At 35.3% G+C, this 72,089-nt stretch overlaps 2 protein-coding genes and 1 non-coding gene across 9 annotated transcripts; 1 reads left to right on the forward strand and 2 right to left on the reverse strand.

The window, feature by feature from the left end:
- The first annotated feature begins 21,343 nt into the window (after nt 1-21,343).
- On the forward strand, nt 21,344-36,033 carry LOC108215127 (uncharacterized). Of its 6 annotated transcripts, none has more exons than XM_064090938.1 (10): nt 21,344-32,698; nt 32,774-32,878; nt 32,977-33,065; nt 33,139-33,222; nt 33,309-33,419; nt 33,495-33,560; nt 34,477-34,814; nt 34,910-35,010; nt 35,161-35,235; nt 35,366-36,033. In XM_064090938.1, exon 1 carries the CDS (start codon nt 24,556-24,558, stop codon nt 27,469-27,471), a length of 2,916 nt encoding a protein of 971 aa, XP_063947008.1. In that variant the 5' UTR covers nt 21,344-24,555; the 3' UTR covers nt 27,472-32,698; nt 32,774-32,878; nt 32,977-33,065; nt 33,139-33,222; nt 33,309-33,419; nt 33,495-33,560; nt 34,477-34,814; nt 34,910-35,010; nt 35,161-35,235; nt 35,366-36,033. The 6 variants fall into 6 exon arrangements, with proteins under 6 accessions (XP_063947008.1, XP_063947010.1, XP_063947011.1 ...); XM_064090940.1 differs by having other exon boundaries at nt 34,477-34,788; XM_064090941.1 differs by having other exon boundaries at nt 34,482-34,814.
- Nucleotides 36,034-45,254: 9,221 nt separating this feature from the next.
- Nucleotides 45,255-53,650, reverse strand: LOC135151058 (uncharacterized). Of its 2 annotated transcripts, none has more exons than XR_010289521.1 (3): nt 47,920-48,087; nt 46,551-46,642; nt 45,255-45,584 (listed from the first exon to the last, which is right to left on the reverse strand). XR_010289521.1 is itself a non-coding variant. In XM_064088555.1 (3 exons), the coding sequence occupies exons 1-2, from the start codon at nt 53,550-53,552 to the stop codon at nt 46,584-46,586; spliced, it is 1,233 nt and encodes a 410-aa protein (XP_063944625.1). In that variant the 5' UTR covers nt 53,553-53,650; the 3' UTR covers nt 45,255-45,584; nt 46,551-46,583. The 2 variants fall into 2 exon arrangements, 1 of the variants encoding a protein (XP_063944625.1); XM_064088555.1 differs by lacking the exon at nt 47,920-48,087 and adding an exon at nt 52,379-53,650.
- Nucleotides 53,651-71,863: 18,213 nt separating this feature from the next.
- Nucleotides 71,864-71,970, reverse strand: LOC135151885 (small nucleolar RNA R71). Its single transcript, XR_010290792.1, has one exon. It is a non-coding gene; the product is annotated as a small nucleolar RNA R71 (small nucleolar RNA).
- Nucleotides 71,971-72,089: the final 119 nt, after the last annotated feature.

The following is a 72,089-nucleotide window of genomic DNA, read 5'->3' on the forward strand; positions in this document are numbered from 1 at the left end:
ATTTAGAGAGAGTAATATATATCTTTATATATATATTTATATTTATATTTACACATAGTTATATGTATATTATATATATTTAAATATATGAGAATATATTTAAATATATGTGTATATATATGTTACTATATGTTTATATAAATATTATATATATGTATATATTTATATATACTTTTCTTTATATATATTTATGTTTATATTTATATTTATAAATAACTATATATATCTCTATATATATTTATATATATATTTACATTTGTATTTACATATAATTATATATTATATATATTTAAATATATGAGAATATATTTAAATATATGTACATATATTATTTTATGTTCATATAAATAAAATATATATGTGTGTATATATTTATATATATTTTTATTTATTAATATAATAACAACATATTATATTATATTATATATATTATGCATGCATGTGATGATGTCAGGTGTCTAGGGCAACCTAGGGTTTGCATGTGAGGGAGGAGAGATAACAGTGGAGCTCTCCACTGTAGGAGCGCAAGTTCCTCATTCCCTTGAAAATCTCTAAGTCATATACTCCTATGGAACAAGAAGAAGGCGCAAGTTTGTTTTTGCTTAAACAAAAACTAAGTGGCGCAAGATTGAAGAGAGATAACAGGGAAATGCATTACTGTGGCGCAAGTTCAATGAACTTGAAAATATTCCAAGTCACAACACTCTCTACACTCTGTGAGGTGCATGGACAGTCAAAGCGCAAGCTTTGACTGGCGTGACTTCTCTACTTAGAATAAAATTCTAAGTCCTCATACAGTGATGCCCATGGAGCGCAAGCTTTGACCTAAGGACTGTTGACTTCTCCTATGTGCAATGTATTGGCGCAAACTTGTTTATAACTTAGAATAATTTCTAAGTTACATACACACAGGGATATACTGTATGGCGCGACATTTGACCTAGTGAGGGCGCAGCTGTTGACTTGCTCTTTCCAGGCGCAAGTTTACGATATATATATATGTAAATATATATATTGGGCGCAAGTTCAAGTGTTGGTGATTTATTCTAAGTCATCAAGACACACTCTGGTGAACAGAAGGCGCAAACTCATGCAAGAGCGCAACTTCATCCGGCGCCAACTCAATTCTGTTAACTAGGGTTAGTTTATGAAAGCCTATAAATATGTGATTGTGGTTCTCACAATTCACATCATCCTTCGGGATGGATGGCCAAGTGCTATGCACAAACTCTCTCAAATAACACACACCCTAGCCTAGTTTTATACCGTAAATATTTGTAGTGGATAGGGCTTGTAATATTTAGAGGAGTGGTCATTGTAGCCAACCTTCGGGTTTGGATTTGTAGCACCCTTCGAGGTATTTATCAATATACAGATATACCTTGAAAATATTGTGTGTTGGTTTAATATTTTCATATCCTCAGAAACCGACCCAATAAATATCCGGAACACGAAACCCATTACAGGACTGCAATTTATTTATCCGCAAGATTCGAAAGAATTTTAAATTGTAGTGAGTATCGTATTCAACCCCCCCTTCTACGATACTTTGGACCTAACAATTGGTATCAGAGCATGGCTGATTGATATACAAATCAGGATCCTTATCGTACGGAAAATCAAGAACCTAGCTTTTGATATTTGATTAGGGGAAATGTTCTTCCGGTTTGTGTTGTTGAATTTGTCCGTAGGCCTAAGCAAGGATTATCTGTCGGATACTGAACTTTGGACCAGGACTTATAAATTTATATTTTAAATTTTAATAAGTTTATTTTATAAATTTGACTTAATTTATTTTAAACTTATTAATTGAGTTTATTATGAATTAATTGAATTTATCTTATAAACTTAATTAAATTTACTTTATAAACTTTACTAAATTCATTTAATAAATTTGCTTAAATTTATTTTAGACTTGTAAAGTTTACTCTTAGACTTTATCAAGTTTATCATAAATTTTTATAAATTTATTATTTAAATTTGTATAGTTTATGATTTAAATTTAAGTTAAAATCTAGAATATAAATGTTAGAGGATTTTATTGATTATGGATATAAGTTCAAGTTCAAGGGTTCAATTTGATTTGTTCTGGAAGTAGTGATTTAATTGGAGACGAGACACTTGAATATTTTCAAAAATTAAATTTATCTAATAAATTTTAATATATCTACTAAATGAATTTGAAATAAATTTATTCTAAACTTATTCAGTTTATTATGAATTTATTTGAATTTATTTTTTAAATATAATTAAATTTACTTTATAGATTTAACTAAGTTTATTTTATACTTTATTTTCTTTCATCTTTTAAAACTTAATTTTAAAATTTATTTTCTTTATAATTTAAACTTAGTTTAAATAATCAAGTGTCCCGTAACCTTTTTAATTATTCTACTCCAAGACAAATCAGATTGACATTTAGTTGAGACAGATCAGGCTGACAGATTACAAGACAAACACCGGGCTTTCAAATACCAGATTCTCAGAACCGGTAATGGAAGTACATTGATGACCCAATCCAATTGATTTCTCAAAGGATTATTTGAAGCAGTTTTCTATGTTCAACAAAGATGATTGTGATTCGAAGAAGATTCTATTGAAGACTGATTGGACACTACTGACAGTGAATTTTGAAGAAGGTACTTCAGGCCTTGATCTGAGTAATTACTCCGACTTGATTATCAGATCACCAGATCAGGATGGGAATTTGCTACATCTGCAATGAAGCATCTTTCCAAGGCTCGGAATGTCAACTTTGAATGGCACCACTAGTAGTAGGAAAAGAGAAGTTTTTGCAGAAGAATCTTCAAGGGATTTCAATCTAACTCAGTGATTCAGGGATATACAATTACACAGTGAATTGTATCAATGCTAAATCCATCCAGAATCAACTGAATCAAAGACAGAGAACTGAGGAGGTTTAAGGATATAATTATCGAGTTACTACCGCACCAAATCAGTTTCGTGCATTTATGTCAGAACCTTAGAATTGAACAGAAGAGTTTGTAACTGCTGAATTTGAGGAAGCTCAAGTCGACGAAAGTTAACACTTTTGAAGAATGTGAGGACAGAACTTCAAGGATTAGCATAACACTGTCTGAGAAGTTTTAGTCATGTCAGATTCAGACGGAATCCATTGGTTTTAAGTGGTGACTCTTCGGGGTTTAGTTCGACAAGTTGTTTGAAAACTGAGTTGGTCAGCGCACACAATATTTTTGGTATCTTTAGCAAAAGAAGGTTGCTATACATATTGAAGCCTCGACAAACAAGGATGATAGGGCTTGTATGAAATTCAAGTGGATGTTTTGAAAGAAGCATCACAACAAGTTCTTATGCTATTTTAGGAAAGGTGTGAGATGGATCAATTGCTGATGAGAAGGATGATTATGGTTATCTGACTATCCTAGCATTCTCTGAAGATGACTCACCTCGCACTTCTCAAGTACGAATTCTTTCTAACTATGCAATAATTATTTCTTTATATTCAAAGCATGTTATAAATCTCTGAGTAGAACTGTTTAACACACAAGCACAAGCATGATAGCATCACAATTGATAATGTTAAACTAGTATGCTAGATGACTGTTCTGGTAACTAGGATTGATGATAATCTTGTGCATGTGTCTTTAGCAGATTCTTAACATGTGTATGAATATTTAGGATTTGATTATTAGCAATGGTGAGATTAGACGCTTTCCTTTGGAACACAACTCTTAGTTTTAGGGGTTATGATCCTAGCATGTATAACTTTGTTAAAACATTTACTTTCAGATTCCCTAGTACAATTAGATTTGCTTATTTATCTGAATTGTTTGTTAAGGAATTTATTTGTTCTATGATGGAATGTCTACCTTGTGTCAGTAGAACTTTTAGAACTTCATGTTAGATCTAAAACTGACTTAGGTAATAGAGATAGTATAATGCCATATAACAATAGAGTGGGATTAGTATGAATTGATAATGTGATTATTAATTTGTCTATGATCATTATGCTTTTAGGGGATTATTGAATATCTGTAATTCTGCTTTCTACCTATTACACTTGTGTTAATTGGTTTAAGTAGAGAGTACTGAATCTTCTGAATTGCATAACTACATGTCTTGCTCTTGTTTTATCTTTGATTGGTTTCCATGTGTATTCAACATCATGTCTGCTTATATTCATGTCATGAATGCATGTCTTTGTACTTGCATTGATTTTAGAAAAGCATGTTTGAGAATCACATTAGGGCAATGTCTAGATAAGAATTAGCATGTTAAGGTTGCTTCTGTTGTTACCATTGTCAAAGAAAAATCTCTAATCCATCCGGACCCAGTTATGATTGGGGACCATAGAACTCTTTCCATTTGTGATTGTAGGTTACATATGTGCCACATGATTTTGGTGCACTCTGTTTGCTGAGTAGCTGAAATCATATGATTCACCAAAAATACCTTGTTAGCAAATGTGATCATGTGAGCAGTTCCGTCAATAATCTTTGGAAGATGACAACAAAGATTCTCTTATGGAACATGCTCCTTTTATGAAATGTCATCATGGAAGTATATCTTTCTTGGAAGAGTCAAAGCACACAAATTCTGAGTATCAGACTGTTCTCTGACAAAGGACATTATGTCAGTTCATGGAATAGTGCTTTATCTCAAATCAGGAAAGATGTGAATCTGCTCGTAGCTAATATGGAACTTCAACTGAAGATGGAGTGAGCTATTTCGATAGTAAAGCTTCATCGGATGAGTGTTAGCTATGGAACATGAAGCTCTCACACTTGTATGTCAAAACAAGGAGCTCTTTTTATTTGTAAGAAGAGAATTGGTGAGAGGACTACCTCATCTGGGATTCTATATGGATGAAGCTTATGAGGTATGTCAATAGGGAAGTCGAAGGAGCATCACAAAGAAGCAAAGATATGATCAACATTACTGAGCCGCTTCAGATGATACATATGGATTTCTACGGATCAGTTAATGTTATATCTAAAACAAAGCCAGATATCTTTTTGCGATGATCATTGACTACTCTAGACTCTTTTGTGTTGTTCATATGTGTTCGAAGGACAAGACGTCACAAATAGAGGTTGATCAAGATGAACCCTGATCGTTGATAAATCCAAAAAGGCACCATTCTTGTTAGTGGCCAATTAGAAGCAAACACTATCTTTTGGTATGTGTTTGGACGAAAATTCCTCTTTGCAAGTCTTGCATTTGAAGATCAAAGAATACTTTCCTCGGCTACTCAATGGAGTCTACAGTCTACAGGGTGATTATGATTGATCAATAGAAGGTGATTGTAAGTCTAGACGGGACATTGAACGACATTTTGCTCCAAGCTGTTAAAGGTGATATATTGGTTTAATAATGATTCAGATCCAAGCATAATCTCTTTGCAAGGATAAGGATTATTAAAGAAATCTCAGCAACAGCTTAGGGGGAGCATTTGGTGGATCCACTAGTCAAACTCAACACCACATTGAAGATGAACAGGACATATCAAGAACGTATCTGCTTAGACAAAGGGTTTGAAATCAATATCATTCTCGGGTTCTAGTTCTTACATGTTCCTAATGGTGAAGTGAAGACTAGGAGAGCTATGGTGAAAGGATGTTATTTCTTTGCGTTTCAATCTGAAGTGAAACTTGGGGAAGATTCAAAAGCTCTTAATGGGATCCAGATTGAGTGATTGCACAGCAAGATGATCTCAGTCAGTTTGAAAGCAGATTATGTGTGGATTCTGATACCCTGACCTAAAAACAATTCAGTACCTAGTACTTGTCGGGTATTCAGATTCCAACTGGATAATTTTGGCTCTGTTACGAGGGACAAGCCAAATCTGGTTGCTTAGAGTTACTTCAAAGGAGAAGGTCATGAAGATGATGGAAACAGAATCTTCAAGTTTAGGACTCTACATCTTAGGGGACTCAACGACCTTCATGATTGAACTAAAGCACCATTGACGAGACTCGGGTTCAGGATATTACAGTGAGCTAGAAGATGAAGCTTCATGCAACATTTCAAGACTTTGCAGTTGCAGATCCAACGGAATTTGTATGCTCTTTCTTCACCAGCTTTCTATGAGTTGTTATCCAAGACCTGATGATAGTCACGGACATGGTATGACTTCTGACTAGCATATTATTCTAATATTTGTTTGCTAGAGTCATATTTGGTATCCAAATTATTACTTCTCATGATATAAGGCACACACAATACAACTATCTGTGCTGTGATACCATGATTATATTATATGTGGAGTAACGTCACTTGTGCAAGATAAATGCTAAGTGAATGCAGATTAGTGATATGATGAGTTTGTTGGAAAGTTGCAATTCTTTATGGTCTACTAGTTAGCCTAAAGAATGATGGCAATAAAAAGAAGTCAAGGATCTTTTGAATATGCGCATTTTGGAAGATTTTAGACCTGCCAAGATTTATGCCAACAACCACTGGACTTGATCAGTACAAGAAATGTACATCTACTGAAATGTCAAGTCTCAGAGGCATTCAACTCATCACTTTACTCAACTGCAAGTGGATCACATACTATATTTTCTATAAGGTACTACTTCTTTCATGAGCATGTCTATCATATTTCTTGAATAAATTCATGAGTATTAAATTGTCTATACATAGGACTTGTGAATTTATTTAAAATCCAGTACCTCGTGCTTTTTGCTATTCTATGTGATTGTCATGTTTATTGCTTTGCATGCTTAGATGGTGATTATATGTTTTAGCATGAGTGTTTGTTATTTCAATTATTTAAATTGTGTTGCATGACAATTAAGTGACTTATTTGTTCATGATTTAAATGATTAGAGATGACATGAAGCATGACTTAATTATGTTATTTTTCTTGATCTATACCTCTTTAACAATTGGTATCTAGTAGAGAACTTTGTCATAATCTAGTCGTGATATATCTGTATTTGTGAAAATACTTAGGATTATGTTCTAGGTTGAATTCATTTTTATAGGTATAAAATCTGAAGCATGACTTATTTGTTTCTAGACTTGTGACTTGTATCAGTAATTGGTATGTGGTTGAAATCTAGTTAGAATTTAGTCATGATATACTAGTATTTGTGGAGTTACTTAGATTCTCTCTAGGCTGAATCCATTTATATTAGTGTATATACTTGAAGCATAACTATTTGTGTTGGATATTTGATGATTTATTAATTGATATTTCATTTCATGTCTAACTGCATATAGTTGTGATACTTTTAGTGTTAGTGATATTTTTGCATGCTTATATGTAGATCACTAATATTAATTGTTAATATTTTTCTGCGAGGAGTTGTGTGAATTCACTTGTGTTTAATGATTACATGTATAGGACTTGTGAACTTTTCTTCAACTTTCCCTCGGGCTTGCGAATATCTTTGTATGATTGTCATGATTTTAGTTGTTATATGCTCATCTGATAATCATATGATATTGCGTAGGTAATTATTATTTTATCTTAGTTAAATTGTGATCCATGACAATTATATGCTTATTTGTTTCATGATTGACTTTGATAGAATAATAGAAGCATGATTGATTCATTTTGGAAATATTTAATTGGTATCTATTTTTGATGCTTTATTGATGTTTTATTTTTGATTTGATTGTGATGTATTGGCACTGATGAAATATTGTTGCATATTTCTTAAAACCATTGGTGCTAATATATTTTAGGTGTTTAATATACTGAGTACAAGGGAGACAACATAATCTTTATTCTGTCTCAAATTTATGTTCTGGAGTGGTGAGTTTCTTCAAAGAAATTTTCTTATCAATTGATTTCAACAATTGGTATCAACTACTTTATTTCATAAATATTTCTTAGAATATTTTGCATCTATATATGTAGCGTCATAGGACGAGACATTGATTATCTTGTATTTGTGTACTTGGTGATCTTTGTCACTTACAGCGTCTGTTTTGACGATGTGCTAGTATGATGCCTTTTTACTAATTATTGTGATGAGTGCTTTATACACTGTAGCGCATAAATTTTCTTGTTTCCTTTTTAAATTGTAGTGAGAAACAGGAGTCTGTGTCTTTTTCAAAGACAAGTTCATTTAAACCTTTTATGCATAGATTCAGACTCTCGTACTCAAACCAGTTTTTAACGGAAAACTTTGATTCTTTCATCGGTTTTGATTGTCATTCTTTATGAAAATCATTTTTACAATCACAACTGATTCATTTTTTCTAAAAAGATTAAATGCAATTGCTTTCATTCAAAATCATAGATTTTCTAAAATGCATTTATATCTCCTTCTGTTCTTCGGAACTTAATCAGCCTCTTGGCTTTCCTAGATAGTCATAAGGTTGAAAACCAACAATCTTTATCCCAGACTATAAAATCAAATTCAGAACACATCCCAACTTTCCCCCTGGAGTAATAAGGAACTTTTCAAACAAAAAGTCAATGAGGGAGAAACTGTACTCGTTGCAGCAAATAAGGATGTGAGGGATAGTGTACCCACAGCTCTACCTCTCAAGGAGAAAAGGTGTTTTTGAACTTGAGGTAACTGTTGCTCATCTGTATTCTCTCAAAAGAATATAGAGCTGAAAAGGCAATAAAACAGTCTCTGGAATCATTCTCTCAACAGGATGAGTCCATTGAAATTCGCTCGTCAGCCAGAGCATCTTGTATTGAGTCAAGCACATCATCAGTAATCTCTCTGATGAAGAGCCTAAACAAAAATCTTATGGACACAATACAAGAGAGTGCACAGTAAGGTTAAAGGTTTTGTTCCAGAAGCAACTTCTTCATTTACCATTTTACCGTAAATAAGATGGTTGATGCCTTTACAGGTGTAAGGAGGAAACGAGGATCTCAATTGCCAAATCTTCAGGATTCTCGTCTCCCTCCCCGGATAAGAACAGATCTGGATCCAATCGGAATGGATTTCCTATTTATAGGAGATCGGCAACTCTCTGACTATGAGTCAATTTATTGATGAGTCAGTTGAGGATTGGGGATTTACGAAACTCCATTGCACCGCCAGTGACCTCTCTTGAAGGGGCTATGGTGATTTTCTCATGCAGGTACAGAAGACCATACTTTGAGTGCTGAGAGAAACACTATGAGCCAAACACTGAGAGCTAAACACTTGGTGCGATTCTGAGAAGAACCAGTGAGATATCAGAATGAGAAATCTGTGAGCATGAGTGAGTGCAAACACATAGGAAATTGAGAAGAGTGAAACACTTGTGAGGTACATATTATAATATTTAGTATCGAAAACTCACATGTTGTTGAAAGAATTGACGGAAGCAACTACGGTTCATTCCATTTCACGGTGTGAACTTGTGGTTGATGATTCTCTTGAATCAAGTGTCTTCACAGACATTGAGGAGGACTTAGGCCTTTGCCATAATTAAGCCTTTGTCTAACCTCCCAGAGCAAACAACTCTGGATCCTTAATTGGATAAGCCACTTAGTGGTTGGCAACTTGTGGACCATGATTCGGATTTATCTGATGAGTCTGCAGGGACTGGGAATTACGAACTCCCATTGCACCACCGGTGACCCCCTTTAAGGGTGGCTAAGGTGATTTTCTTGCAGGTACTCAGCATTTTGGAAGCTCAGTATTTGTGTGGAGGGATACACTTACAGAACTCGTGAGTGACACCCTTACCCAAAAACCGAGAGAGAATTGAGTGTTGAGTGATACACCTGCAGAACATTTTAGTGAGACACCCACTAATTACCAAATTTATACCTAAAGACAAAGTGGATGTTGCTACTGGAATGTCAGTTTTACTCATTACTTTTCCATTTGGAACCTATTCTTTCAGCATAGGGACCAACCCAATCAAAGTAAACCCTTCTTCTGAACTCTTTCTTCGACCCCAGCTTTAGCGTTGTTTAGTTCTCTATGGGGAGATTATCTTTTGGTACAGGAAGTATTGTACACGTTCCTTGACCTATTTGATACCACATATCCTTGGAGGATTCCACAACTAAGGGGGAGAATATATTTAGGGGGAGAATATATGAAAGGGGGAAGAAAAAGTAAGTTAGCTTTCTTTAGCTGTCTACAACTAAGGGGGATTAAACTACTCTTTAGCTGTGTACTACTGAGGGGAGATTGATCTTTCAACTAAGGAGGAGGATTGATCTTTTATCTAAGGAAGATAGCTACTTATCACTAAGGGGAACCTGATCAAGGTAACGGGAGGAGAAGTATAAGGTGATACATTTATTCTTCAGTAAATGGTAGACATGAACTCATTCATTACCACTAAAGAATTCAATGAAGCTGCTGATTGTTCTTTGCATAATGGAATGTTTTGAATTCTCTTCAAGACAGACTATCAGGATTATCTGGCAGGTAAGCAAGAACCAGAGAAATAAAGGTGATATGCACATTTGTTATTTCTATTCATGAAATCTGGAAATGTATTATATGATCCAGAAACTTTGTAGCATTATTTACTAGTCCAGGACTTTACTTTTTCTAGTGTTAGTTGAGTTATCCTCCAGAGGATTTGCTTATTATGATTAACAAACAAATAGGGGGAGATTGTAAGTCTAAATGTAAAGACAACCCTATCTGTTACATAGGGATGATAACTCAACAATAGAACAGGACAAGTAAATAACACTACGCCTGCACCGGAATCGGAAGATACGAAGACAAAGGTTGAAGAAGCCATCTACAGTCTTGAAGGAATAAGTTCACTGGAAGAAGTTCATTAATATGTTCATGCCTCGGTGAAGAATAAGGATTGAAGTATTCAAGATTGTGGAAGCAATGAAGATGTTGTCCAAGTACTCGAAAGATTTCAGTGCAACCCCTGAAGCAAGATATGTCTATATCTTGGTTGGTTATTTTTAATCAACAAATTGAAGCATAAACTAACACGGAACCGACTGATCAATGTTTGCTGACAAAGAAGGTACAATGTTTGTGTTTGACTTCAGTGTTAGTCGCTTGTGAACCAGACCAGTGCACTAAGCGTCAGCACGTACGGAGCTTTGCAAAGTATTTATCGATCGAAGAATTGATCCAGTCATATCAAGTCATTTGTTCCAAAGCCAAGCCAAGCCAAATGCTCTGCCTCTGCAAGCTATGCCAAAGCTTACTACGTATGTCAAGCTTCCACAGAAAGCCATATCAGGAAGTGACATTTTTATATGTGTGCACTTATATAGTTATATATGTATAAATATATTTATATATTTGTATATATGTATATTTAATTAAATATAGTATACATACTATATATGTATATATGTTTTTAAACATATGTATATGTATATTTATATGTATATATATTTAAATAAATATATATGTATATAATATATGTATTTATATTTTACATAAGCAATTATATAATTAAGTGTATATATATATTATATTATGTGCATAAATATATGTATATTTAGAGAGAGTAATATATATCTTTATATATATATTTATATTTATATTTACACATAGTTATATGTATATTATATATATTTAAATATATGAGAATATATTTAAATATATGTGTATATATATGTTACTATATGTTTATATAAATATTATATATATGTATATATTTATATATACTTTTCTTTATATATATTTATGTTTATATTTATATTTATAAATAACTATATATCTCTATATATATTTATATATATATTTACATTTGTATTTACATATAATTATATATTATATATATTTAAATATATGAGAATATATTTAAATATATGTACATATATTATTTTATGTTCATATAAATAAAATATATATGTGTGTATATATTTATATATATTTTTATTTATTAATATAATAACAACATAATATATTATATTATATATATTATGCATGCATGTGATGATGTCAGGTGTCTAGGGCAACCTAGGGTTTGCATGTGAGGGAGGAGAGATAACAGTGGAGCTCTCCACTGTAGGAGCGCAAGTTCCTCATTCCCTTGAAAATCTCTAAGTCATATACTCCTATGGAACAAGAAGAAGGCGCAAGTTTGTTTTTGCTTAAACAAAAACTAAGTGGCGCAAGATTGAAGAGAGATAACAGGGAAATGCATTACTGTGGCGCAAGTTCAATGAACTTGAAAATATTCCAAGTCACAACACTCTCTACACTCTGTGAGGTGCATGGACAGTCAAAGCGCAAGCTTTGACTGGCGTGACTTCTCTACTTAGAATAAAATTCTAAGTCCTCATACAGTGATGCCCATGGAGCGCAAGCTTTGACCTAAGGACTGTTGACTTCTCCTCTGTGCAATGTATTGGCGCAAACTTGTTTATAACTTAGAATAATTTCTAAGTTACATACACACAGGGATATATACTGTATGGCGCGACATTTGACCTAGTGAGGGCGCAGCTGTTGACTTGCTCTTTCCAGGCGCAAGTTTACGATATATATATATGTAAATATATATATTGGGCGCAAGTTCAAGTGTTGGTGATTTATTCTAAGTCATCAAGACACACTCTGGTGAACAGAAGGCGCAAACTCATGCAAGAGCGCAACTTCATCCGGCGCCAACTCAATTCTGTTAACTAGGGTTAGTTTATGAAAGCCTATAAATATGTGATTGTGGTTCTCACAATTCACATCATCCTTCGGGATGGATGGCCAAGTGCTATGCACAAACTCTCTCAAATACACACACACCCTAGCCTAGTTTTATACCGTAAATATTTGTAGTGGATAGGGCTTGTAATATTTAGAGGAGTGGTCATTGTAGCCAACCTTCGGGTTTGGATTTGTAGCACCCTTCGAGGTATTTATCAATATACAGATATACCTTGAAAATATTGTGTGTTGGTTTTTTATTTTCATATCCTCAGAAACCGACCCAATAAATATCCGGAACACGAAACCCATTACAGGACTGCAATTTATTTATCCGCAAGATTCGAAAGAATTTTAAATTGTAGTGAGTATCGTATTCAACCCCCCCTTCTACGATACTTTGGACCTAACACTACCTTCTTATTACATGTTTATGATTCATTTTCTTAATTGAAAACAAATTATGTTTATCAAATTTTAATATAGAACCATATAAATTTTTAGAGAAATATTTAAATCACATTGTAATAATTCTAATATAAAATACATTCACAAGTATAATCTAATAGAAGTTACATACGAGAAAAGGAATGACTTGATTATAATAGTTTATTTGAAGCCGTTAATGCTGTGATGGTGTATTTCATATTGCATCACTACTATCGGATGATCCAACATGTGTGACAAGTCTTATTTTTGACAGAAAAAAGTGTGAAAAGTAAAACCCATATTTTTAACACCTTTTCCTAATCTAAGACAAATTATGCCTTCTACTTGCATGCATGTTATTCAAATTATTAACGAATATATTTTATATAAAGATTAATAATTTAACATAAAATATTTTTGAAATAAACATTTATATTCAAGTATATATATTAAAAAAGAAAGACGAAAAATTATATACAAATATGCATTACATCATGCTATTAAATATTTTTATTATTAAAGACAAATATGTTAGATTAAGTTACTCATAACTGTTAAATCATGGAAAACTTATATTTTGGATTAGATTCAACTAAAATTTAAGAAAAAATTTTAAATTATACCAACATCATATAAAAATTATATATTTTTACAACAGTTTTGACTTACAAACAAATAATAATTTCAAATTTTATTTACTTGAAATTTTTTATTTTTTATTTGTAAATTAATTTTTTCGCATAATTTAAAATATATTTAAAAATTTTATAAATAATTAAAAATCTCTCGTGCCTTGCACGGGTTATAAGCTAGTAAAATCAAAAACCATAACCCCCTAATTACGAATCAAAATGCCAAATAGAATCAAAAACCACAACCCTTTAATTACGAATCAAAATGCCAAATAGAAAATATTAAAGCAATATTACTACAATCTATGAAATTAAAAATAAAACAATTTATATTTATATTATTCATTTCATTTTAATTTATATAATTTATTATTTACATATAAAAGTTAAAATTGTGCTTTTAGAACATGAAAATTAGGCGAATTATATTTTTTTAAAAAATATTTTCTTAATTTATTATTATATTTTTATATTTTTACAGTCTTCAGTTTAAGTGATCCACAAATAAAGCAATGTTTTGGGAAGTATCAAAAAAATTTAAACATCTTAGTCAAGTTTATAAATAACATGTGTGATTTCGGAAAGTAAAAATTGGGCGAATCGTATTTTAGAAAAATGTTTTCTTAGTTTATTATTATATTTATATATTTTTACAGTATTAAAAAGTTATAAAACTGTATTTCAGTATCTCGAAACCATCCGATTCTTTGTCTTCACGTTGAAGAGATTATCTTATTAACATCCGTACGGTTGGATCGCTCAAATTATATAACATCTAATTTTGAATAAATTAGATTGAACAATGTAATTCAAAATAAGACTTCTGATCTACGATTAGTCTTCAGTTTAAGTGATCCACACATAAAGCAATGTTTTGCGAATTGTCAAAAAAATTTAAACATCTTAGTCAAGTTTATAAATAACATGTGTGACTTCGGAAAGTAAAAATTAGGCGAATCGTATTTTTAAAAAAATATTTTCTTACTTTAGGTGTAAGAGGTACGGTCGGTTATGTATTTATGCGGTCGATTTTCTGCAAAGTTGAAAGGCAAGCGCGGTCGGTTATGACCGCAGACGGTCAGTTTTCTGAGTAGTTGAATGGTATAGACGGTCAGTTATGCCTTCATGCGGTCGCTTTTTTGTGTTTTGAATGGTAAAAAGCGGTCGGTTATGGCTTATATCGGTCGGTTTTCTGTGTTAATTTTTTTTTTTCAAAACAAAGGTTGAGCTGTTTCTTTTACACATTACCTGCGACCGACCAACCAACCAATCAACCAACTTCTAAGAGCTAAAAATTCAAGTACCAAATTCAATAACATTATAAAAACTGCAATTACATTAATCAGTTTCATCAAATCCATCATCATCATCCTCTCCATCCTCATTATTTTCATTCTCGTCATCACTTTCTTCTTCTTCTTCGTCTTTTCTTCGTCATCTTCTTCATCCTTTTCTTGTTCTTGTTCTTGTTCTTCTTCTTCTTCCTCCTCCTCTTCAAGTCGAACAAACGGTAATATTCCATATTCTTCAAAATCAACAAATATGGAGATGAACTAGTGGCATTTGATCTATTTTCTTGATAAGCTTCTTCAATATCATTTGATATTTTGATGGATTCGCTTATCCGGCGACTTTTAGACTTGACGAGCGTATACCATTTGCCATGTGGATACAATACACTAGGAGCATAATAAACTTGGGAAGCTTGGCTAGCCAAAATAAAAATCTCATCTGACTTCAATCTTGAAGTAATATCGACGGTCACCACCCGATTTCTATCAATCACAACACCATTTCCGACACTATCAAACCATATACATTTGAATAAATATACATAATTTCCTCCTCGATAAATAAGCTTGACAATTTCTTCTAATTACCTGCATAGCCGGTCCCTCAAGCAAATATTGAAAACGAGGTCCATTTACATCATCTTATCCAACCTAAAAAATAACCATTAATCATTAAAAATATATTGATGAAATAAATTCAAATTCAAAATCAAAAGAAAATTGAAAAAATTACCTTTTTTAATAACCACTCTTTAAATCGGGCCTTGATGAAACAATCTAATTGCTGAGGTGTTGTCTCCGGACGTTGTCTCATAACACGATCTGTATACCGTCTGAAATAATAAATAAATTATAAATAAATTAACAATAAATTATAAATAAATTATAAATAAATTATAAATGATACCTAAGATAAGGTTGAATTTATGGAGAGTTCAAAAGTACATATTTTTCTGCTAGCTTTCGCTCCTTATCGGTCATATAACGAGTTCCTTCTTTACCAAGAGATCTAATTGGATATCCAAAAACTTCTAATTTTTCGGATTCATCACAATCAAAAAGAGCTTCATTGCGATGTACTTTATTATGAATTGAGTCTGAGGCAAAGTAGAAGGAACAAAACTTAAGATTCTCCTCCTCCATATATTGTTCGGCAATTGAACCCTTAACTCGCGCTTTATTACCAACCTTTTGTTTAAATGTCCCTAATAACCGTTCAATTAGATACATCCAATGCCAATAAGCGGGTCCTGCTAGTATAATTTCTTCTGCTAAATGTATTACTAAATGCTCCATTCAATCAAACCAAGTCTGAGGAAACATTGTTTCCAATAAACACAATGCTCTAATAACCGATTTCGTCATTAGTTCCAAGTCGGATCTCGTAATCATGGATGAGCATAAATCTTGAAAAAAATTGGAAATCCTTGTCAAGGCATCCACAATAGGTCCTGGTAGAAGCTCGCGAATTGCTAGAGGCAACAAATTTTGAAGGAAAATATGACAATCATGCGATTTAAATCCAAAAAACTTACACTCTTTAGCATTGCAACAACGAGATATATTTGAGACATAACCGTCTGGAAGTTTCAACGACTCAATCCACTGACATAGAAGTTTTATTTCCTATTTAAAGAGTACGGTGCTTTTGGCTTTTTTCTATTTTTATCATCCACAAATGAGGCAACACACCGATGTGTTTGCAATCCGACCTTGCCTTGTGGTGATCTTTTGACTTCTTACCCCCAACAATGGTAATAAATATGTTCTCAAGCACATTTTTTTCGGTATGCATTATATCAATGGAATGGCGCAAACTATGTGAAGACCAATAAGGGAGCTCATAGAACAATGGGGCATGAGACCAATGATGCTCAACCCCATATCCATCATTTCTCTTCTTTTTGTTAGTCTTTCCGGGTGGTGGAAAGTCTATGTTACCAATCCAAGTTTTAGCATCCTCCCCGGATAAGCGTCCACGCCACAACCTTCTTTCCGAATGGTCAAACAAGCAACTCTTCTTACGCAATGGATCATTAGGTTCAAGAAATATGGTTAGTGCCATGAAAAGAACATTTTCCAGAATGTTTTAACTGAAACCCCTGTACACTTCCCAGACACACTGGACATGCCAGCTTTCCTTTCCCCGACCAACCACTTACCATACTCATGGCAGAAAAATCACTGATGGTCCACATAAGAGCCGCTCTCATGGTAAAATTTTGTTTAAGAGATTGGTCATATGTTTGCACTCCTGTATACCATAATGTCTTCAATTCATCAATGAGAGGTCTAAGATATATATTAATATTTTTCCAATACTCTCCAGACCCATATAATATCGGTCAAAAACATATACGGTCTCTTCATACACATGGAAGGCGGAAGCTTATACACAACAATTACCATGGGCCACACACTATATGTTTTGTTACCCGTATTCCCAAACGGGTTGAAACCATCGGTTGCAAAACCAAGTCTTTTATTTCGAATTTCTTGAGCAAATGATAGATATCGGATGTCAAAATTCTTCCATTCGTCTCCATCCACAGGGTGACAAATTTCTTCTTCATTGACCTCTCAATTTTTGTAATACCTCATATGGTCGGATGTATTTGCCGACATATATAACCGTTGTAGTCGGGGAATCAAAGGAAAATGTCTTAAAAATTTTCTCGGAATTTTCTTACCATTTTTCTTTGATTTATCCAAATATTGATTTCAACTACATATATCACACACAATTTTATCTTTGTCAACTCCATAAAATAGCATACAATCATTCTCGCACACATCAATTTTTTTATATTCCACCCTTAAACTTTTCATAACCTTTTTCATCTCATAATAAGAATCGGGTAATGTGTGCTTTTTTGGTAACACGTCCATAATGATCTTAATCAAACTATTAAAAGCTTTGTCACTACAATTAGACATATTTTTGAACTCAAACAATTTTGCGGTAAAACTTAATCTTGTATATTTTGTGCAACCGGGATAAATAGGAGCAACATTTTCAACAATCGCCTCATAGAATTCCTTAGCACTATCATTAGGAGCTTCTTCAACATTAGTAGTACCCGTGGTATCATAAAATTCATGATTCGAACCAGCAAAATCATGTAACATGGAGTTGATATCAACTGGATAATCTACTACCCTCCGAGATTCTCGAGTTTCACATGATTTTTGCTTGTTTTTTTTTTTGCAAAACCTCCCCGTGCGAAGTCCATACCTAACTCTCCATCATACCCTCAGAAATCAAATGAAATCGAACATCATCTACCCCTAACCAATTCAAATTTTTGCAAAGCTTACAAGGACATTTCATCATACATCCCTCCATTTTCAAACGTGCAAATTTCAAAAATTCTTCTACACCTTCTCTATATGCTAGATTTAGAGTAATTTGATCTTGTTGCAACCGGTTACTAATCCAACTCTGATCAATATTTGTCATCTACATAAATATATACATATACACACATATACATATTACAAATTATCCCAAAAAATTATATAAACACCATGCATACAAATTATTCTCAACAAAATAAATAAAACAACATGCATACTATTTACAATGTGATCATAAGAAGAGTAGCTTACTTTTTTGATAATTGATTCTCCTTCTTTTCTTCTCCTTTCTCTTCTTCTTCTCCTTTTTTAATAGTTTTTTTGTGAAATGAAAGTAAAGAATGGTTTTGTGATTTTAGCCAGGTTAAAACCGACCGGCTGTCATATCCGGGCGGTCGGTTATGTCATTATTAAGGAAACAGCGTCGTATTCCAGCTCCAACGCACCTATCCGCCGTTTTTAAATAATAAAACAATTGGTTAAAACCGACCGCCGGTGGTCGGTTTTATATAGCATACACAAAAACGACGTTGTTCCTGTGCAACGCATCGATTTCTCATGATTGTGGTCGGGTTTAGACTAGAAGGCCTGTAAACTGATATAACCGACCGCAAAAATCGACCGAGCGGCAGTCGGTTTTCTGATATTGGTTATGGTTTAAACTGGTCGGTTATGGTATTTTCGGTCGATTTTCTGTAAGTGCCAATGGTCACTGTGGTCGGTTATGCTATTTGCCGGTCGATTTTGTCGCTTAAATTTTTTTAAAAAATACACTGCAATTACGAAACTGGTTTTATATCAGAAAACTTGAAACAAATGGAACCACTTTATTCGCAAGTCGTCTGATAAAAATCAGCCCCGTCAACGGTACCTTTCTAACAATTATAAAAATAATTATAATTAGTGATCTTCAAATATCAATTCAAGTAGCTGAGTAATATATATATATATATATATATATATATATATATATATATATTCAAATAAATTTAATCTATCTTAAAAATATAACGAATTCAAAATAATGTTAATCACTAGGCAGTCAAGGGGTATGACTGTTGGGAAAACCACACCAAATCACTGCAAAATCTCATAAAAAACACAGTCCACAAACAATGGCAATTACAATCCACTACCACAACAACACAGTCACCATCGATGGCAATACCTATGGGATTTTTGACAACCCTGGCGAGCTATGGGAGGAAATGTCGTATGACTATAGAATCCCTATCATGTTCATGCAAGTTGATCAACATCTCGAAGAGGAGAGGCTCGAGGCGGAAAAGGTTGCAGAAATACGCCGGCAAGAATGGTTGATTCGGTTTGCGAGGATGATGGCCATGAAGTTGCAGCAACAAAAGGATGGGGAGGACAAGACGGGCAAGGGCAAGGACGAGCCGAGCAACGACCAAGCGGGCCCTTCGGGGATTTGAAGTTTTTGAAAATTTTAAAGATGTTTATGAATGTTTTTTATGAATATTATTCAAAATGTTTATGGGTTTATTTATGAATTTTATAAATATTATGAATGTTCTTTCTTAATGAAATATATATATCATGCTTGCAAATTCGATTCATCTTTTATCATCATGCTTACAAAACATAAACAAAATCGACTAAATACCGAATTCAAAGAACAAGAACAAAATTGATTAAATATCAAATTCAAAGAACAAGAACAAAATCGACTAAATATCGAATATAAAGAACATAAAAAAAATCGATAAAATATCAAATTCAAAATCACATACATACATATACATACACAAACACATATATACATACCCAAACATATAAAAAGAATCTAAGGCGAAGATCGATATACCCGTAAATTGAGATTGAACCCTAATTGAGATTGAAATCCAAAATTCAATCGAGACCGAACGGAGTTTAAAATCTGCGTTCTTGATACGCATTTTGTTGGAGGAGAGGGAAAAGTTTGTTGGCGGAGAGAGAGAGAGAGAGATTTTGGGAAAAGAAGAGGAAGAAAATGAGTTGGGGGAAAAATGGAGAGACTGGTGAGGGGGAAAGAGATTTAGCAAAAATAACAGATTAAGACCGACCGGCACCGATCAGTTATGACTTATAAAAGATTAAACGCCGTCGTTCTGACTTATAATTTATTTAAAAATTAATTAAATTTTAAAACTACATAACCGACCGGCGCCGGTTGGTTATGATCTTTATTACAAAACGGTGTCGTAACCCTTCTTTGACGAGTTTATGTCATAGATTTTCCAAATAAATAAATTATTTATATGTATATAATAGGTTTAAAACCGACCGATGTCGGTCGGTTTTGTTTGCAAAGATAAACGCTGTCGTTTTGACTCATAATTTATTTAAAAATTAATTAAGTTTTCAAAACAACATAACCGACCGAAAATCCGGTTGGTTAAGAACCGAACACGTCAGCCGTAAAACTTAGGGAGAGGACATTTAAAAAGAAACAGAACAATAAACAATCCTGTTACCATTATTATTGTATATGACCAACCAAAATTATGTTTAAATAGCACAATCAACATATAGAAAAAAAAACTCCGGAGAAAAAAGGCTCAGCAGCTCCACAGTAGTGTTATATGGCAGCACAACCAATGAACTTAGTACCATTAGTCAATATGGTGTTATTAGGAGGAGTTCCAATGTAATCAATTGGCATGAGGGGAGTATCGATGATACTAAGAACAAATTGTGGAGACCTTGTTTAATAAGCGGTTCTGCAAATTGTCTATCTGTAATGTTATTATCCAATCTGCAGCTACAATCTTAGTGCTCTCTGACATTATCTATACTGTAGATTCACTTCAGAACCTTAATAACTGTGCATATGGTCTTATATTTGTATGCATGTTCAGTGATTCAACATCTATGTTCAGGAACTGCATGGCTTTATCCTATATTTCAAACTACTATATTTTCTTAACCATTAAGGAAAGTATATATTAGATAAGTTACTATAATATCGATCTCCTCTAAACAAGATATTCGACTTTTATTAGACCTGTGGCTCCCAAGGTATTTACAGAAATTATTACAAACTTTATTTTGTGGGGAGAAATTATGACAACTTTAATTATCCACATCTGGTAAAATATTGATTAGTCCATATTTTTGCATATTTAAGTGCCTATTTTTTGTTTATTTTCGTAGTATTAATCGCTTATTTATTTTATTTCAGGAAATTGTAGATAAATAAAGAAAAAAGAGAAAATGCAAGAAAAAGAAGAAAAAGAAAAGAAAAGAAGAAAATCAAAGAGAGTTGGCAAGCAAGGGGGCACATGGATGGCTATGATTTACCCAACACACATCACACATGGATGGATTAGATTTAGCCACCCTACCCCTAAACCCTACAATTCTAGCTATAAATACCCCCACCCCCTTTACTTGTAATCACCATATTTTTAACCTAGTCTTTTCCTAGTTGGTAGGTAGTATAGTGCTAGATCTTCTTTTGTTCTCTCAATTTCATACCATATTTGTAAACACTTTTCATTTTAGTGCAAATTTCTTTTAGCTTGATATTGTATTGTCTTTTTAATTTATTTTCTCCAAGTTGTATGATTCTTCTAAGTACCACCACATGCTTTTAAGCTTTTGGGAAATGAAGAGTCATTGAGCTTATGATTTGTATAGATTTGTGATCTTTTGAAATAGTAAACTAAGTCCTAGCACAAAATCAATTTGTGTTAGGGTTTGGATTTAAAACCCCAAATTTTCTTATTCTTGCTTTTATTGTTTAAATCGCTAAGTAGTAATTTTAAGAATATTAAAAATTAACTTTAAAACACTCGATTACGCAGCTCGATTTACTCTGTTTCTGTTTAGTTTAAAATTACATCCCCTGTTTTCGTTTAAAACACAACGAACCCAGTTTCTTTTCTTTTCTTTAATTTCAGTTTAAAACCTCAAAACCCTTATCTTGTTGTTTCGTTAATTGCTGAGTTGTATGATTTCTGAGTTATGTTCATATAAATCTGGTTTCATGGGTATTCCGATTTCCGAGTTCACCGATTTGCTTTGTTTGTGTTGATTTGAGTTGACTCGCCGTATAGTCCTGGGTTTTGTAACCGAGTCGCCATTGTTGAGTCCTGAGTAGCCCCTGTTTCGAGTTTGTTTTACTATGTTTTCATCGAGTCGTCGTTTTGGTTCGAGTAGCTGAGTTACAGAGTCGTTTTCTTTGCTGAGTCCCGAGTCTAGTACGAGTCTGCATCGCGTCCAGTGTTGTTACTAAGTCGAGCATCTGGTCTGGTCATTAGTTCGTTTATCGCAGCTGAGTTTTATGTTTTATGTCGAGGTTAACAGCTGAGTCGAAACCTCGCCAAGTTCGTGTTAATCGAGTCTTCGAGTTCTCTGTTTTCCGAGTCATAGTCTGAGAAACTCTGCTGCGATTTTGAGTCCTGTTTGTTTTAGTTTGAATCGCTGAGTCTTGATTCCGAGTCTATAAACTGAGTTATGTGTATACTTTGTTTTCGATTTGTGGAGTATAAGTTTGGGAGTGTTGCTGCGTGTTTATTCGAGTGCTTTTTCCTGTTTACAACCTTGTTTTCTGCTGTGCTGCGTTTTCGTTTGTTGTTGGTTTGAACCTTGGCTGAGTGCTGAGTTTGTTCTTTAGTTTGAGGCGCTACTGAGTCAGTTTCTGAGTCGGGTTCTTCTCTAAGTATTCTGCTGCGATTTGCGCCAAGTTCAGGGGTTTAGTCTCCGATTTTGGCCTGCCTTTTGTTCTTTTCATTGCTTTGTACTGTTGGGTCGCCAAGTCTGATATTTTTGCCGTTTGTTTTAGTTTAGTCGCGAGTCTGTATTGATGCTTGATGTAATGAGTTTACTGCTAGTGTAGTTAATTGTTTTTTTTTGTTTACAGTCCACCACCGAGCACTATCTTTGTAGCACTGGCCTTTGAGTAGTAAAAGAAAATAATGAAGTTTAGTTTTATTTTTGCTGCGTTGAAAATTCTGTGTCACTTAGTTAGTTGAAAATGACATGTGAGTTTGTTTATTTACTGAGACATGTGACTTTGGTTTTGGTTTAGATTCTTTTAATTGTTTTCTGGTTTTGTTTTGTTTTTAGTTAATTTTTCATGTGCCCGATAAGTTTTATAGTTAGATTTTTCATAAGTAATAATTAATTAGTTAAAGATTTGGCCAGTGATTTAATTAGTTAATCGGAAAGTTTTAGATATTATTTTGAAACCAAATTTCACAAAATTAATTGTTCTAATTCGCCTAGGTTAAGAATTTAGGTTGCGAAAATAATTTTAATCTCTGTGGATCGAATCATAAATATTAAAACGGTGATCGTGCGCTTGCGATTTAAAAGTATTATTTCTAGCACATCAAGTTTTTGGCGCCGCTGCCGGGGATTAAAATTAATTTTTCGCACCTTTATTTTTAATCTTTCGGATTAGTTTCTTTCTCACTTTTTGTTCTTTATTTCGAGGAGGAATATTCGGGAATTATGGAGTAAAGTGGACAAATTTTGCTCGGATTTGGAAGCTTGCTTTGGTATCCCGTATCTCTCCACTCTTATTTTTCGTTTTTATTTAGAAAATCACAAACAAATCTGAATATTGAAAAAGCACACAAACAAATTATAAATTTAAAATCCAAAAATAGTAGTTAGAATTAAATATGTGTTGCATCATGCATTTTAACACTTAGGGCACATCATTTAGATTTTAATTTTTGTTTTTAAATTTTCGTACCTTTAATTGTGGTGATCGCTGGAGGACCCTAAGGTACGTTAATTTCTTTCTTTCTCTAGATTAGGACACGTAGTTTAAATCATCCATATTTGTTTACCGCTTTTATTATCTCGTTGTGTGGTGCATCATTTTAAATAAATCTTAAGGGCAAAACCCACTCATAAGATAAGGGAAGAGATTTCATCACTCTTTCCTTTGCCCACAACGATTTAATTTCTTCATTTTGCATTCCCTAGCCTTTTAATAAAATGAATTAGACGTTAGCCCCTAGGATTTCGCGCTCAACTAGGAAGGTACCTAAAAGACGAGGTAATCTTTAATTATTCCGACTTTTCGGTGTCTAAGGCAAGCGAAAGCTTACCTGGCCGATTAAGGTTTGGTGTCTAAGCGCGGAGATTGGCCTCTTGGCAATGCCTGCTCCAAACTGGCCAGACCGGTCCGAATAATTTTGGATTTATCAAGTTTTTGGTGGTCCTTAACGTTAGGAGCAAGGTCTAGTTCATTTTATTAGGGAACCCTAGAGTTAGGTTTTTCTTTCACTTTTACACCCTTTATTTTGTTTGTTTTACATTCTCGCACTTATTTGCTACGTGTTTACTATCTAGTTTATGCGAACTACTTGGGTTAGGAACGAATCGTCTAGATTAGTAAGACCTATAATCGAGATTCCCTCGTCCTCTTCGGATTCCGAAACCCTAGAAGTTCTCGAACCGATAGTAAACATGGCCCTTTCACTCAAGGATCGTTGTTATCCATCTCGTTCAAGTCAACCTTCGTGCATCACCCTTCCTCCCGTAAATGGGAACAATTTTGAAATCAAAGCTCACCACATTAGCATGTTACCTAAATTTACCGGGAGTGAGGGTGAGGATCCTTATCTTTTTATTCAAGAGTTCGAGGAAGTTTGTTCCCTCCAAAAGCTCCACCAATTAACGGAAGATTCGATTAGACTTAGGCTCATTAATTTTGCTCTTAAGGAGAATGCGAAAAAATGGTTATATAGTCTTCCCGTTAATTCTATTTCCACATGGGAGGGGTTCGTTGTGGTGTTTCTTAAAAAGTATTTTCCAAATCATAAGACTACTCGAATTACAAATGAAATAAATCAATTTCATCAAAAGGAAAACGAGTCTTTTTGGATTTTCTTTGACCGCTTCAAAAATCTTCTTTTACAATGCCCCCACCACGGAATAGAAAAAAGGAGACTTTGCAAGATAATTTACGAGGCCTTAGATAGTCAAACCACTGCGTTATTAGAGTCTATGTGCCAAGGTAAATTCATGGAAAAAGATGAGGACCAAGGGTGGGAATTTTTTGAGGATTTAGCGGAAAAGACAATGATGTGGGAGTCAACTAGGGAACCCAAAAAGTCAATTCAGTCGTCTAGTGCTAGTGGTTTGCATTCGATAGGAAACAATGTGGCAACCGATGCCAAATTAGCTACCCTAACTAGGAGACTTGAAGCTTTAGAAACTAGTAAACCTCCCACACAAATGTCGACGCACCCTTGTTACAATTTTCAAAATCCCGCAACCCAACCTTCGCACGAACTTGAACAAGTAAATGCGATGTTTCAAAATCCTAGGAATGATGCGTTTGCACCCACTTATAATCCCGGGTGGAGAAATCACCCAAATTTCTCATGGACCCAAGGTCAAAATTGTCAAGTTCCTCAACCCAATTTTCAAATGAATCAAGGGCCAAATTCTTTTCCAACTCCTCAACCAAATTTTCAACAAAGGCCCAACCCAAACTCTTACCCAAATCAAGGTCCAAATTCATGTCATAACCCAATTCAAACTCCTTTGAATCCTCCCGGTTTCAATGATTCGGATAAACGCCTCAATTCCTTAGAAAAGAGTTTGGAAGCCTTAGTGAAATCGCAAACTAATTTGACTCAATCACAACAAACTTTCATGACAACTTTAACCCAAGATAGGCAACTTTTGCATTCTAATGTGCAAGCCGTATCTAAGTTAGAGGCCCAATTGAGTCAATTAGCTAGCGCATTATGTGAGCGAGAAAAGAACAAGTTGCCGAGTCAACCCGAGGTAAATCCTAAGTTTCCTCTCAATCAAAGACCTCCCGAGAATGTTAATGCGATTATCTCTCTAAGGTCGGGAAACCAAGTGGATAACAAAGTTGGTGAGAACGTGAATAAAAATGAGGAGTCGATTCCTGAACCAAATCCTTCTTTGTCTAGCACTATTTATGACAAACCCGAATGTTCTAGAATCCGTGAGTCTATGAGTGAACCTAGTCCGGGGCCCATTTCTCAAAGGCCCAACGAAGAAGTTTACAAGCCAAAGGTTCCTTACCCACAAAGACTCATTCGCCCTAAACAATCGGCCCAAATGGAACAAATCTTAGAGGTTTTCAAACAAGTCAAGATTAACATTCCTCTTTTAGATGCCATTCAACAAGTTCCCTCTTATGCTAAGTGTCTAAAAGATTTGTGTACCCATAAGAGAACCACTCGTGTTCCAAAGAAAGCCTTTTTGACCTCTCAAGTTAGCTCGATTCTCTCGAATCAAATTCCCGTGAAATATAAGGACCCCGGTTGTCCTACAATTTCTTGTGTCATAGGCAATACTTTCGTGGATAAGGCTTTACTTGATTTAGGAGCGAGTGTGAATCTTCTTCCTTTCTCAGTCTACCAAGCCCTAGGTTTAGGGGATCTCAAGACCACCAATATGACCCTTCAACTTGCCGATCGTTCTATTAAAATGCCGAAGGGAATTATTGAGGATGTGTTGATAAAAATCGGTGATTTTATCTTTCCCGTTGACTTTGTTGTTCTCGAGACTCAACCCGTCTCGAATCCGAAGAACCAAATTCCTATCATTTTAGGACGACCTTTTCTTGCTACATCCAATGCCTTAATTAATTGTAGGAATGGTTCAATGAAGCTCACTTTTGGAAACATGACCATAGACTTAAACATTTTCAATGTAGGAAAAGAACCCAATGAGCTTTATGAGCAACCTATAGGGGTCAATGTGGTCAACAAGTTTGTCACATGGTCTAGCTTTGAGGATAGTGAGATTGAGTCTCTTCTCAACGAGGATTTCAAAGTCAACAACGAGAAGAATAGAGAATATCACGAGTCTTTGAGAGAGTTGACCTCGGAGGAGATGTTAGGAGAATTGAACGACATTTGTTCAAAATGGGAAACTCCACCCGAGATGGTTAGTGTTGACCCTAGGCCCGATTTTGAGAGTCATGTAGGTGAACCACCGACATTTGACTCGTTGTTCCATCCTTCACATAGTGCCTTAGGAAAAGATGACACTATTTCTTACATCGTTCCTACTGATTTATCCTATGACCAAAATTGCATAGTCTCTAATTTGCTTGATAATAAAGAAGCATTAAGTTGGTTTAGGGAGAACATTAGTGATACTTGTCATATAGGGTTAAACGATTGTCACATGCTAGAGAAAGTCTTTGTGCCTAAAAATTTTCATACACATTTTGACTCTTTCTCGAAGCTTCCTCCCATATTTCCTTCCGGAATTGGCTGAAGTGGTTCCTTCTTAGAACCTTCCCTCGTGAAGTTCAGGTATGGGGAAGGAACTGTGTGCGTGTGTGGGTTGTTTAAGTGTTTCGTTCGTTAATAAAAATCCCCTTCATATCCATTTCAGGTATTTTTCTCTTTACACACTCATTTCAATTCTCTCTTTTGCATACATTGAGGACAATGCATGATTTAGGTATGGGGAGGGCTTTAGTGTAATTCTTAAAAAAAAATAATAAAATGAAAAACCCTAAAAAATGAAAAATTAGAAAAATCCAAAAATAGAGATGTTTTAGCTAAGTTGTCTTTCCCTCACTCAAATTTTAGGAGTAGTCGGTGTTTACATGTTTTCGAAAAGTATATATATGTAGTGTCTTTTAGATAATTTGAACGTAGTTGAGTAAGGTTGTCTTTTTGAAGCTTGTATCGACCTATTTGTACTCTAAGCACACACATTTGCACAAGACCTTTGATGGAGAGATTGTCTAGTGATATTATTCGATACCTGAGAGAGAACCCACATGTTGAAACAATGTCGAATCGAGCCTTTGCGAAGAAAAAAAAAAGAAAAGAAAAAAAGAGATAGAAAAAGAAAAAAAAGAGAGAAGGAATAACTACTTCAATACCCATTGTTCTTTATAGATAAAATCTTTAGATAAATGGGCAAAAGTAGATTGGCTAGTCTCGTTTTGTGGCCTTTGTTATTCGAGCAATTAAGTCCGTCGGGGGATTTCAAAACCTAGTGCCTTAAGACCGTTTGGTTTGGGAGTCACTGACCCAAAGCTCGCTACATGGGTAACATTGTTTGCCTAAGAAAACGGACAAAATAAAGTCAATGCAAAAACAAAAAAAAGAAGAAAAAAAAAAGAAAAAAAGAAGAAGAATAAGAGTTTGTGAAGTTTGGCTAGATATTTGTTTCGATAGAGATTGGGTCAGTTCAAAATTGGTTGAAAAAGAGAAAATGTTCTTAGACAATTAGGATCCATCAAAGGCCTTAAATTACTTACACTCCTTGGATTTCTAGTAAATTTTTGAGTCGATTTCAAGTAGATTAGAGGCAATTGTATCTTGATTATTAGTAAAAGAGTCTTTGAGTTGTATTTTCCTTAGAAACGCTTTCAGTTAACACCAACGAAATTAGAGTAGAGTCGAGTAGACACTTGCTAGAATGTCTCGAAGATTTTATGGGTACATCTTCTGTAAACCCTTAGGAGACAAAACTCCTCTTGTAGAGATCGTCTACGAGTTTAACGGGTTGGTGAACCTAAAATCACCCGTCACGCCTACGAAAAGGAGCCTAGGAATCGCATCTAGTTTTCTTAGTTTATTTTCTTTTCTTTTGATTTTTACTCGAGGACGAGCAAAAGATAGGTATGGGGAAGTTTGATTAGTCCATATTTTTGCATATTTAAGTGCCTATTTTTTGTTTATTTTCGTAGTATTAATCGCTTATTTATTTTATTTCAGGAAATTGTAGATAAATAAAGAAAAAAGAGAAAATGCAAGAAAAAGAAGAAAAAGAAAAGAAAAAAGAAGAAAATCAAAGAGAGTTGGCAAGCAAGGGGGCACATGGATGGCTATGATTTACCCAACACACATCACACATGGATGGATTAGATTTAGACACCCTACCCCTAAACCCTACAATTCTAGCTATAAATACCCCCACCCCCTTTACTTGTAATCACCATATTTTTAACCTAGTCTTTTCCTAGTTGGTAGGTAGTATAGTGCTAGATCTTCTTTTGTTCTCTCAATTTCATACCATATTTGTAAGCACTTTTCATTTTAGTGCAAATTTCTTTTAGCTTGATCTTGTATTGTCTTTTTAATTTATTTTCTCCAAGTTGTATGATTCTTCTAAGTACCACCACATGCTTTTAAGCTTTTGGGAAATGAAGAGTCATTGAGCTTATGATTTGTATAGATTTGTGATCTTTTGAAATAGTAAACTAAGTCCTAGCACAAAATCAATTTGTGTTAGGGTTTGGATTTAAAACCCCAAATTTTCTTATTCTTGCTTTTATTGTTTAAATCGCTAAGTAGTAATTTTCAGAATATTAAAAATTAACTTTAAAACCCTCGATTACGCAGCTCGATTTACTCTGTTTCTGTTTAGTTTAAAATTACATCCCCTGTTTTCGTTTAAAACACAACGAACCCAGTTTCTTTTCTTTTCTTTAATTTCAGTTTAAAACCTCAAAACCCTTATCTTGTTGTTTCGTTAATTGCTGAGTTGTATGATTTCTGAGTTATGTTCATATAAATCTGGTTTCATGGGTATTCCGAGTTCACCGATTTGCTTTGTTTGTGTTGATTTGAGTTGACTCGCCGTATAGTCCTGGGTTTTGTAACCGAGTCGCCATTGTTGAGTCCTGAGTAGCCCCTGTTTCGAGTTTGTTTTACTATGTTTTCATCGAGTCGTCGTTTTGGTTCGAGTAGCTGAGTTACAGAGTCGTTTTCTTTGCTGAGTCCCGAGTCTAGTACGAGTCTGCATCGCGTCCAGTGTTGTTACTAAGTCGAGCATCTGGTCTGGTCATTAGTTCGTTTATCGCAGCTGAGTTTTATGTTTTATGTCGAGGTTAACAGCTGAGTCGAAACCTCGCCAAGTTCGTGTTAATCGAGTCTTCGAGTTCTCTGTTTTCCGAGTCATAGTCTGAGAAACTCTGCTGCGATTTTGAGTCCTGTTTGTTTTAGTTTGAATCGCTGAGTCTTGATTCCGAGTCTATAAACTGAGTTATGTGTATACTTTGTTTTCGATTTGTGGAGTATAAGTTTGGGAGTGTTGCTGCGTGTTTATTCGAGTGCTTTTTCCTGTTTACAACCTTGTTTTCTGCTGTGCTGCGTTTTCGTTTGTTGTTGGTTTGAACCTTGGCTGAGTGCTGAGTTTGTTCTTTAGTTTGAGGCGCTACTGAGTCAGTTTCTGAGTCGGGTTCTTCTCTAAGTATTCTGCTGCGATTTGCGCCAAGTTCAGGGGTTTAGTCTCCGATTTTGGCCTGCCTTTTGTTCTTTTCATTGCTTTGTACTGTTGGGTCGCCAAGTCTGATATTTTTGCCGTTTGTTTTAGTTTAGTCGCGAGTCTGTATTGATGCTTGATGTAATGAGTTTACTGCTAGTGTAGTTAATTGTTTTTTTTTGTTTACAGTCCACCACCGAGCACTATCTTTGTAGCACTGGCCTTTGAGTAGTAAAAGAAAATAATGAAGTTTAGTTTTATTTTTGCTGCGTTGAAAATTCTGTGTCACTTAGTTAGTTGAAAATGACATGTGAGTTTGTTTATTTACTGAGACATGTGACTTTGGTTTTGGTTTAGATTCTTTTAATTGTTTTCTGGTTTTGTTTTGTTTTTAGTTAATTTTTCATGTGCCCGATAAGTTTTATAGTTAGATTTTTCATAAGTAATAATTAATTAGTTAAAGATTTGGCCAGTGATTTAATTAGTTAATCGGAAAGTTTTAGATATTATTTTGAAACCAAATTTCACAAAATTAATTGTTCTAATTCGCCTAGGTTAAGAATTTAGGTTGCGAAAATAATTTTAATCTCTGTGGATCGAATCATAAATATTAAAACGGTGATCGTGCGCTTGCGATTTAAAAGTATTATTTCTAGCACATCAAATATATATCACTTGCTAACAATAAATCTCAATTGGTCTATTTAGGGCATCTTCAACTGGGTTAACTAAAATTAGAATCACAAAACTATGCAAAATTTGTTGAATTAGTAAGACATTGTGCTATAATAGGTCAACATCTATACTATCTATACTATACTATAAAAAGGCAACATGGGTATAATTTGTCGTCGTACAAAATTTTGGTTTGGTCATGTTGGTTTGGTGATTCACTTTATAACTAAAAGTCTCCTACACGTAGAGTTCTCATAATCATACATCTCCAAACAGTTTGATATACTACAAGATAAAAACTCCACCATTGTTCTTTTAAATATAATTTATAATTAGTTAAAAAATAAAAAAAAGTAAATTTACTATCATTAATATATATTACTATTATATAATAATTATTAATAGATGCATAACTTATAAATACATTTGTTCTAATGTCTTCTACTCCAAAATAATAATATATTTTTTAATAAACATATAAAATGAAAAAATGAAAATAAATTTTATAATTAGTTAAAAAAAGGAAAAAACTATACACCCCCGTGCCTCACACGGGTTCAAGTTTATAACACAAAAAGTCCATTTTTTTTCTTTTAAATATAATTTATGATTGTTTAAAAAAAGGAAATAAGACTAATATCAATAACATATAGAAATTAAAACTACCATTAATAACATAAATTAATATTCAAAAATACTTATAAATAAATATATAACTTATAAAGACAAATGAAAAGTCATATAAAAATTTATATAAATAAACGTGAATGTTTTCAAATCCAAAACAAAACCTTATCAGATATTAATAATAGAAAATATAATAAAAATATTGCAAAAGCTCAATTTTAAAGTATCAATTTATTAATAGTAAAACACTAATAAAATGATGTTAAAATTAAATTATATAATAATAAATTTAAAATTATATAACCGCACGTGGTTTGCACGGGTTCAAGGCTAGTAAGTATAATTTGTAGACCTACTTTTTGCTAATCTTTTTTTGCTTTGGTCATTTTTTTTATTAATGCTAAACTAATACTAAAGATAGTCTCCTATAAAAATTCTCCTTCTTGGTAGATATTGGTTTTACAAATGAAAACAAATACTACAGCTTTCGTAACGGACACTCACCTACGTCCCCTCGGTTGGCGATGTTGCAGCCGACCCTAAAAACAGAGCTATAGCAGAGAAAAAAGTTTCTCAAAAAGCAGATAGTGGAGATCTCAGGTACCCAATCTGCTGTATTATGGGTCATGTCGATGCTGGAAAGACCAAGCTGCTTGATTGTATCCGTGGAACTAATGTTCAGGAAAATGAAGCCGGAGGAATTACTCAACAAATTGGTGCAACATATTTTCTGGCAGAAAAGTTGAAGGATAGGACCAGGGAACTGAAACCTGATGCAAAACTGAAAGTCCCAGGCTTATTGATTATTGATACCCTTGGTCATGAATCGTTCATAAATTTGCACTCTCGGGGATCTGGGTTATGTGATATTGCAATTTTAGTTGTGGACGTAATGGATGGAGTAAAACCACAAACAGTAGAATCACTCACACTGTTGAAAATGTGGAAGACATCGTTCATTGTTGCTTCAAACAAGGTAACGTGGTCTGCATTTTACCTTTCAAGTGCATTTTTCATACTGTATTCCATATCTGGCTTCTTAACATTTCAGGTGGATAAATTGTATGGATGAAAAACTTGTCAAAATGCAGCATTTGTGAAGGCAAAGAATCAACAGTGTAAAGATGAGATTGAATTTAATCGGAGGCTTACTGAGGTTATAAATCATCCGTTTTTCTTCTTAACTTCTCTCAGGCATGTATGTCTACTTACAATGTTACTTTGGGATAACTTCAAATTATTGGAAATTTCAAGGAACAAGGATGGAATAGCGACCTGTACTATAAAATTAAGAACAATGATATGGGAGAGGCTATCAGTATTGTACCTAGAAGTGCAATGAGGTTCATAAGTTATATGTTTATCTTTGTAAAACCTTTTCTTTATAGAACTTCTAAAGCAGATTTTTATTCACAGGGCATCCCGGATATGCTACTATTATTAGTGAAATAGTGTTTGAAGACCATGATTGATAAACTTACGTACAGCGAAAAATTGCAGGTGGATTACGTTTGTAGCTTTTTAGCTTAGTTATGTAAGAGAGAATCAATTTTTTTTTCTAAGATTGTTTTGGAATTCTTTGTCAGTGTAGGCTTTTAGAGGTTAAGGTCAACGATGATGACAAGACTACAATTGATGTGGTGTTGGTTAATGGCATGCTTCATGAAGGTGATTAGATAGTTGTCCATGGTATGCAGGTAAACATTTTAATGTTACTGTCAAGTTTAAGTCAAATGATGGATTCAAGTAACTGAACATAAATTTATTTCAAGAGACCGATTGTGACGACAATAAGAGCATTATCTACTCCCCATCCAATGAAGGAACTACGTGTTAAGGTAAAACTCTCTTTTGATAATTCATTGTATAACTTGCACACCATTGTTTTTTTTGTCATGCTGAGCTTTTCTTTTTCCTTAGAAGGTTAATTCAGAACATTTAGTTGTTGTAATTTGCATCTGTGATTCATTTGAAACAAAGATTTTATGCTAAATGCGATTTTGTTATTATCATGGGCATATACAGCATACCACTGTACAAATTTTTCAGGATTGGCTTGGTAATACCATGAAAAATCCTGGTCTGAAAAGGTCCAGTGGGGGCCTGGACAGGGCTAATATCCCTCGAAAAAGCTGACTAATGATTTTTATGTGCATCTCTGCCCAAAACCTTAAGATGCCAAAACTACCTAATGGATATTATATCGACTCCCACTCACTTAAAAGCCCATCATAGAACTGAAGAGCAGATCAATAAGAAAGGATGAGATAAACTGTTAATTGAGTGTCTGGATTATTATTTATGAGCCTATTAGAATTACCAGATTCTGACTCTTTCGCTCTAAACCTTAAGATGTTAGGAAAAACTACTTGATGGATTACGTCCTTAAAACATTTATATGTAATTATCGCCAATATATATTCGTTGTGTTCTTTTTAAGGTCATAATTATTATGAACTCGTGGATAGTCACATCAATATGTTGTGGTTTTATCACACCCATTCAAACAATGTGGAGAGATAGAAAAAAATTATATTCTTCTCCTCTCTTATTTGGTTTTGCCTGAGCCTTGCACTTTTCATCCATAAAGATGTTTGACTGTGTTAGACCACGGCAGCATTATGACGTGGTGGTTCACTCAAAGTCACTTTCGCAGACTTATTAATACAACCAGTCCTTGAATTAGTTGTCTTCTCAAAATAGTTTGTTTTTTATCTATTAGAACTCAGACTTATTTTATTGATATTATTGAAGTGAAGCCAAAGGATGTTGTATCCGTATTAATAGAGAGGGACTGTGAACTAGAGTTTGAGAAACCACTGGATTTTAAAGAGGATGAAATAGTCAAGGCAGGGGATGAAGTCAAAGAACTTGGAGACGCGGCAAACTTGGAAAATGATACAGTTTTCAGACCTATTATCGGTGTTTGTATGAGATTGGATGGACAAGTATATGCAGAAAACTGCTCGGCAGCTAAGATGAAGGTGAAAACAGAGTATATTTGAAGAAAGAGAAGCCAAAAGACGACATTGAAGAGAAAAAGTTTCATCCATTCAGCGGGATGAAGTACACACAATCATGTTGCTCATGATGTAGTTATTTTTGCTACTAAACTAAATCAGAATATGTTGTTTGTTTTCATGTAATGTAATGCATTGATTTCTTATTAATACATCAATTTTTTCAGGTAAGAAAAAGACCGCTAAACAAGAAGGAAATTCCTGCAAAGAGAAAGACATTGTGATTGTGGAGGATAATGCATTGACTGTTCATGAAACCATGCTTAAGGTCTTTCTTACTTATCTCAAATTACACAATTACATTAGTTGGTGTCTCTTGTTGAATTGAATATGATTTGGGACCTTATTTAAATGATTTTTGAAGGATCAGATATATATAGTGGGGTGACTAACCCGTTGTTTCTGTTTTTGGTGTCAGGTGGATTTGACTACTTATGTTGAGAAGCATGAATTCTGCTTTGATTCTGTTTTGGAACAAGTAACCAATGATGAGGTAATAGACTAGCAGCACTTTGATAAGTGGTATTTATACACACTTATAGGCCTTCATTTCCACTTAAATTGGTTGGTTGTACTTAAGTGTTTAGTGTCTTTTGATGTGTTTTTAGTGTTTTTCTGTGCAGGTCACGAGTTGAGGTGATGAAGTGATTTTCTATCATTTTAGGTTGTTTTTGGTGCATTATTTGCAAGAATAGAGAATTGTGGATTCATCGCGACTTGGGATTTTGTGGGTACATCTTCTACAAACCCTCACGAGAACACACTCGTCCACTAGAGCTATCTAGGGGTTTAAAGGGCTTGTTGCATGTGCTAAATGCAACCGTGATCACCTACGGAAGTGGTACTAGAGCGAGGAAGGACATGCACGCGAGAACGAGCTGAAAACGAAGAAACGGACTGCCAGTGGCAGACACTAGCGCGCCCGCGCTAGTGCCTAGCGCGCCCGCGCTACCTCACAGTCCACTAGCGCGCCTGCGCTAGTTTAGCGCGGCTGCGCCCAGCAGAAGTGTTCCGGGCCGATTTTTACAGCTTTTCTGACGGATTTTAGCAGCGGTCGAGGCCCGGTTGACTTGGTCAATTTATTTTAATTTCTCATGTGTAAAACCCTAGCCTCCAAGTAGTTTTAGTAGAGACAACAATATCATAGTTAGTTTAATTTTTCAAGCACATTATCAGTTTTGTAGTAGATCGTTCTTCGCGAGGAAGTGACAGTTTCGAGCGAGATCGTGAACATCAATTCTGTAACGTTGTGACCTTTATTATTAATTCAAGCATTTTTATTCCATATTAATTCTTGTCTGTTATTTATCATGCTTTCATTAGAACCCATGATGTCGATTAGTTCGATTATGAACTAACCGCCTTCATGGGATTCTAATGGATTTATCGATGTAGTCTAGTAACGAATATTAGTTGCTTGATTTTGCGACGTACGTTTATTTCTTTGCATGAGCCGTGCTTATTCTTCTTAGGAGCGTAGCTAACTTCTAAGTTGTTTGTTAATTCTTTCTGAAGCGAGAGTGGATGATTGAATTTAGAACTATGCCATGTAAACATAGGATTATGTGAATGAAGCATAATTTGTGGTAGACTTGAACTATTTTTATCACCCTGTGTAATCACGATAGACGACTTGCTATTAAACCTCTCTGCTTACACTACCGCTATAGAGATATAGGGTCTGAGCTTTGTTGGTGTCCATGAAATTTCTGTCTTAATTGCGGATTTTGATTGGTATGATATGTGTGCAACGAGAGTTGGCATGTATTACTTTCGTGTTGTCTGATTAGGATCAGCAGTCGCATGTTAATCAGTAATTTCAATTCTAGATGAATTCGATAATGAAGTTAGAATCCCATGTGTTTTCCTATTCTGAATTTGATTAGTAAATTTAGTTATTAGTATAAAAGAACCCATCCTTGTTAATTGTCTTGGCAGTGAAAATTACTCATACATTATTGCATAGGTGCGTATTCTTAATTCACCAGTCTCTGTGGGAACGAACAAATATATTACTTATGATCACGTGCGCTTGCGTGTAGATTATTGCGAACAAGTTTTTGGCGCCGCTGCCGGGGACTCGGTGTTAATTAATTAGTTTATGTACTTGTCATCAGTGTGCATTAAAATTCACTGACTCGGATTCTTTTCTCACTTTTCTTAGTTGTTGTTGTATCTATTGTTTTTGTTTAGTTATTTATAATGTTTCCTTTGCCTCCTTGGGACTTCAGTTCCAAGTGAGGTAGCTTTTACTGCGTTCTTGGCTGTGTTTGTGCTGTTACAGGGTTACAATGGAAGAAGTCGATACCTTTGCACTTCTATCTTCCATAGTTGAGGCATATTCGTCGAAAGCTACAGAGCCGACCTTGTATCCGATGAGTGTCGATGAGATGTCACAAGTTGCCCCTACAACATACAGCTTCTGTCAAGTTTGTGGTGTTCAGGGTCACTATAGTTATGAATGCTCTTATAACCACTTCAACTCTCAGAATACTCAGTCGGGACATGGATATAATTATCAAGAAGGATATGAGTACAATCAGTATTCTAATTCTTGTGATCAAGAATGGATGGATCAACCAGATTTCTCTTACATGGACAACAATTTTGGTGATTTCCCATATCATGGTCAACATCAATTTCAAGAACAAAAATTTCAGCAACAATGTTATGAAGAACCTCCAATGCAACAATATGATCAGTTTGAGCAACAGTATTATCAGCCTCAATATGAGCAACCACAATCTCAACAGTATCAATATCCTCAAGTACAAGAGCTACAGGTTCCTCAACCCACTGTAGAAGTGCTTTCTGATCAAACAAATGAGGTATATGATATGTTGGTAAACATAAACAAGACGCTTAAGGAACTCAAAGCTACACAACTGATGATGGAGGCTCGACTTGAGCGGTTAGCTAGTTCTTTTACTGTCGAACAACCTGATTCTTCTCCACTTATAGCCACCCAAGTTGAAGATGACATAAATGCTACCATTCTTGCAAATGATGGAGATTGTGATAGTTTTTCGACCTGGGATGATGATGTGCCTATTAATAAAGAGGAAGATCGTGTCGCTGACGGCAAAATCGATGAAGTTGTTGTTGTGGATCGTGTGGGCGATGATGAGGTGCGTGAAAAAAGCAATATCGAGTTGATCGTAGTTTCTCCTACACCAGGTGTGCTTGAATTACATTTCCTGAAGGGGATTAGCTCAATCAAGGTTGCTCCATGTTCTGATATTGAAAATTTGGCTTTCAATCCAACCTCTACCCCTATACTTGAGAGTACATGTTTTAAAGCTGACATGATGATTGTCCAAGATGATCTTACACAAAATCTGGTGGGTTATCCAGTCCAAAAGGCTCTTACACTTCAAATCTTGGAAAAAGAGGATAGCAATTTCATCTCTTTATTCAGTGACATGAAAGGCCAAGAAGTTCTTATGATTCCTCTGAAAGTGAAGAGTTCTGAAAAACCACCACCCGAGCCTCCACCTTGTGTGAAAGTCGAAGGAGTTCGGTCCTTTAATGGATGTGAATTTTTTCGTTGTTTTATCACAAAGTTCTCTGAAAGTATAAATGTCGATCAATGGTTACTTCTTGAAGTGACAATTAAGTTTACTAACGTTTGTTTGGAGACTTTCTGCAGGACAAAGACAATATTTGATGCTCTTGATTTATTTGTGGTGGCGAGATTTTGTTTGAGAAAGTGGATACCCCATTTCTTAAACCTAAGCAATATCCTCCACCGGATTCACCTCCGGCAGAGGAGGGGGAGGACTCCGATTAGGTACGTGTTCGCTCTAGCCTTTTTACCACTTTCAATGAGAACATTGAAAATTTTAAGTTTGGGGGTGGTAATCTAAGAAAGAGCATGTTATTGTAATTTTGTTTATTATTGCATGTGTTAGTTAGTTCATGTAGTTCACGTTTTTTTTTATTTATTTTGTTTTGATTATTTCTCACGTTTTTTCTATTTTTCTCATTTTTTTTATTTTTTCATGTTTAGAGTAATTGTTGTAGTTAGTATCACGACCATTTGCATGAATTATGAAGTTAAGCCAAGTTAATTGCCTATGATGAGTTATGTGCGTAGTTCTTGATTAGTAGTTTCAATTGCAATGCTAGGTTAGTACTTGGAAATTGCTTGTGTTGGAAATTGTAATTCACATATGTTCTTGAGATAGGATTTAGACGAAATTCCTTGAATTCTAGGATTGAATTGAGCACCCTTCAGCTTAAGTCTGTAAATCTTAAGTTTGGGGGAACTGAGGAGTAGATATACCTTTCTAAAAAAAGAAAAAAAAAAGAAAAAAAAAACAAAAAGAAAAAAAGAAATAGTAGTAAATAAATTCACTAAAAAAATAAGTGGTAGAATTAACTAGGTTGAGCTCATTAGTACTCGAGTAATTAAGTCTGAGGGGACTTTGTGCCTAACAACCTAAAGCCCTTCGTGGTTTGGGATTGTTGACCCAACGCTCGCTACATGGGTACTAGTGCATAAATCTTTAGGGATCTCAACCATTGCACGGTTAAATAAACCACTAGAATAAAGTGAATAATTGGTGTGTGAAGTCTTGTGGTGTTCGTAACGCATTTACACTGCGAAGCGCTCTGACCTTAGACCGAGCAATGAATCACCAATAATAAAAAAAAAAATATAGATAGTGAATAAAATAGAAGGGTGTGGACATTCTTTGGGACCTTGGCTTTTAGTTGGACTTGAGTGACGGGGCGTTAGTTTTAAACTTTTACGATTCTTGATTGGGATTCTGTGGGAGTAGTAGTTTTTGTCTTGTCTCAGTAAAAGAGCATGCTTGCACACATTGGCACTCCACACTTGTAAATAGAAGAGTAATTGACTTGGTAGCGAGAGAAGTGAAATTCGAGAACATTAGCACAATCTGAGGCATTATAATTGGCAAGGCGATTACTTCATAGTTTACTCATTCAGCACGTAGTTGCATTCATGCATTGCATTGTATTATTGTAAAGTGTCGTTGACGCTTGAGGACAAGCATCAGTTTAAGTTTGGGGGTGTGATAAGTGGTATTTATACACACTTATAGGCCTTCATTTCCACTTAAATTGGTTGGTTGTACTTAAGTGTTTAGTGTCTTTTGATGTGTTTTTAGTGTTTTTCTGTGCAGGTCACGAGTTGAGGTGATGAAGTGATTTTCTATCATTTTAGGTTGTTTTTGGTGCATTATTTGCAAGAATAGAGAATTGTGGATTCATCGCGACTTGGGATTTTGTGGGTACATCTTCTACAAACCCTCACGAGAACACACTCGTCCACTAGAGCTATCTAGGGGTTTAAAGGGCTTGTTGCATGTGCTAAATGCAACCGTGATCACCTACGGAAGTGGTACTAGAGCGAGGAAGGACATGCACGCGAGAACGAGCTGAAAACGAAGAAACGGACTGCCAGTGGCAGACACTAGCGCGCCCGCGCTACCTCACAGTCCACTAGCGCGCCTGCGCTAGTTTAGCGCGGCTGCGCCCAGCAGAAGTGTTCCGGGCCGATTTTTACAGCTTTTCTGACGGATTTTAGCAGCGGTCGAGGCCCGGTTGACTTGGTCAATTTATTTTAATTTCTCATGTGTAAAACCCTAGCCTCCAAGTAGTTTTAGTAGAGACAACAATATCATAGTTAGTTTAATTTTTCAAGCACATTATCAGTTTTGTAGTAGATCGTTCTTCGCGAGGAAGTGACAGTTTCGAGCGAGATCGTGAACATCAATTCTGTAACGTTGTGACCTTTATTATTAATTCAAGCATTTTTATTCCATATTAATTCTTGTCTGTTATTTATCATGCTTTCATTAGAACCCATGATGTCGATTAGTTCGATTATGAACTAACCGCCTTCATGGGATTCTAATGGATTTATCGATGTAGTCTAGTAACGAATATTAGTTGCTTGATTTTGCGACGTACGTTGATTTCTTTGCATGAGTCGTGCTTATTCTTCTTAGGAGCGTAGCTAACTTCTAAGTTGTTTGTTAATTCTTTCTGAAGCGAGAGTGGATGATTGAATTTAGAACTATGCCATGTAAACATAGGATTATGTGAATGAAGCATAATTTGTGGTAGACTTGAACTATTTTTATCACCCTGTGTAATCATGATAGACGACTTGCTATTAAACCTCTCTGCTTACACTACCGCTATAGAGATATAGGGTCTGAGCTTTGTTGGTGTCCATGAAATTTCTGTCTTAATTGCGGATTTTGATTGGTATGATATGTGTGCAACGAGAGTTGGCATGTATTACTTTCGTGTTGTCTGATTAGGATCAGCAGTCGCATGTTAATCAGTAATTTCAATTCTAGATGAATTCGATAATGAAGTTAGAATCCCATGTGTTTTCCTATTCTGAATTTGATTAGTAAATTTAGTTATTAGTATAAAAGAACCCATCCTTGTTAATTGTCTTGGCAGTGAAAATTACTCATACATTGTTGCATAGGTGCGTATTCTTAATTCACCAGTCTCTGTGGGAACGAACAAATATATTACTTATGATCACGTGCGCTTGCGTGTAGATTATCGCGAACACACTTCCATGTATTCAGTTTATCAGTGGGAACATTTGGATTTTGACAAGCCAATCATTAAATTTGAAATGCTGGTAACTTCATACTATTATTATACTCTCTCTGTCTCAAATTAGTAATCCACTTTGACTTTTTTCTATTCAAATTGCTTATGAGTTTTAGGTGTATTCATTATTAGCAAGATAATTATTTGCCTCTAATAATATTGTATGTTAAGTCTATTGTTCATGCTTTTCCTAATAGGTTTATCGTGCTACGGTAGGGCCAATCATTCCAACCATATTTCAGAGAACTAAAGCAACTTGTTTTGCTTATGGACAGACAGGTATGCACTAGCATTGGCTGTAACTATGTATATATCATAACAGTATCCAAGTTAACATTGACTTCTTTGAACTTTATTTAGCATTAAATTAGCACATCAGTGAGTCCTTCATACCCATTTGTCAAGATTATTCTACTGAATGTAAGAAGGAAATTAAAGAAAAGAATTGAATGAGACATTCACACATAAAGGGATCTATCATATATCATAGGATTAGTAAGGAGTGAATCAACAGTTTTTGTACTACAATTTCTACTTTAAGATGTTTGTTATGGCCTTATGCTGTTGGAGATCTTAAAGTTGTGTATCCCCAACTAGGACAGTAATTTTGTCTAATGTTCTTTCTGTAAGTTTGGAAAGTCTACATCATGTAGCTAACCACAATTTTTTTGGGAAAGCATCAAATGTAAAATCTTTTGCTCTTTGCTATTCTTACTCGCTTGATTTTTATATGTGTGTGTGGGGTACAATCATTTTCTCATCGCCCTTATCATGATCATTAAATGTGTGTGTTGATGTTAAACTGCCGACATTATGTTCACCATTAAGAAATTAAGGCGGCACAGTTTATCAAGATGTTGCACAGGTGAAGAAAAAGCCTGAACCCTTTTGTTTGGCATATTATTTGTATTTCTTACTTTTGCTTGGAAGGAACTATAAGCTTTAAGATAGAGTCAGCTGTATAGAGTCTGTTTTTGGAGGGTTTATCTCTTGTTGGTACCGTTTGTCCACTTGCTCTCACCAAGTTTTTTTTTCCTCTACGCCTCTTGCGATTTGTCTGTGTATGTGTCTATCCTTTCTGACGAGCAAGTATAGTTGTCCCTTACCAGAAATATCAGTTTTGATGTCTGATGAGCTTCTCCTTTAAGTCGTCTATTGGTGAAAGTCATTAGGATTTCATTTGTGCAGGATCTTAAGCACACAACAACAGGCACCACAAATTCTTCTTATGGTTTCCCTGCACACATTTCCAAAAACAGATCAAGTTGATTTTGGTACCCAAATTACTTTGGGTCCAGATTTGTTAGTCTTAACAACTTTTCCTTCATTCTCAACTTTTCCCTTGGATTAAAGTGGTTCAATCTTTGGTTTTGGTTGAGAAATTGGAATTTCAACATTGTTTTTAAACACAGGCATTTGAGGCATGCACACATTGTTTATACCATGCAGGTTTGAATGGAATTGAGGCATGTTAAAAGCATTGAAATATGGATTGAACATATATGGCATGCCAGGCTGAGAATATGAATTGTGAGGCAATAAACCAGGCATCATGTTCATAGCAGATAAGTTCATGTGAGGAACAGATGGCATATGAATAGACAAAGATAGATTAGGAGCAATCACAGTTTTACAATTAGCAGATAAGTGATTTACACTACCACAATTACTGCAAGTTTTCCTAGGAGCACTGGCATTGGGTGTGTAATTAGTGTGCTTATTGACTCCAATTTTACCATCTCTATTCCCCTTCTTCTTCTTAGTCTCTTCTGATTTAAGCTCACTAGCATCTAATTTCTTCTTGGTCTTGTTGCTGGAATTATGAATGTTGTTTACACTCTCACTAGTCTCAGAAGAATTATTCTCACCTTTGACAAAGTTTTTCTTAACAGGACCATATTTCTTGTTGAGTTTCTTGAGAACTTTCTTGTCAACTGATGAGTTTTTGTTCAACTGATGACTTTCATCAGTTGAAGCTTTGCTTTTCAACTGATGATCGTCATCAGTATTCTCATCACTTGAACTGATCTCAGAGATCTCAAGAGCTTTCTTATTCCTTTTCCATTCATTCTCCACAAAGGTTTCTCTACCTTGCATGTTGATGATATTAGTGGAAACATCTCTCCCAGATTTCCATTTAGCAATAATTTCTTGTTCCTTATCAAGCTGTTTTCTTATAATCTCTTCTCTTTTTAAGACAGCCAAAAGATCATCCTTGGCTGTTTGACATTCAATCTTCAGTTTCTCAAACTTAATGAACTGAGTTTCTAGAGCACTGTTTCTATCACTAAGAAAGGTGTTAGATTCCTTACTTCTACAATTTTCCTTAGTAAGAGACTTCAAAGAGACATGCAAATGATATAATTCAGTAGACATTTCATTGATAGTAGCATTGCATTCATCTTTAGTTAACTCTACTAAGTTTGTAGTGAATACCTGACTACTGCTTCCAGTGTTTTCTTCTTGATCTGTGGAGTTGGCCATTAGAGCAAGATCGACAAACTCCTCCTCATCATCAGAATCATCTCCAACTGCCCAATCATCCTTTGTAATGAATTCTCTTTCTTTTTGCTTGAGAAGTTCATAATATATCTTTTTGTAATCCACATGTTCACTGGACCTCTTCTCAGCTTTTGGCTTTCTACATTCATTTGCAAAGTGACCTGCATTTCCACAGTTGAAGTACTTGAATTTGGATCTATCCACCATGCTTCTATCAGGCTTGGAATTGCCCTTAAATGATTTTGCAGGGTTGAAATTCTTCTTGAATTTCAGTTTGGAGAATCTTCTTGACAGGAAGGCCAAGTGCTCATCAATCCCATCACTTTCTTCACCAGAATCAGCTACATCTTTTCCTTTTCCTTTGCTTGATTCTGAGCTCTCTTCTTTGACCAACTTCTCAGTTTCTTCAACTTGAGATTTTCCCTTGTCCTTGACTGCTTCATCAAGAGATGCAACTAAAGCCACAGATGAATACCCTTTCTTTTGGCTTTTCTCTATCTCTTCATCTTGTTCCATTTCAAGCTCATAGGTCTTCAAAGTTCCATACAGTCTCTCAATGTGTAGTCTTTGAATTCTTGAGTATTTCTGAGAGAGAATGTCATGGGTTTCCATTCCTTGGGAAGTGCTCTCAAGAACTTCAAGTTTGAATCTTTAACCTGATATATTCTTCCAAAAAGTTTCAGACCATTTAACAGTTCTTGAAATCTGTTAAATGTGTCACTCAAACTTTCACCAGCCTTGAAATGGAATGACTCATATTGTTGAATCAGCAACTGCATTTTATTTTCTCTTACTTGCTCATTCCCTTCACAGATGGTCCTGATGGTGTCCCAAACTTCTTTGGCACTAGTGCAGCTAATAACACTATCAATCATTTCTTGATCCAAACCATTAAACAAAAGGTTCATGGTTTACTTGTCCTTGTGCACTTCTTCAGTATCTTCTTGAGAGTATTCATGGATAGGTTTTGGAATCATTTTTCCTACCATGTCTTCACCATCAGCTCCAATACTAGTGCAGACCTTCATGGGGACATGAGGTCCTTTCTCAATGCAGTTCACATAACTTTCATCAATAGACAACAAATGCAGGTGCATTCTCACTTTCCAGTGAAAGTAGTTATCTTTGTCAAGAATAGGAATCTTCACTCCAGCATCCTTCTTTCCCATCTTTCTCTAGCAGTGTTGATCTTTTTCCCTGTTTGTTGGGAACCTCGCTCTGATACCAATTGTTATTATACACTAACTATGAGAAAGATTGTAGAAGGGGGGGGTTGAATACAATCTTTTACAAAATAAAAGATTCAATAACACAAATACTTTAAAACAGCAAAACTGTGATGCCCTCCCAATCCGGGGTCTAGATTGAGGAGTCACAAATCAACTTTAACATGCACAACCTGGATTTAGCAATATAAATACTCAACCCCTTTACACCACAAGGATCTTTAACAGGTGATGGTATGAAACAAGTTACAACTACTAACCAAAATAATAAGTTATAAACTTATTACAAACCCTTAATAAATAGCATCAACCATAATTCCGACTTGGAATTATATAAAACATCTCAAAGGTACTGTTTACAACGGTCCATACTAACATACTTACTCTCCACTGACTATCCAAAGCGTCCTCTACCTGAGCTGGTAAAGTAATCTCACGAAACAGAGAGGGGGATGTAGACAGTCTAACAAACTGAGCACCTATATCTGGCCATCTTCCTCTTGCTTAGCTGTCAGGGTTAGATAAGCAACAGAATGAGCTACAAAAGCTCAGCAAGTAACTATAAAGAACAAATAAGTTAAACTATTCAACAAAATAAGATGGAGGGTTTTCAGTTACTGACTAAGGTTACAAAGGTCATAATAGAGATTCAAAGTTCAGGATCATTCCATAGAAATCATTTTGTACATGATTAATTCATAAAAACATTTCACTTCTCAAAACTTTTGTAAAATCTCCTTTTTCATAACATTTCCTTCAAATCAAAACTTTATTTTCCATCACAAAACTATCTCGTTTTCAAAACAGTCCAACACCTGGACAATTCTTTTCATAAAACATTTTACTCGATTGGAGTTTATAACGCTCTGGATTGCACGAGTGATCAGCCACGTACAATCCCCATACCGGACTTTACAGTCCCTCTGGACGTGAATAGGGTACCCGAAAGGCAACTTATTTGGCCTTTCAAATGCCAGCCCTCACTGGTCTTCATAATGTGCTAGCCCTCACTGGTCTTCATAATCAAATAGCTGGGCCGGCGTTACTCGGCCACTTACGCCTCCAATCAATAGAATTCTGTGGAAAACCATTAAATTGGAAAACTTTCTTCTTTAAAAAATATCTTTCGTTTTAAAAAAAAAACTTACCAACCTTCCAAATCATTTGGACACGTGCAATCACTTGCAAGTTTAAAATCATTCTTAATTTCAAATATAGAAACAAGATCCATATTCTTGTGGAGGTCAAGCATATAGAAAGGAAATATTATTCAATCAAAAGATAGATATTCAGGATAAGAATATACTGGATACAGAAACATGATCTTCATGAAAGAGCTCGCGTTCAAAAGTGAGACAATATATTCAATGAGAAAGGAAATCAGGCTTTCATAATTCAAAGGGTAGTTCAGAGGTGACAGTACTTATCATCATTTATCAATAAGTTGCTTAAGAGAGAGAGGAAAGTTACTTGCCTCAACTCGTTTTCCACTTGATAAAGTAATCCTCTAACTGTCACCTAATGGAGCCTTTCCTTTCTTAAGCTTCGCGACCTCGTCTTTCGAATCTACACGCGTAATAATGCTAACTTTAGTATCCCTTTCAATACTCAACATTCACTTAGGACGTCTAAACTAACCTACCCCATCGATTCACGTATCATTTACTCGTATATAAACTTCATACAAATACACATGACATAATCACATATAACTGTAACACGTAACACATAATCACATATGTCACATAATATATTATAAGCAAGTAAGTTAATAAAATACATAGGTGCGCATCTAAAAAGTATTATTATTATTATTATATATAAAAATTCTGGCAGCACCTCCTTTGTTTTATCAACTTCCAGTCGGACTCAAGCCGACACCAACAACCAAACACAACATTATAATCAAATAAAAATTTCTATTACAAAGAATATACATATATATATATATATGAATCATTTAAAACCAACCAACAACTTTATTGTCTCATTTTTCACCATTTACTAATACCAAAATTATAAATTAAAATTTTGTAACTCAAACCCAAAATCTTTTTATTCCAATAAATCCGAAAGTTTATTTACTTAAATTTTCATACTAAACACTTCTCCAAACTCATTCATATAGCCCCTCAAATATATTAAATACCGATTTCAATATTCTAGCCAATGACATCTCGCCACGTCATCATCTTCTTCATCACATCAACCAGAATTTCTCTCTCCTCGAAGTCAACTGCCATGGCCAAACTTTGACCGCCTATAACTCATTCATTTTTAATCCGATTAACATGATTCAAGAGCCTATTCCAGCTAATTTTTCACAAGGAATTCAAATATCTCATTTATTATAGAATCAGAGTTCATATAAGCCCTGAACGAACTGATTTACAGTAGCAGCCACTCCACTTTATTCTGAAAAAAAATATAAACACATAATAACATAATATACTCATCATATGAACACAAAACATTTAATCAAATACCAACAACACATAACCAAACTGATTAAACCCTTTTCGAAACATCAACAAAACTTTTACAAAATCCAACATGTAACTCGGATTACATATTTAGACGAGATAATATGAATACTTTTCGACTCAAAGTAGCATCATCGCCCCCGCCGGCTCACCGGAGCTCATCACCGGCGGCGGCAAAACCCGGAGGTGCCCGAATCGGGTCTCCAATCACGGGTTCCACCAATTAATAATCGTTTAAGCCAAAGCCCCATGCTAATTTCATCAAAAACGAAGTATATTTTCAAAAATCAAACCCGACCCGAAGTGGGTTCTTCAAAAATCAGACCATGCATACAACTATACACGCACACACGCACATACCAGTGTTTAGGAGAAGGAGAAGAGTAATAATCGGACATCAATTCAACGAATTAGCCGAAAAGTCAAGAAAGAGAAGAAAAGAGATGAAGTACCGAGAGAGAAGAGAAAAGAAGAATGGAGAAGAGTGGAGAGATGGAGAGAATTGGGGTGAGTCTGGTGGATTGGGGGTTAAAAGCCCATGACTAGTTTTTGTAAATATATAACTACAAACTAATACTCTTTTGCTTTTCTTTTTGTGTAAAACAACTAAAAATGTTTTGTAAATTATAAAGCTCCTCAATAGTAGTTTGGGAGTGACAATATTTTATTATTAAATTATAGAGGATTAAATTACCTTTGTCCCCATATTTTTAAAATAATTTTTGAGCGCATAGGCTATTTTATATGAATTTTACAAGATAATGCTCGATAATCAAAATAATGATTATAAAATCCCTTTTTAAAATAGTAAAGCACTGAAATACATTCAACAATCATTTTCAAAAAAAGTCTCTAGGAATATTCTAGAGATAATAAAGCAAATTCCATGATTTTATCACATCTCAAATATTTTACAAAAATATGTAAGAGCTCGTATACTCATATTTTCACACAATAAAATATTTAAAATTATCTAAAACCACATCAATCACATATTCCAGTACATACAAGTCATATAGCACGTAGTCATACATTCCACAATCATTTCATACTTTCACTTAATTAATGTATCAAATTATAAATTATTCACACTTTTCAATTTCCGTCATTTGCGTAAAATCCGATATCCTTTATCGGTCATAAATTCACTTATCCACATAACCGTATCAACACATACGGGTCACAAGATCATGTACCCATATATTTCCCATAAAGTTAATAACCCACTCATTTCTCGTTTAAATCCTCGTAAATTATCACTTTTCGGTTCCTTGACCGTTGACTCAAATTCATTAATCATATACCACCTCATCCAACTGGAATATAATATAATATTTATTTATTTTCTAATTTCACATAAAATGGCACATTTGCATATAATATTCGAAATACAAGTCGCGAAATTCCCGGATATTACATCCTTCCCCCCTTAAAGGGATTCTGTCCCCAGAATCATACCTAAGTAAATAAATGAGGATACTTGTTAAGCATTTCGCTTTCAAGCTCCCAAGTTGCTTCCTCAACTCTAGGATTCCTCCACAAAACCTTTACTAATGGCACTGTCTTATTTCTAAGCGCCTTCTCTTTTCGATCTAGAATTTCTACCGGCTGCTCTACATAAGATAGGTCTGGTTGAATCTCTAGGGGCTCATATTCTATCACATGACTTGCATCTGCATTGTACTTTCTAAGCATAGATATGTGAAAGACATTATGAATATGTTGCATCTGCGGCGGTAGAGCCAACTCGTAAGCAACCCTTCCAACTTTCTTTAATATCTCAAAAGGTCCGATATATCTTGGACTTAGCTTCCCTTTTTTTTCCAAATCTGGATAGTCCTTTCCATGGTGATACTTTTAGCAATACTTTCTCTCCAGGCTCGAATTCCATATTTCTTCGATTCTGATCAGCATACTTTTTCTGTCTATCTTGTGCAGCAACCAATCTTTTCCGAATCAATTCCACTTTTTCTTTGGTCTGTTGAATCAACTCTGGACTTGTAAGCTTACGCTCACCAACTTCATCCCAATATAAAGGAGATCTACACTTTCTTCCATACAAAGCCTCATATGGCGGCAATACCAATACTCGCGTGGTAAATGTTGTTGTAAGAGAATTCCACCAAAGGCAAATGATCGTCCCAGTTTCCTTTAAAATCCAATGCACAAACTCTTAACATATCTTCAATTGTTTGAATAGTTCTTTCGCTTTGCCCGTCCGTCTGTGGATGATAAGCGGTACTCATATTCAGCTTAGTTCCCAAATGCTCCTGAAATTGTCGCCAAAATCTCGAATTGAATCGGGGATCTCTGTCCGACACAATAGACACTGGTACTCCGTGTCGCATAAAAATCTCATCCAAATATAACTTAATCAACTTATCTAATGAAAATCTTTCATTGATAGGTAGAAAATGTGCTGATTTGGTTAAACGATCGATAATCACCCAGATAGCGTCATGGTTAGCTCGGGTTCTTGGTAGTCCTACTACAAAATCCATAGCGAGGTGTTCCCACTTCCATTCAGGGATATCCAGTGGTTGAAGCAGTCCACTGGGTCTTTGATGTTCTGCTTTTACTCTCTGACACGTGTAACATTTGCTTACCCATTCTGCGATCTCTTTCTTCATGTTTGGCCACCAAAAGTTTTCCTTTAAATCCCTATACATTTTGATACTTCCGGGATGGATTGAATATCTTGAATTGTGAGCTTCATGTAAAATTTCATGCTTCAATTCTGTGACATCAGGAATCCAAATACGAGAAGAAAATCTCAATATGCCTTCATCAGCCTTTTGACTATTTATCTCTTCACCAGACAACTTATCCTTCTCTTGAAGCATCACTTGCTCTTGACATCATCGAATCTTCTCTAGCAACTCGGGTTGAAAGGTCATTGTATACATCACATTGTCTTGTGACTTCGGCATTCGAACCTCAAGTTCCAACTTTTCAAATTCTTTTACTAACTCTTTCGATGACATTAACATATTCAGTCTCTCCTTTCGGCTCAAAGCATCTGCCACCACATTTGCTTTTCCAGGATGGTAGTTTATTGTACAATCATAATCTTTTATCAGCTCCAACCATCGTCTTTGTCTCATATTCAATTCCTTTTGAGTAAAGATGTACTTTAAGCTCTTGTGGTCCGTATAGATTTCACACTTTTCTCCGTATAAATAATGTCTCCAAATCTTAAGTGCAAAAACAATTGCTGCTAACTCCAAGTCATGAGTTGGATATTTCTGCTCGTGAGGCTTCAATTGCCGAGAAGCATAAGCAATCACTTTTCCATGTTGCATTAAAACACATCCTAGCCCTCTACGAGAAGCATCACTATAGATCACAAAATCCCCTTTTTCATCTGGTAAAACCAACACTGGTGCTGATACCAACCTCTTCTTTAGTTCTTGAAAACTCTCTTCACACTTGTCTGTCCATACAAACTTCTCGTTCTTTCTGGTCAACTTTGTCAATGGAACCGCAATCTTTGAAAAGTCCTGTACAAATCTCCGATAATATCCAGCTAATCCTAGAAAACTCCTAACTTCTGTGGGTGTCTTTGGCCTTTCCCAATTCATTATTGCTTCGATCTTTTCAGGGTCCACTTTGATGCCTTCATTGCTCACTACGTGACCAAGAAACTGAACTTTCTTTAGCCAAAACTCACATTTAGAGAATTTGGCATATAACTTCTCTTTGCTTAATATTCCAAGGACCATCCTCAATTGTTCGGCATGTTCTGCTTCCGTTTTAGAATAAATCAAAATATCATCAATAAACACGATTACGAACTTGTCCAAATATTTCTTAAAAACTCTATTCATCAAGTCCATGAATGCGGCAGGTGCATTTGTCAGCCCAAAAGACATCACTAAGAACTCGTAATGTCCATACCTCGTACGAAATGCCGTTTTAGGTATATCTTCCGCTTTAATCTTCAACTGGTGATAACCGGATCTCAAATCAATCTTAGAGAAACATGTCGCTCCCTTTAATTGATCAAACAGATCATCGATACGTGGTAATGGATATTTATTCTTAATGGTTAACTTATTAAGTTCACGATAGTCGATACATAACCTCATGCTTCCATCCTTTTTCTTGACAAACAAAACCGGCGCTCCCCATGGTGATACGCTTGGTCGAATAAATCCTTTATCTAATAATTCCTGTAATTGCATAGCTAACTCTTTCATTTCTACAGGTGCCATTCGATAAGGAGCTTTCGACACAGGTTCAGTTCCGGGTGCCAAATCAATCGTGAATTCTATCTCTCGGTCTGGTGGCAATCCAGGTAACTCGTCCGTGAAAACATCGGAAAATTCATTAACAATTGGAATTTCCTTTATCTTGGGTGGTTCCCTACTAACATCGACTACATGAGCTAGATAGGCCTCACATCCTTGCCTTAATAATCTTTTTGCTTGAATCATCGTCAAAAACTTTTTCTCTTGCTTTCGCCCTCGAAAGACGACTTCCTTATTATCCTTGGACTTTAATCTCACTTTCTTATTCTTGCACTCAATTTGAGCATCATGGTCTGCTAGCCAATCCATTCCTAGAATAATATCAAATTCTCCTAACTTGAATGGTATCAAGTTCGCGAAGAAATGACAACCTTCTATCTCTATGTCACAACTAGGACAAATACTATCAACCGATACTTTATCCTGATTAGCCACTTCTATAACTAAGTTGGGTTTTAACGGTTGAGTAGCACAATTCAATTTATCCATAAAGTTCTTTGATATAAAAGACTTAGTAGCTCCAGAATCAATTAATACTTTTGCATCTAAAGAATTCACAATAAGCATACCTGCAACCACATCTGAGTCCTGAACAGCATCTTTCATCGTCATATTAAAAGTTCTGGCTCTGGGTTGTACTGGAGGTGTCGGTGTTGGTGATCCAGCTATCCTCAGAACATTTGCTTGTTGAACAGGCTCCTTGCAATCTCTTGCCATATGGCCCAACTTGCCACACTTAAAACATGTCACGCCCTTCTTGCCCGAAGTACTGGTACATTCTGAAGAATAATGACCCTCCTTGTTACATTTGAAGCATGTGATGTTAGGCTTGTTACAGATTCCAGAATGCTTCCTCCCACAAGTCTTACATTCTGGGGCCGGAGGTCTATTACCTTTCTGTTGCTGATTCTGACAGGAGAAACGGTTACTCTGTCCAACATTTCCGGGCTTGGATCCTTGAAATCCTTTATTGGTTGGGTTGTCAGAACCTTTCCTGAATTTACCTTTAGACTTTCCACTTGATTGCCCTTGACTTTCTTCAGACCTTTCAAATTTTCTTTTCTTACTATCGTTCTCTCTTTTTGACATCTCACTTTCACCTTCCACAATCATAGCCTTCTGAACCACTGCAGCATATGTTTGAAGCTCAAAAACTGCCACTCGACTACGTATCCATGACTTAAGTCCTTGTTGAAACCGTTTTGCCTTTTTGTGTTCCGTATTCACATATTCTGGCACAAACCTTGCCAATTCTGAAAACTTTGCCTCATATTCTGCCACAGTCATACCTTCCTGTTTCAATTCTAAAAACTTAACTTCCAACTGATCTTGTAAGTATTGAGGTAGATACTTTTCCAAAAATAACTCCGTAAACCTTTCCCACGTAATAATACCATTTCCTTCTAAGGTCTTGGTGGACTCCCACCAAAAATTTGCCTCGTCTTTCAGGTAGAAACTTGCATATTCCATTTTCTTATTTTCACCCACCTCCGTTAAAGCAAAAGCTTTTTCCATTTCCTTTATCCAGGTTTTCGCTTTACTTGGATCTGTAGTTCCCCTAAATTCAGGTGGGTGGAGGGATTGGAAAGCTTTAAAGCTTCCGACTCGAGGAGCTTGGGGCTGCTGGTTCAAAGCAGCGGTTTGCAGCTGAAGAAGACGGAGAATTTGAGTCATGGTAGGGTCTTCTTGATCCCGACCTTGATTCTGATTACCCTCATCTGGGTTTGTTGGTGTGGTTGACATTTTTCTGATGAATAGACAAGCAACCTACTATTAGGCAACATGCTAACATGGCAATATATCATAAAACAATCTCTTCTTATCCACCTTATACATATACTTCCAACATTTTAAACTTTTAGCACATGCAGCTCTATTACCACATAAGTTGCTCGCCATATCATAGAAATCATAGGGTAAGAGTTCAGGGTATTATTCTGAAACATAGGTATTAAGCATACGTATTATTTGAAACTGATGTAAAGGGAACAGTATGGTGCAACAATGTTATGAAAAGAAATGCATAAGTAGTTATAACGATAATTAGGGTTATAAAAACAAGTTTGAATTGAAAGACAACACAATAATGTGGCTACATGATCAAATAAGGGGAAAAACTGAGAAATATTCCATAAGTGTCACCAGCTGCAAACCAACTACTACAACCAGCAAAACAAATCTAGGATAATATGGGTCATCTTGATGACTCGGCACCAACTCAAGTAACAATCCTACTGGTATAGAGATACAACAACTACAAGTCACATATTCCATCCACCTGGCCAACTTATACACCTTATAAGCCTAGCCTTGGCATCACAAGTCAATGACGCTCATCTAAACGTCTTCGACTCTAACTCAGACACGCTATTCTACTCTTATAAACTTAACACGTTAAGACTATATCCAATAATCTCAACTGAACCCTATATGGGTTGGGAACACACAATTAACTTATGTGGTTCTCCTAAGGCCTGCCTATTATAACTTGTTTCAGGGACCAAAACCTCGCTCTGATACCAACTGTGACGCCCTCCCAATCCGGGGTCTAGATTGAGGAGTCACAAATCAACTTTAACATGCACAACCTGGATTTAGCAATATAAATACTCAACCCCTTTACACCACAAGGATCTTTAACAGGTGATGGTATGAAACAAGTTACAACTACTAACCAAAATAATAAGTTATAAACTTATTACAAACCCTTAATAAATAGCATCAACCATAATTCCGACTTGGAATTATATAAAACATCTCAAAGGTACTGTTTACAACGGTCCATACTAACATACTTACTCTCCACTGACTATCCAAAGCGTCCTCTACCTGAGCTGGTAAAGTAATCTCACGAAACAGAGAGGGGGATGTAGACAGTCTAACAAACTGAGCACCTATATCTGGCCATCTTCCTCTTGCTTAGCTGTCAGGGTTAGATAAACAACAGAATGAGCTACAAAAGCTCAGCAAGTAACTATAAAGAACAAATAAGTTAAACTATTCAACAAAATAAGATGGAGGGTTTTTAGTTACTGACTAAGGTTACAAAGGTCATAATAGAGATTCAAAGTTCAGGATCATTCCATAGAAATCATTTTGTAAATGATTAATTCATAAAAACATTTCACTTCTCAAAACTTTTGTAAAATCTCCTTTTTCATAACATTTCCTTCAAATCAAAACTTTATTTTCCATCACAAAACTATCTCGTTTTCAAAACAGTCTAACACCTGGACAATTCTTTTCATAAAACATTTTACTCGATTGGAGTGTATAACGCTCTGGATTGCACGGGTGATCAGCCACGTACAATCCCCATACCGGACTTTACAGTCCCTCTGGACGTGAATAGGGTACCCGAAAGGCAACTTATTTGGCCTTTCAAATGCCAGCCCTCACTGGTCTTCATAATGTGCCAGCCCTCACTGGTCTTCATAATCAAATAGCTGGGCCGGCGTTACTCGGCCACTTACGCCTCCAATCAATAGAATTCCGTGGAAAACCATTAAATTGGAAAACTTTCTTCTTTAAAAAATATCTTTCGTTTTAAAAAAAAACTTACCAACCTTCCAAATCATTTGGACACTTGCAATCACTTGCAAGTTTAAAATCATTCTTAATTTCAAATATAGAAACAAGATCCATATTCTTGTGGAGGTCAAGCATATAGAAAGGAAATATTATTCAATCAAAAGATAGATATTCAGGATAAGAATATACTGGATACAGAAACATGATCTTCATGAAAGAGCTCGCGTTCAAAAGTGAGACAATATATTCAATGAGAAAGGAAATCAGGCTTTCATAATTCAAAGGGTAGTTCAGAGGTGACAGTACTTATCATCATTTATCAATAAGTTGCTTAAGAGAGAGAGGAAAGTTACTCGCCTCAACTCGTTTTCCACTTGATAAAGTAATCCTCTAACTGTCACCTAATGGAGCCTTTCCTTTCTTAAGCTTCGCGACCTCGTCTTTCGAATCTACACGCGTAATAATGCTAACTTTAGTATCCCTTTCAATACTCAACATTCACTTAGGACGTCTAAACTAACCTACCCCATCGATTCACGTATCATTTACTCGTATATAAACTTCATACAAATACACATGACATAACCACATATAACTGTAACACGTAACACATAATCACATTTGTCACATAATATATTATAAGCAAGTAAGTTAATAAAATACATAGGTGCACCTCTAAAAAGTATTATTATTATTATATATAAAAATTCTGGCAGCACCTCCTTTGTTTTATCAACTTCCAGTCGGACTCAAGCCGACACCAACAACCAAACACAACATTATAATCAAATAAAATTTTCTATTACAAAGAATATACATATATATATATATGCATCATTTAAAACCAACCAACAACTTTATTGTCTCATTTTTCACCCTTTACTAATACCAAAATTATAAATTAAAATTTTGTAACTCAAACCCAAAATCTTTTTATTCCAATAAATCCGAAAGTTTATTTACTTAAATTTTCATACTAAACACTTCTCCAAACTCATTCATATAGCCCCTCAATTATATTAAATACTGATTTCAATATTCTAGCCAATGACAGCTCGCCACGTCATCATCTTCTTCATCACATCAACCAGAATTTCTCTCTCCTCGAAGTCAACTGCCATGGCCAAACTTTGACCGCCTATAACTCATTCATTTTTAATCCGATTAACATGATTCAAGAGCCTATTCCAGCTAATTTTTCACAAGGAATTCAAATATGTCATTTATTTTAGAATCAGAGTTCATATAAGCCCTGAACGAACTGATTTACAGTAGCAGCCACTCCACTTTATTCTGGAAAAAAATATAAACACATAATAACATAATATACTCATCATATGAACACAAAACATTTAATCAAATACCAACAACACATAACCAAACTGATTAAACCCTTTTCGAAACATCAACAAAACTTTTACAAAATCCAACATGTAACTCGGATTACATATTTAGACGAGATAATATGAATACTTTTGGACTCAAAGTAGCATCACCGCTCCCGCCGGCTCACCGGAGCTCATCACCGGCGGCGGCAAAACCCGGAGGTGCCCGAATCGGGTCTCCAATCACGGGTTCCACCAATTAATAATCGTTTAAGCCAAAGCCCCATGCTAATTTCATCAAAAACGAAGTATATTTTCAGAAATCAAACCCGACCCGAAGTGGGTTCTTCAAAAATCAGACCATGCATACAACTATACACGCACACACGCACATACCAGTGTTTAGGAGAAGGAGAAGAGTAATAATCGGACATCAATTCAACGAATTAGCCGAAAAGTCAAGAAAGAGAAGAAGAGAGATGAAGTACCGAGAGAGAAGAGAAAAGAAGAGTGGAGAGATGGAGAGAATTGGGGTGAGTCTGGTGGATTGGGGGTTAAAAGCCCATGACTAGTTTTTGTAAATATATAACTACAAACTAATACTCTTTTGCTTTTCTTTTTGTGTAAAACAACTAAAAATGTTTTGTAAATTATAAAGCTCCTCAATAGTAGTTTGGGAGTGACAATATTTTATTATTAAATTATAGAGGATTAAATTACCTTTGTCCCCATATTTTTAAAATAATTTTTGAGCGCATAGGCTATTTTATATGAATTTTACAAGATAATGCTCGATAATCAAAATAATGATTATAAAATCCCTTTTTAAAATAGTAAAGCACTGAAATACATTCAACAATCATTTTCAAAAAAAGTCTCTAGGAATATTCTAGAGATAATAAAGCAAATTCCATGATTTTATCACATCTCAAATATTTTACAAAAATATGTAAGAGCTCGTATACTCATATTTTCACACAATAAAATATTTAAAATTATCTAAAACCACATCAATCACATATTCCAGTACATACAAGTCATATAGCACGTAGTCATACATTCCACAATCATTTCATACTTTCACTTAATTAATGTATCAAATTATAAATTATTCACACTTTTCAATTTCCGTCATTTGCGTAAAATCCGATATCCTTTATCGGTCATAAATTCACTTATCCACATAACCGTATCAACACATACGGGTCACAAGATTATGTACCCATATATTTCCCATAAAGTTAATAACCCACTCATTTCTCGTTTAAATCCTCGTAAATTATCACTTTTCGGTTCCTTGACCGTTGACTCAAATTCATAAATCATATACCACCTCATCCAACTGGAATATAATATAATATTTATTTATTTTCTAATTTCACATAAAATGGCACATTTGCATATAATATTCGAAATACAAGTCGCGAAATTCCCGGATATTACAAAAACAGAAAAACACCAAGTATTAAAAATACGGGTGGATTGAATGATCCACCCGTGAGATTTTATATTGAAGAATCTGTGGATTGATTACAATTCGCACAGCTGCAGGTTCATCACTTGAACAGTTTCTAACTCTCAAATTTTCTCTCAAGTTTTTCGAACAAGTTCAACTGATGCTACTAACTTGGTTATATACTCCAAGTTTTACAAAGCTTTTAACTAGAATACAAATTGCACTCTAATCTAAACAATGCTGCACATCTCTGTCTTATGCATGATTTCTGAGATGTCTTCATCTTTGACCATCATCTTGATTTGATCCAGATTGCATTGCATGAGATAAGAATATTTCTGCTTCTTCTTTATTTTCCTAATCAAGCTTCCATGTCTATTTTAGTGTAATTCGATCCATGTGATTTGTGAGACTTAAGCTCTAGTCACTTTCAACTGCTCTTTGCTTTATCAATTGAAAGTTCTGGTTACTTTCAACTGCTCTTGACTTTATCAGTTGAAAGCTCCTTCATCAGTTGAACGAATTACAGACTTCATCAGTTGAATGTTGTTCCAGCCTCATCAGTTGAATTCCTTAGCATCATCAGTTGAATACTTTGTCTTTAGTTGAATGCTTGGTTTTCATCAGTTGAAACATGACCCAGTCTTCATCAATTGAATGGTTACATCTCATCAGTTGAATATCCTTCACTTAGATAAATTTACATGGCATTGGATATTTACAATTAGCCATCCTATTCTACCCATCCGTTGATAATTCCCAAAGACAAGAGGTATAACAATTACAACTGAAATTTGATAAAGATTCTAAATAAAACATGTTACAAAGTGTTTATGTTATCATCAAAAATTATTGATTCCTAACAATGAATCACAAACAATTATGTATATTATGGTTTTGTGATTATCATGAATGTTGTCGTGCAATATTGAATATTGAAATCTAACTTGTAAGCATATGCTTTTTTATCTTTCAAAATGAAACTTAAATTTGTATTTGATTGAGATGAATGATTTTGGAAGAAATGAATTTGAAGGTTAAAAAGTTTAAGTGGTTCCTGATTTTATTTTTATTTTCGTATCTAATCATTATTAAACTTTTACCTCTTCGAGTTTACCTACATTGTTGATATTTGATAATGAATTTTGGGAAAATATAATTCAAGGAGAAAAATATGTTAATTTAAACATATTTTAAAGACATGTTCATTATTAGATTTTCAACAAAAATGTACAAACTATTGTACTATAAAAATACAAGATATATTTATATATATCATGTAAATTTATTGAATCTTGAAAATTTGTTGTATTTATTCAAGTAACAATTTGTTTATATAATATATTCTGAATATTTCTAGTTGCAGATAATCCGAGTGTTTATCATCAAAAGAGGGAAATATGCGAATGTGCTACGAAATATGATCATGGATGCGTACTTTATGAGTGTGAAGGTCTATGCACAAAGATAGATTTAACAATAGCTGCCTATTGTAGTGATAAATCGACATGTCTATGCATATACGTATGTTGAGATATTATGAGGAAATCTGACTAGCCCACCTTGCATTTGTGAGATTATTTTTTGAATTCAATGCAATTTCTAATTTTATGTTGGCTATGATTTATTTTGTATTTGGATTTTGAAAACTATTTTTCTTGAATCGTAGTTTTGTATTGTAATTTTTTTGTCCAAATCTTGATTTTGACTATATTGTGCATTTTGTGTCAATAATAATAATGTCAAACTAAATTTTAGTGCCTTATTACATCAAGTATTAATCAATTTCTAGCACATCTGTCCACACACATAGAAACATACTTTTAGTATAGAAATTTTATTTATTTCTATGCTATTTCCATAGTTTTATAATAATTTAAAATATATGAACCGATTCATAGTATTATAATAATTCTAAAGATATGAGCCATATTTAATTAGATACTGTCTCAAAATTAAAAAAATCCGAAAATTTATATACAAACATATATGCGTAAAAGGGTCCATTAATTATGGAAATATTCAATACAAAATGGTTATATAGTCGATTCTGCACTATAATATAGATAAATAATTGATGTACTCACAAGCTCTAAGTAATACATCACAAAATTATTTATCATTATTTTTCAATATGTGGTAACTTTCAAAACTTAAATCAAAATAAGTAGTAGAAACGTTTATACAATAATAGTAAAACTAAAGAGAAAAATTAAATATGAAACTTAAATAAATTAATTCTAAATTTTTAATCTTTAATTTAAAAATTCAGATGCTTTGGTGCGTAACACCACAATATTTGTATTCTTAAATAATATTAGTTGATGGATTTTTTTATACTTGATCTATATTATCATGTCTAATTTGAAAATTTAAGAAAATCGATAAATTCTCTTGGACTTATATCGTAATATTATTTATGTAGTTATTATTATCATATTTATATATTATTTCATATTTTATTATTTCATATTTTATTATTTCAATATTTTATTATTTTTTTCTTAGGTGTTATGCGTGTGCTTTTAATTTCCCTTCAATGCTTTATCTTGCTTGTGTGAATTAGATTAAAATTATTTTGGTATCAATTAAAGTGTAAAATATATCTGTGTGATTAATTGCTTTTGTGATAAGTGTTTAATTGCTATATGACATCTTGATTTTTAAGCCTAGCTCCACCATTCAAACTTCTTATTTTACCCTACATTTTGGAAGTGAATATGTTTTGTGAAAATATTAATCTCTTCTTTTTTTAATTTGCCCCTATAATTAAAATTCTACAAAAGAGAAGTATCGGAAAAATTTCTTTTTTATTATAGTCCTTCAGAAGTATAAATTTTTATAAAATTTCTCTTAAATTATTTTTCAATTAAATCTGATAAAAACTTTTTTAAAACTAAAACTATTATTTAGAATAACCAAATTGTCAACCAGCCCTCAAAGGTAGAATTATTCAAAACTTTTCAACATGGGTAAAATCCCCATTCTTTCATTGAGTTTCTCAAACCCTCTACTCTCTTCTCTCTCGCGACTCTCTCCCCCGTTTCTCTTTTGTCTCCACCCCTTCATCTCTCCATTGCCGCACTACGTCATAAATGACCTACATTAACACCCAAACTATGTCTCTATAGACCACATTTGATGTTGCTATAGGCCAAAAGAAGGCTATACCAACACCAAAACTATGTTGGGTCCTAAGCAGTAACTATACGTATCTATAGCAACATCAAAACATGTCTTACCAAACACAGTATCAGCTGTTACAATAGGCCAAAATATATGTTGTAATAGCACTCTACATCAACCCCATTGGAAGTCGCAATAGATATTCTCATTTTTTTTAAAACGGGGCCCACAAATCTGGAACACACATTATATGGATCCCACATAAATAAATTTTCAAAATTCAGATAATATTTTTTGTTTTTCCTTAAATTTTTGCAATTATAATAAATATACAAATATGTAATTCAAAATATAAATGAAAATATTCTGAGAATAATTAGACTAACAACTCAATTTATATTAATAATTACTAACGATTACAAAGAGATGAATTATTGTAAAAGGCATTAAACTGAATATTTCTCTACGAATAATATAAATATGGTCACTTGGAACAACTTTTCCTTTTCTATGGACCATTTATAAAATTCACCATATATATAAGTCGTTCTAATACAAATCCATGACATTTGTCAAACTTTTTCTGCACACAACTTCCGACTTCTTATCTAATAATTTTCTTCCAAGACAATCACAGACCAAGGAACTTGTACAGAGCATTCCTTAGCTTTCACATAATCCTGCAATAACCACATAAATTGAACTTGTAGAAGAGAAAAAAGTCACAACAGAAACATACATGTCTTGGCTGCTATAAGGATGTTTGATAAGTGGATTTCATATCCACTTGGAATGTCGTTTCGACTTAAATTGATGATTTGGTCTCAAGTATGTGGTGTTTTTGATGTGTTCTTGTGGTGTTGTGTAGGTTTCCTAGAAGGAGGATGAAGGGTGGATTCAAGGCTAAAAGGTGGGAGAAACAGCGTAGGGATCGAGCGAGCAAGGAAGGAGAAAAGGGAAAGGAGGTTCCAAAAGCATTCGGGGCTGCCCAGATGGGGTCTCCACCCCACTTACGGGGTCTCCACCCCGTTCTGAAGAGGAAAAATCTGCCAGGATGGGGTCTCCACCCCACTGATGGGGTCTCCACCCCACTTCAGCAGAATAGAGGCTGCCAAGACAGGGTCTCCACCCCACTGACGGGGTCTCCACCCCACTGACGGGGTCTCCACCCCATTCTGATGGGAGAAAAAGCCCAAATTGCCTATTCTTGATCCGTTTGAAGGCCCGATCGCTGTGGGACTTAAAGCAAAGCTCAAGGGAGAAGTCTAATAACCTAGAAACATTCGGAGAGCACGTGACGGCTAAAAAGAAGATCTAGTTTCATAATTTCATCTTTGTAATTCTTCGAAGTAGGCGTGATTGTGGATTCTCGTTCGGATTTGTTTCATAACTCTTACTCTAGTACTTCGTATTTGCTTTAGACATCTAGTATAATGTTTACATTCGAACCCATGATGATGAGTAGTTCGATTATGAACTAATCGTTGTCATGGGATTTTAGCGGATTTATCAATGAATTTCAGTAGTTAATTTGTCTTGTTCATATGTGATGGTTTGATTTCCTCGTATTGGTTGTGCTTATTCGTCTTGGATGCGTAGCTAACATCTAAGATTGCTTGTTAATCTTTATTGAAGCGACAGTGAATATATTGATTTAGAACTTGCCATGCGAGCATAGGTTTCGTGTTCGATAACATGACTTGTGATGTGATTTTACCCATCTTGCATCGCCCTGTGTAATCTTGATAGATAACTTGCTCTTCAACCGTTATGTTTTCAAATTCTATAGACATATAGGATCTAAGCATAATTGGTTTCTGTTACCTTCTATCTTAATTGTGGATGTGTAGCAGTATGGTGCACGTATAACGACAGTTAGTGTGTATCAGTCTCGTGTTATCTGATTAGTCATCAACCATTACAATCGAATAAGGTAGAACTCTGAATGAGGTTGTTAATGAAGCTAGAATCCCATGCTTTATTATAATTAGTAAATCGTTATTCTCTTAGTTGATAATTCTTAGTTTCATAATTCGAATCGAATTAGTTAAGTAGAAAACCAAAACCCAATTTGATACTTGTCTAAGCATTGAATAATAATCATACATTGGTGCATAAGTGCATATTTCTGAATACACCAGTCTCTGTGGGAACGAACTTGAATTATATTCTATATTACTTGTGACCACGTATACTTGCGTGATTTTGTGCGAACAAGTTTTTGGCGCCGCTGCCGGGGACTCGGTATTTACTTTAGTTTATGTGCTTGTCATTAGTGGTCGTTAAAGTTCAGTGACTTGGATTCTTTTCTCACTTTAGTTCGTTGTGTGTGTTTCGGGTACTTGAGTGACGTGTATGCGAACACATTCTCAAGCTCGTAAGGAAGCATTGGTTAAGGAAGAAACGATAGTGAACACTACAATGGGTGATCGACCACCAGCGAATGATACTAAGGCTCTTAAGGCTTTCTCTGAGCCTAAAATCAATGATATTCTGTCGAGCATTGTCAGGCCAGCGATCGAGGCCAACACTTTGTTAGGGTTATACTAAAATATTCGTTTGAAGTATATAACAATTATTTGAGGATCTTGAATGCATGTTTTCACATTGTCTGTATATTATATATTGTAGACAATCTAGTATCAAATGGGATAGCAGAAGATTAGATTGTCAGACTCCTTATATAATATAATAAGGGTCCACAGTCGAGGTGGTGTTAGACAAACCACTGGAACGGCTGAAGTATTATTTGGAAATAGTTTATCTTGACTATTGAATAATACTTATATACTTTGTGTATATTGAACGGGATCAAAATAGTAGAATAATTGTTTCTTTAATTCTGACAATAAAGAACTAAGATTCTATGATGTTATTAATGCTTAAGTTCTTAATCCGGATATAGTGATTGACACTTGTATTTAATGCACATGCCTTGACTCATAAATTAAGTAATTTATTTTAAATTACGAATTTATGTATTGGGCAATGACATTATATACAGAGTGAGATATTGACTATAAAAGGAAACCGTGTCCGAAAAATATATTCGGGTGATGATGTCCTCTTGAAAGCTCATAAAGATAATTATGCTTTAGTCCTGCAGGCAGATTTGTTCTTGCATAATTATAAGGTTGAGTGGATGATCAAGGATAAAAGATATTAATTAAATTAATTGTCAGAAATTAATTTAATTAATGGACATGCGATATCTTAAACATAGGGAATTTATAAGCAATTAATATGGGAGCCGAATTAAATAATTAATTTACGGAATTAGGAAAGGTAGTGCAAATATTCGTTCTTTAGTGGATAGAATTAATATTTAATGACATTGGGCCTGGCCCGGAATGTCATTGGAAGGCCTGACCTAATGATCCATGATCCCTGCTGTAGCCTATATATATTCTTGTTCTCCTAAAGCTGAAAGACACACCAAAACGAATTAATCCTAGAGTCAGAGAGAGGCAGACGTTTTTCTCAAGGAGACAGCTAGGGTTTTGGGTTTTCGGAGCTTGAAGGAGAGGCACACCTTGGGAGATCGAAGGCCACACTTCGTCCAAGGAGAATCAAGGAATACAGTAGAAGACGTGGATTTGAATCGCTTGCGCCGTAGCGATTAAGGTTAATATTCTGTTCGAACTTTTAATTAGTATCATAAAACGCAGGACCAAGGTCCATTGTTCCTACAATGGTATCAGAGCCAGGTTGCGGTTCTGCGATTTATGATATGTAGTCCATGTCATGATTATATATGCATGTATATAGTGATTCTGTGATGCAGGTCGTTGTCCACTATTATGGCCGTGTTTTAATTATTCTGTTATGTTTGGATTCCACGTGGTTTATCGTGGCTGTTGTAAATCACGAGGGTTGATCGTGATAGTTTAATCTTGTAATTCAATTTGTAATTGTTTTAGATTATGATCTGATTAATAGAATAGGCTGGTTCGTCTGTACAATTAGTATGTAGTTGTTTGATCAACGGGGCTGCAAGAAACAAGGATCTTCCGCTGCTGCGATTAGGGTTTCGGGGGTGCTGCACTGTTTTGGGCGTAACTTTTGCATACGGTGTCCGATTTGGGCGAATGAGCACTTTTCGGAGACGGCAGAACGAGACGGAGCTAGCCACAACCCGGGGAATCCCGGTTGAGGTGATTTCGAAGGTGTTTTTCGGGATTTTTCGAGGCATTCTGAGGCCGTTTAGGCCTCCAAACGGGCTCTCGAAGTTTTCTGGACAGATCTGGATTCTGACGAAGGATGAATTCGAAGCTGATTTTTCCGGGGCCATAATAGTGGATGTGCTTTATTATGATTCTTGATTATTGTTATTATGTGTTTCTTGTTTGTGTTGTTATGCCATGTGATACTAACCCTTCGCATGCTAGAATGACATGGACATAGGGATGTTTTTAATTAATGCTTTAATCATGCTAGTATGCTGCCATGTTATGTGTTCTTTATGTGTTCTTTATGTTGCTATAACCATGATAGTATGCATGTTGACTTCGAAGAAATAACATAGGGCGATGCATCTAGATTAAAATCCTCAAAGTAAATTCTAAGTGGGAGAGGGAGTTAATATGGTATTAAATCCCATGGTCTCCATCATTGTTTGTATGTAATTTAACATAAAGGCGAATATAAATTATGTATACGTCACCCATCGTGGCATGTAATTTATGGTGCCTAGAATGTTATAGATATTACTAGAACAAACTTCTTAAATTAATACGAATAGATACGGATTTTCTTTATCTCTGATTTGGGGCGATTTCGAAGGCTTATGGGTATTAAGTGAGACCGATGTGACTCCTCCACTGCCTAGAAATCAAACCAGACACGAATATTGAATTGAAGTATTCTATTCCAGAAATATTGGAAGGTATACATGCCGCCCATCGTGGCGTACCAAGTTCCATAGGTTTCAGGTAATTTAAGATTTGATGATGGTATACACTTAGCTATGAAAAATAATATAGACCACCCCAACGTGGCTTATTGTTTAGTAATAGGACCGAAGTAACGTTTAAACAAATTTAGGTGGTATACATGTCACCCATTGTGACGTACCAGAAACTTATGGTGTTTAAACGTTAGTGCATTTAATTTTAATAATTGTTAGAGGAACCAATAGGACTTAATTTTTTATGCACCCTTCTTTATGTGTAATGTGATTTTTTCATGCATGATTCTCAGGATATAATGGGGTTTAATCCACTGTTCACCATACTTAAGGATAACAAACTTACCGGACCTAACTATATTGAATGGAAACGTAATTTGGACATTGTGTTGACTGCTGAGGAGTACAAGTTTTGCACTTATGAACCCAAGCCTGAGCAGCCCGCTGCTGATGCTCCTGATGAGGAGAAAGAGTATTATAAGCGGTGGACAAAGGCTGATGAGATGTCGCGATGTTACATTCTGGCAGCAATGTCGGGTGTTTTGCAGCATCAGCATCAGGCTATGGCCACTGCTTCAGATATGCTCTTTAATCTCAAAGAACTTTTTGGAGATCAGAATAGGGCTGCTAGGCAAGTAGCCATGAAGGCTTTAATGAACACTCAGATGGCTGAAGGTACACCTGTAAGGGATCATGTTCTCAAGATGATGTCACATCTGAATGAGATAGAGATCCTTGGTGCAGAGCTTGACGGGGAAACCCAGATTGACATTATCCTTATGAGCTTGCCCAAGAGTTTTGAGCAGTTCCGCTTGAATTACAACATGAACAAAAGGCAGTATAGTCTTGCGGAACTGCTGATAGAACTTCAGGCAGCTGAAGGATTATTTCGCCAGAGTGTTCAAGTGAATGTGGCTGAGAAAGGTTCTTCCTCTAAGCCGAAAGGCAATAAGAAGAAGAAAAAGGCTCAGACACAGAAAGCTGTGAAGGCAGTGGGAGTTCAAGGTGGTGTGAAAAAGCCTAAAGGGAAGTGCTACCGGTGCAAGCAGTCGGGTCACTGGAAAAAGGATTGTCCTCTTCCTAAGAAGACAAACGATACTGGTATGTCTCTTTCTCTAGTTACAGAAACATTTGTAGCGGCTATATCTACGAGCACTTGGTGTGTAGATACTGGAGCCACTGATCATGTTTGTAACTCTATGCAGGGGTTCCAGCAATCCAGAATGCTTAGAGATGGTGAGATCTACGTGTTCATGGGAGATGCTACGAAAGTAGCAGTAGTTGCAGTAGGAGTTATTCATTTATCTTTTGGTTCTGATAGGATTTTGGTTTTGAACAATTGTCTTTATGTACCTTCTTTTAGAAGGAATTTGATTTCGGTTTCTAAACTTGCTATGGATGGTTATAATGTTTGTTTGGATCGTAATGTTTCTATTATGATGAATAAACGGATTATATGTTCTGGTACATTGCAAGACAATTTGTATATAATTAATCCTAGTCAACCCGCACTGCAACTACAACATAGGGTATTGAATAACACATCTTCTACCTCTAATAAAAGAAAGGAACCTTCTAGTTTGAACCAAACATATCTTTGGCACTTGAGATTAGGTCATATTAATTTGAGGAGGATTCAAAGACTGGTAGTAGACGGGCCTTTAGGCTCATTGGCAGTGGAGCCATTTCCAGTTTGTGAATCCTGCTTGGAAGGTAAAATGACCAATAGGCCTTTCAAGGCAAAGGGGAATAGAGCCAAAGAAGTGTTAGGATTGGTTCACTCTGATTTATGTGGACCTATGAATATCCAAGCAAGAGGTGGTTATGAGTATTTCGTCACTTTTATTGACGATTATTCTAGATATGGATACATTTATTTGTTGCGCCGTAAGTCTGAGTGCTTTGAGAAATTCAAAGAGTACAAAGCTAAAACGGAGAAGCGACATAATAAAAGTATCAGGTCACTACGATCTGATCGTGGTGGCGAATACTTGCTTGGGGAATTCAGGGAATATTTATCAGAGAATGGGATAGAATCCCAGTTGACTGCACCAGGCACACCCCAGCAGAACGGTGTAGCAGAGAGAAAGAACCGGTCTCTTTTAGAGAGTGTTAGATCGATGATGAGTTATTCGGATTTACCCAAGTCCTTTTGGGGACATGCCTTAGAAACAGCAGCTTATCTTCTGAACTTAGTACCTTCTAAGTCGGTTCCTAAAACCCCTTTAGAATTGTGGACCGGGGACAAACCGAGTCTGAGACACATTCGGATATGAGGTTGTCCAGCACATGTGCTGAACAAGAACGCGACTAAGCTAGAATCTCGTACAGAAGTAAAGCTGTTTGTAGGCTACCCCATGGGAACAAAAGGTTATTTATTTTATAGTCCTAAGGATCGGGATGTCACTATTAGCACCAATGCAAGATTCTTAGAGGAAGACCTATATAATGAATCACAAACCCGAGAGTAGTATCGTTTTAGAGGAACTAGTGGGAGGGACGAATAATGAACCTGTAGTACAAGTAGAACAACCACAGCAGACTGTGCAACCGGTCACTAATACCGCACCAGTTCCTCGTCGTAGTGGGAGGGTTGTTCGACAGCCCGACAGATTCATGTTTTTGGGAGAGTCTTCGGACTTGGTCCCTGGTGAACATGATGATGATCCCCGGACATACGAAGAGGCAATACAGGACAAAGATGCAAGTCTTTGGCAAAAGGCAATGGATTCTGAGATGGAATCAATGTATTCTAATCAGGTCTGGGAGCTCGTGGAACCACCCAAAGGTGTAAAACCTATTGGATGTAAGTGGGTCTACAAGAAAAAGAGGGGATCAGACAAAAAGGTGAAAGCCTGGAAAGCAAGACTTGTTGCGAAAGGGTATACTCAGAAAGTAGGTATCGATTATGAGGAAACCTTTTCGCCAGTAGTCATGCTTAAGTCAATCCGTATTCTTTTATCTATAGCAGCTCATCTCGATTATGAGATTTGGCAAATGGATGTCAAGACAGCTTTCCTTAATGGAAATCTTGAGGAAAGCATCTATATACAGCAACCAGAGGGATTCATTAAAGAAGGCCAAGAGCATCTTGTTTGTAAGCTGAAGAGGTCTATTTATGGACTTAAACAAGCTTCTAGGTATTGGAACATTCGCTTTGATCAGGCAATCCAGTCATATGGATTTGATCAATGTCCAAGCGAAGCATGCGTGTATAAGAGATGTGAGGGAAATGCAGTGGTTTTTCTAGTGCTTTATGTTGATGACATTTTACTCATTGGAAACAATGTTAAGATGTTGTCTTCAATAAAGGCATGGTTGTTCAAACAATTTGAAATGAAGGACTTAGGTGAAGCAGCATACATCCTTGGGATCAAACTTATAAGGGATCGCAAGAAAAGGATGTTGGCTTTATCTCAGGAGCCCTACATAGATGACGTATTAGCTCGTTTTAACATGCAGGACTCCAAGAAGGGTAATTTACCCTTCAGACATGGAGTTACTCTATCAAAGAGGCAGTGTCCTTCGACACCTAAGGAGATAGAGAACATGAAGGCAGTTCCTTATGCTTCGGCATGTGGGAGCCTAATGTATGCAATGTTATGTAAGAGGTCTGATATCTGTTTTGCCGTGGGCATGGTTAGCAGATACCAGTCAAACCCAGGACAAGAACATTGGAGTGCTGTAAAAGCAATACTCAAGTACCTGCGAAGGACTAAGGAGTATATGCTGGTTTACAAGTCCTCTGATTTAGTGCCTCTGGGATATACCGATTCGGATTTCCAGACGGATAAGGATAAGAGAAAGTCCACCTCGGGATGTGTTTTTACTTTGGGAGGTGGAGCCGTAATATGGAGGAGTGTGAAGCAGAAATGCATCGCGGACTCAACCATGGAAGCCGAATATGTGGCAGCCTCGGAGGCAGCCAAAGAGGCTATATGGTTCCGAAACTTCCTGCTGGATTTGGGTGTGGTTCCTAATCTGCCACAGCAAATCACGATTTATTGTGATAACACTGGTGCTGTGGTGAATACCAAGGAACCGCGGGCCCATAGGGCAGCGAAACACATAGAGCGTAAGTATCACCTCATACGACAGTTCGTTAAGCGAGGAGATATCATTGTGGCTGACATAGCATCGAAGGATAACCGGGCAGATCCTTTCACGAAGAGCTTACCAGCTAAGGCTTTTCAGGAGCACGTGGAAGCGATAGGAGTCAGATACTTGGTCACATAGTTATTATAGTTGGTAGTGGATTGCTTGTAATAAACACTGATATACTCAAAGAATATCTTGAGTATAAGTGGGAGATTGTTAGGGTTATACTGAAATATTCGTTTGAAGTATATAACAATTATTTGAGGATCTTGAATGCATGTTTTCACACTGTCTGTATATTATATATTGTAGACAATCTAGTATCAAATGGGATAGCAGAAGATTAGATTGTTAGACTCCTTATATAATATAATAAGGGTTCACAGTCGAGGTGGTGTTAGACAAACCACTGGAACGGCTGAAGTATTATTTGGAAATAGTTTATCTTGACTATTGAATAATACTTATATACTTTGTGTATATTGAACGGGATCAAAATAGTAGAATAATTGTTTCTTTAATTCTGACAATAAAGAACTAAGATTCTATGATGTTGTATTTAATGCACATGCCTTGACTCATAATAATTTATTTTAAATTACGAATTTATGTATTGGGCAATGACATTATATACAGAGTGGGATATTGACTATAAAAGGATACCGTGTCCGAAAAATATATTCGGGTGATGATGTCCTCTTGAAAGCTCATAAAGATAATTATGCTTTAGTCCTGCAGGCAGATTTGTTCTTGCATAATTATAAGGTTGAGTGGATGATCAAGGATAAAAGATATTAATTAAATTAATTGTCAGAAATTAATTTAATTAATGGACATGCGATATCTTAAACATGGGGAATTTATAAGCAATTAATATGGGAGCCGAATTAAATAATTAATTTACGGAATTAGGAAAGGTAGTGCAAATATTAGTTCTTTAGTGGATAGAATTAATATTTAATGACATTGGGCCTGGCCCGGAATGTCATTGGAAGGCCTGACCTAATGATCCATGATCCCTGCTGTAGCCTATATATATTCTCGTTCTCCTAAAGCTGAAAGACACACCAAAATGAATTAATCCTAGAGTCAGAGAGAGGCAGACGTTTTTCTCAAGGAGACAGCTAGGGTTTTGGGTTTTCGGAGCTTGAAGGAGAGGCACACCTTGGGAGATCGAAGGCCACACTTCGTCCAAGGAGAATCAAGGAATACAATAGAAGACGTGGATTTGAATCGCTTGCGCCGTAGCGATTAAGGTTAATATTCTGTTCGAACTTTTAATTAGTATCATAAAACGCAGGACCAAGGTCCATTGTTCCTACACACTTTTGAGATCAAACCGAGCACTATTCAGATGGTACAGAACTCAGTGCAGTTTGGGGGTTCTCCAACAGAGGATCCTAATATGCATATTCGGGATTTCATTGAGATCTGCGACACTTTCAAGTTCAATGGGGTTACTGATTAGGCCATCAAATTGAGGCTATTCCCATTTTCTCTGAGGGATAAAGCGAAAGGATGGTTGCATTCTCTTCCTACAGGATCTATTACGACATGGGAGGATCTGGCTCAGAAATTTCTCACTAAGTTCTTCCCTATTGCTAAAACAGCTGCAATCAGGAATGCTATTACTCAATTCTCTCAGCTGTCTGGTGAAACTTTATATGAAGCTTGGGAACGCTACAAGGAGATGCTTCGAAAGTGCCCACATCATGGGATGCCTGATTGGATGGTTATTAATTGCTTTTATAATGGTTTGGGTCCTCAATCGAGGCCAATGCTCGATGCTGCATCAGGTGGAGCTCTATGGGCTAAGAGCTATGATGAGGCTTATGAGT

Source organism: Daucus carota, chromosome 3 (assembly GCF_001625215.2).
Source record: "Daucus carota subsp. sativus chromosome 3, DH1 v3.0, whole genome shotgun sequence".
NCBI classification, from domain to species: Eukaryota; Viridiplantae; Streptophyta; class Magnoliopsida; order Apiales; family Apiaceae; genus Daucus; species Daucus carota.

Coding starts and splice junctions, on each gene's coding strand:
- LOC108215127 (XM_064090938.1), top strand. CDS start 24,556: ATGCGAACTACTTGGGTTAGGAACGAATCGTCTAGATTAGTAAGACCT.
- LOC135151058 (XM_064088555.1), bottom strand. CDS start 53,552: ATGTCAACCACACCAACAAACCCAGATGAGGGTAATCAGAATCAAGGT. Junction 46,643..52,378: donor GGACTCAGATGTGGTTGCAG/GTATGCTTATTG, acceptor TTACGCGTGTAG/ATTCGAAAGACGAGGTCGCG.